The sequence below is a fragment of the Simochromis diagramma genome, unplaced genomic scaffold (assembly GCF_900408965.1).
Source record: "Simochromis diagramma unplaced genomic scaffold, fSimDia1.1 OVJJ01000304.1, whole genome shotgun sequence".
NCBI lineage: Eukaryota > Metazoa > Chordata > Actinopteri > Cichliformes > Cichlidae > Simochromis > Simochromis diagramma.
The window spans coordinates 7,246,765-7,318,190 of record NW_024387030.1 but is presented as its reverse complement, the minus strand read 5'-3'; the positions used below and the strand labels follow the sequence as shown (position 1 = coordinate 7,318,190).

At 41.0% G+C, this 71,426-nt stretch overlaps 1 long non-coding RNA gene and 12 gene segments (V, D, J or C); 7 read left to right on the top strand and 6 right to left on the bottom strand.

The window, feature by feature from the left end:
• Positions 1–3,421: 3,421 nt before the first annotated feature.
• Positions 3,422–4,754, top strand: LOC120739714 (the record flags this gene model as incomplete). The annotated part of the segment is given in 2 exon segments: positions 3,422–3,530; positions 4,315–4,754. Coding segments are annotated over 2 exon segments (429 nt in total), but the record flags the coding sequence as incomplete, so codon positions are not given.
• A 6,771-nt stretch (positions 4,755–11,525) lies between these two features.
• LOC120739698 lies at positions 11,526–12,664 on the bottom strand. The segment is given in 2 exon segments: positions 11,526–12,382; positions 12,475–12,664. Coding segments are annotated over 2 exon segments (387 nt in total).
• LOC120739758 lies at positions 12,525–14,409 on the top strand. The segment is given in 3 exon segments: positions 12,525–12,561; positions 13,130–13,246; positions 13,893–14,409. Coding segments are annotated over 3 exon segments (471 nt in total).
• A 5,367-nt stretch (positions 14,410–19,776) lies between these two features.
• LOC120739701 lies at positions 19,777–20,573 on the bottom strand. The segment is given in 2 exon segments: positions 19,777–20,336; positions 20,429–20,573. Coding segments are annotated over 2 exon segments (375 nt in total).
• A 558-nt stretch (positions 20,574–21,131) lies between these two features.
• Positions 21,132–22,899, top strand: LOC120739756 (the record flags this gene model as incomplete). The annotated part of the segment is given in 2 exon segments: positions 21,132–21,243; positions 22,362–22,899. Coding segments are annotated over 2 exon segments (444 nt in total), but the record flags the coding sequence as incomplete, so codon positions are not given.
• Positions 22,900–24,586: 1,687 nt separating this feature from the next.
• LOC120739755 lies at positions 24,587–27,845 on the top strand. The segment is given in 2 exon segments: positions 24,587–24,653; positions 27,523–27,845. Coding segments are annotated over 2 exon segments (390 nt in total).
• Positions 27,846–37,964: 10,119 nt separating this feature from the next.
• Positions 37,965–38,835, bottom strand: LOC120739695. The segment is given in 2 exon segments: positions 37,965–38,597; positions 38,690–38,835. Coding segments are annotated over 2 exon segments (387 nt in total).
• Positions 38,836–39,367: 532 nt separating this feature from the next.
• Positions 39,368–40,631, top strand: LOC120739746 (the record flags this gene model as incomplete). The annotated part of the segment is given in 2 exon segments: positions 39,368–39,479; positions 40,108–40,631. Coding segments are annotated over 2 exon segments (435 nt in total), but the record flags the coding sequence as incomplete, so codon positions are not given.
• A 4,326-nt stretch (positions 40,632–44,957) lies between these two features.
• Positions 44,958–45,925, bottom strand: LOC120739697. The segment is given in 2 exon segments: positions 44,958–45,608; positions 45,701–45,925. Coding segments are annotated over 2 exon segments (387 nt in total).
• Positions 45,926–46,360: 435 nt separating this feature from the next.
• Positions 46,361–47,718, top strand: LOC120739745 (the record flags this gene model as incomplete). The annotated part of the segment is given in 2 exon segments: positions 46,361–46,481; positions 47,188–47,718. Coding segments are annotated over 2 exon segments (444 nt in total), but the record flags the coding sequence as incomplete, so codon positions are not given.
• A 9,300-nt stretch (positions 47,719–57,018) lies between these two features.
• Positions 57,019–57,807, bottom strand: LOC120739696. The segment is given in 2 exon segments: positions 57,019–57,517; positions 57,610–57,807. Coding segments are annotated over 2 exon segments (387 nt in total).
• A 478-nt stretch (positions 57,808–58,285) lies between these two features.
• LOC120739744 lies at positions 58,286–59,565 on the top strand (the record flags this gene model as incomplete). The annotated part of the segment is given in 2 exon segments: positions 58,286–58,406; positions 59,035–59,565. Coding segments are annotated over 2 exon segments (444 nt in total), but the record flags the coding sequence as incomplete, so codon positions are not given.
• A 3,089-nt stretch (positions 59,566–62,654) lies between these two features.
• On the bottom strand, positions 62,655–63,544 carry LOC120739721. Its single transcript, XR_005697273.1, has 2 exons — positions 63,079–63,544; positions 62,655–62,986 (listed from the first exon to the last, which is right to left on the bottom strand). It is a non-coding gene; the product is annotated as an uncharacterized LOC120739721 (long non-coding RNA).
• Between the last annotated feature and the right edge of the window lie 7,882 nt (positions 63,545–71,426).

The following is a 71,426-nucleotide window of genomic DNA, read 5'->3' as shown; positions in this document are numbered from 1 at the left end:
TGTCATGAGACATTCTCGCAAAAAAATCACGATTTTAGTAATTTTTTCTTTTCTTCTTTTTTGCTGCCGTCCTCCTCTCCTTCTTGCAGGTCTTTGCAGCGCAGGATTGCCGCTGCTAAAACTAAACAGAGCTCCCTGAAAGGCACAGCCAATCACATTGGCCATATTTGTCACATGATGTAGGACTCCAGTAGAGAACGTAATATAACTCTTTCTGCATCGCTGGGTGAATGAGAAGTTGATCTTTTTTTTTTTCTTACTATCGGTTTTGTTTTTCTTTACTCGAAGAGATCAAATTATTGGTGGGGACATGTCCCTTCCGTCCATGCCAAATCTACGCCCCTGGGTCTGGAGGTCTCTCCCCAATGCCTAGAGGTCTTAGGGACAGGAATACCACTTCCTGTCTGCATATGATATTGTAACGTTCACAAGAACCAGACGGTTGGATCTCAGTTTGTCCGTTTATTCGGTAACACAGGCAAACGGGCCGTTAACTCCGGGGAGAGTGCCCTCGTACAACACTTGACTTCAGCCCCGCACAGTCACACAACAACCAGGACCCCCCTCCCCTTCCTGCACACATTAACTCCCTATTTCCTGCAGCACAACCAAACATGTATCTTAAAGAAATAACAACAGTGTGCAGAGATAACCAACATGTCACTGTAAAATAACATTTAACCATCGTTACAATATGTTTCATAGTCTGGTGCCCAATCTTATTATGGAGAGATGAGAACCATTTCTGCAGAACTCCACCAATCAGACCTGTATGGTCGAGTGGCCAGATGATAGCCACTCAGTAAAAGGCACCCAAAGGACTCTCAGACAACGAGAAACAAAATTCTCTCATCTGAAGAAACAAAGATTGAACTCTTTGACCTGAATCCCTGACATCATATGTGGAGGAAATTTGGCACAACTCACCATCTGACCAATGCCATTCCTACAGTCAAGCATGGTGGTGGCAGCATCATGCTGTGGGGATGTCTTTGGTCAGCAGGAACTGGACTTGTCAGGGCTCAATAGCTGAATGTGAGTGTGCTTATGTAACTGAGGTGAAGGAGATTGTGAATTAACACAGGTGTACTACAGGAGGGAAACCATCCCCAAAAACGGAAGGAGCAGTGGAGCAGCCAAGGGAATGCACAGAATTGAAAACTGTATGACTAAAATATAATTTATTATATTTAAACAGTTAAAAATGTAAAATGAATTAAAACAACCCTGGCCAGGGAACAACACAATAAACATTAATGAAACACAACATTAAAAACCCAGTGGCGTCCGCCACGGTATAAAAGTCACTAAAAATTAAAAATCCAGGCAAGCAGTGTGCAAGGGGGAAACCCGGCGGCGTCCTCGCCTTCCTGTCCGTGTTCTCCGCTCCGGGGCGCTGGAAAGAAAGGGGCAGCAACAGTCACTACTCTTTTAGCGGCTACCGTTCATCAGAGTGGGATAAGTCAGGGACCCCGGGTGGGCAGAGCTCTCAACTCTGCCCGCCGCTTCCTTGTAACGCGCCAATCGGCACCGGCCCGTCTCGCCGCCGAAGGTAGAGCACTGTCTCGTCGCCTCTAGTTCCTCCAGCCGCCGGACCGCTCGCTCCGATCCCTGCTCGCTGGCATCGTCTCCTCGTTCACCGCCCACGCATCCAGCACTCTCTGTAAATCACCGCCAGCTCCTTCCTCTCAGGTGTGTCAAATTAGTAAAACGGGAAAAGGGCGGAGTCTCTCCAGGACAAATTGACAGATGTAACCAAAACATGCAATTTGTTTTAATTCAGCATCACTGCAGCTGCACTGTTCAGAGGTGGACTTGCTGGAGTGTTTAGGATCATTGTCCTGTTGCATAATCTGAATGCTCTTGAGCTGTTGGGCACAGACTAATGGCTGGGCATTCTTCTTCAGGATTTCCTTGCAGAGAGCAGAAATCATCAACAATGGCATTTAATCCAGATCCTGAAGCAGCAAACCAGCAAAGTAGACCATCACACTACCACCATTGTATTTGACTATTGGTATGGTGCTTTTGATGAAATGCTGTTTTGGTTTTACTGCCATACAAACTGGCTAAAAGTTCAACTTTTGTCTCATTAGTCAACAGAATATTTTCCCAAAAGCTTTAAAAGGGTATCAAAAGATATTTTTTGGTAAAGATGGGATCTTTTTGGCAGAAAATATCTTTTCATCATCATCAAGAAGCTTAATATGAATATAAATGTAAAGATTTATTTATTCATCTGTTTATAGAAACAGCAAAACTCTTGATGTAAATACAGTCAAGTAATGTGATGTAACAGAAAATGATTTGATTACAGCAGATCATTTTAAAATCCTTTTTTCAAAATACCACAGTAGACATGTAATATCTCAATTTAATTCTGTGTTTAGTGCTTGGTGAGGTTACTGTCAGCTCTGTGGTCTGTGTCAGAGTCTCTTCCTGTTCAGCAGCTGCAGTCAGTTCCTGCTGTAACAGCTCAGTTTCTCTGCAGTCTGACTGAGGGAGGTTTTTGTACGACTACAAATCACTGTGTGAACACATTAGCACTGTTTATCACATGGATACTCATGCAGTAATAAACTGCTGCATCTTCACCCTGAACTCCACTGATGGTCATAGAGAAGTCAGAGCTGCTTCCACTGCCACTAAATCGAGTTGGTGTTCCTGACTGAATTTTGTTCCCCAGTTTTATTAGGAGCTTTGGAGTCTGTCCAGATTTCTGTTGATACCAAAACATACAAGGTTTACTATTACAGGTTGCAACAGCACTGTTTGTCCTACAGGTCAGAGTGACAGTGGATTCAGGAGCAGATGTCAGTACTGTAGGTTGAGTCACAGTCACCTGACCGCTGCATCCTGCAGACAAAAACAAATCATTCATTTATCAGCAGAAATCAATGAGAGAAAAAGCAGCACATCATGTTTGAAATGTTGCTGAGTCAATGAACCTGTAAAACAGCAGCAGGTCAGCGTCCAGATGAGGATGGTGATGAGAGTCATGGTGGTTGTGCTTTCTGCTGTGTTGACTGACAGATGTGAGTCCTGCAGTGTTGAACTCACAGGACTATAAACCTTCTCAGTTCTCTGGAGGATCAGCTGATGATGCAAAGCCTCCTCTCTATGGAAATCATTTCTCTGCTCTCAACACACAACAAAGAAATGTGAGAAGCAACAATAAATTATTATGACATGATTATGATTCTAACAAAACACTGGAAAATACTTCAGAAAAGCGATTCTTTTTAACATCTAGATTAAAATGGCAGGTTGGTTGGAAAGCGTAGATTTTACTTTTTTAATCAAGAAAAATATTAAAACAATCCTTAATTATTATTTTTTTAAAGAAAGTCAATTGAACACAAACACTTTTATGATAAATATTTTCTAAACTGTGAAGTTTACTGGGGAAAGTAGTTAATTTCCAGCGTTTAGAGGCTTGATCAGAGTGTGGGAGGTTTTTGTACGGCCGCTTAATGAGTTTGTATCACTGTGGAGGACTTTTGGTGGAGGAACCAAACTCATCATTCACTGTAAGTATCTAAATCTTCTCATTACCACAAAATATTATACTATTACTATTTTGAATATGTCATCAGAATGTATTTAAACATTGTGTGTTAAATTTTATTCTGTGTGTTTTACATGATGTGTACATGGTTGGGTTTAGTCATAGTAGCTGTTATTGAAAACTTGGTATCAGAAAGTGTGAATATATAATACAGTATCATAACTGAATGTTTATATAGTACTGAAAATTTAATTTATATTTTGAATAAATCTATTTTAATTAAGTTTTTTTGTATTCATCTGTGAACAAATATTTTTTCACAAAATCTGAGGCTGAAAATAGCACGAGGAAGCTTTGATTTTATTTATTTGTACAAACAGTTAGCTGGATAAAAAGGTTTTACATTCTTGGCTTAAAAATAAAAGAGTTTTATTTAGATGCAATTTAACGGTTCCATCGCGAGTTTATGGTTCAGTACTTTGAGGTAGTAAAACTGAAGTGAAACAAACAGATGGCAGTCTGTACAGACGGTTCATTTTTTCAGTTAAGAAAATAAATGTAGGAACTAGATGCTGTACAATATAATTACTTTTATGGCAGGTTTAGAAAAAAAGATGTGTAACCTAGGGGGAAATTCCAACTTTAAATGTAAAATTCCAACTTTGTCGTTATTTGTAATTGTTATTTTTCCATTTCTTCCACGATGCTGTTAATCTCTGTCATGTATCATAACTGTGTAATGTTCAGCTCTCTGTCCTACAGCAGAAGTTAATCTGCTCCTTGTGTGTTCATGCTCTCCCTTCCAGCTGGCCCCATGGTCAGACCCTCAGTCTCTCTGCTTCAACCCTCCCCTGAGGATCTCTCTGGGTGCACGACCACACTGGCCTGCCTGTTGACCGGCTACTCTCCAGAGGGAGCCGAGGTGAGATGGGAGGTGGACGGCAGTGAGGTGACAGAAGGGGTCCTGACCAGCTCAGAGGAGAAGAAGAGTGATCGCTACAGCAGCAGCAGCACCCTGACCTTGAGCCAGAAAAGCTGGTTGAAGGGAGAGCTTTACTCCTGCAAGGTCATCCATCATGGCCACACACAGTCCCAGTCCCTGAGCAGGAGCTGGTGTGAAGGCTAGAGGAGTTACTGAAGCCCAGGACAGGAGCCGGGTGTGTGGGGAGCAGGAGAAAGACACCTGCCTCTGTGATCTATATGTGTTTTTGTTTGTAGAAGGAAATACAGCTTTGTGTGTGAGAGAACGACACTGTCATGACCCTGTGCCTTCTCGGCTGACTCTGTATGGCTACAAGTGTTTTTGTTGTGCTGCATCTCTCTCTCTCCCCTGCACTGCGCTCTACCGGGGCGGAGTCATGACGGCTCCAGCCCCTGGCTCGGACACCTGCAAGCAATCATCTCACCCACTTCTTAAGGCGGCTGCTGAGAGTGCTTCCTCGCTGGATTATTGTGTAACACTCGTCAGTGTCATCACCTATCTGAGCCTTTTTCTGAGTTTCTGTCGTGCCACTACTTACCTGCCTTTCCTCTCTGTGCCAGGATTCTCGCCAGCCTGAGGACCGCCGTTGGTGAGCTAAAGCCGGAGTCCGAGCTACCTGAGCTTCAGTGGATTTTGTACATAGCCCTCTTCTTCCCGTGCCTGTGCTTCCCGGAGACCCTCTTCCTGTGCCCCCTCACCTATATATATTCGCACCTGGTGTGTGTGTGTGTGTGTAAATAAAACGTGAACTTTAGTGACGGTCTGACTCCGAGTCCCTCCTGAGCCTGACAGAATAATCCAGCCATCGCTATGGACTCAGCAGACCCAGCCGCGGCAGCGACAGCCCCCATGTCTCTGGAGGAGCTTCTGCACCGACACGAACAAATGCTAGTACGGCTCAGCGGAGACGTGGCGTCTCTAACTCAGGCCTTCGCCCAACGGATTCCACTGGCCGACGATCAGCCTCCTGCGGCTCCTCCCCAGGTAACACACGCTCCTGCCGTCACTGCAGCAGCCACAGCTACTCAGGCGGCTAGCGCGGTAGCTTCAGTTGTCTCCGCGGTTTCGTTGGATAAGCTTTTACCCTCACCTGAGGCTTTTTCTGGGGAGATGGGAAAATGTGCGGGATTTTTGTTGCAGTGTTCCATGCAGTTTCAATTACTGCCTCATGTTTTTGTTTCTGACGGGGTTAAGATCGCTTACGTCACCCAGCTCCTACGTGATCGAGCCCTGGCCTGGGCGCAGGCCCAGCTACAGGCTTGCCCCGGAATGTCTTATGATGACTTCCTGTCTCGCTTCAAGTCGGTGTTTGATAAAGGCTCTAGTACGGAGGCTGCTGGCTATCGTTTGATTAATCTGAAGCAAGGTAGGCGAAGCATGGCTGACTTTTCTGTTGATTTCTGGACTCTAGCTGCACAGACCAAATGGGGACCTGAGGCCCTGAAGACCACTCTGTTAAATAATATCCGCGAAGAGCTCAAGGATGAGATAATGATGCGGGAGCTTCCTGCTTCTCTAAATGCTTTGATGTCCCTGTGTATTCAGGTGGATGATCGCCTGCGGGCGCGCCAGAGCTCACGAAGACAGCAGTTTCGCGAGCCCCTGGCGTCTCGGGAGCCCCAACCCGACGCACGGGAGGCTAGAGCTTTTGGGACTGAGGAGGAGGTACCCATGCAGCTGGGACGTTCTCGACTCACCCCTGCAGAGCGACAACGCCGGTTTTCCGCGGGTGAGTGTTTGTATTGCGGTCGCAAGGGGCATTACATCTCTGCCTGCCCGGCGCTGGCAAAAGGGAGGCGCCCGCCAGTAATTGAGAGGGTACTGGTGGGCGACCTGTCCAGCAACAAGCCTCTTCCCCGTCTCTTGCTGCCTGCTAAACTCACCCTCCGGTCGTTGTCCCATTCCCTCTCTGTGTTAATTGACTCTGGTGCAGAACAGAATTTCATTGATGCGTCGCTAGTCTCCAAGCTCAGCATTGGCACACGACCACTGCCTCATCCTCTCCGCGTGTCCGCCCTGTCTGGTCACCGGTTGCCCGACATAACGCACGTCACCCTACCTGTCACACTCACTCTCTCCGGTAACCACGTTGAGAACGTTTGTTTCTGTGTGTTTAAGGCTCCAGTAACCCCGCTTGTACTAGGTTATACATGGCTTTCACAACACAACCCACACATCGACTGGAGGAAGGAGCAAGTTGTGGGGTGTGGGCTGCCACATGACCTGCCTTCGGGCCGCCACGCCATCTGCTCCCTCTCCCCCCCCCCCCCGGGAAGCCTTCAAAGTCACCGGAGCTGTCTTCGGTTCCTTCCGTCTATCATGACCTCGCAGCAGTTTTTAGTAAGGATGAGGCGGGCTCGCTTCCACCACACCGGCCCTATGACTGTGCCATTGATCTTCTCCCTGGGGCGCCTCTCCCCTCTGGCCGCCTCTACAGCCTCACACAGCCCGAAAGGGAAACCATGGAGAGATACGTCAACGACTCTCTGGCTGCTGGGTTAATTCGCCCGTCATCCTCCCCCGTGGGGGCAGGTTTCTTCTTTGTTGCAAAGAAAGACAAGACGCTCCGGCCATGTATTGATTACCGCGGCCTCAACAAGATCACAGTAAAGAACAAGTACCCTCTTCCTCTCCTTAATTCTGCTTTCGAACTACTCCAGGGGGCCACGGTGTTCAGCAAACTGGACCTGCGAAACGCTTACCACCTGGTGAGGATCCGGGAGGGAGATGAGTGGAAGACCGCTTTCAACACTCATATCGGACACTATGAGTATCTCGTCATGCCCTTTGGCTTAACCAATGCGCCCGCGGTCTTCCAGGCCCTTGTTAACGATGTTCTGAGGGATTTTATTAATCGATGTGCTTTTGTGTACCTTGATGATATTCTCATTTTCTCTAAGTCCCAGGCGGAGCACGAGAGTCACGTGAGGCAGGTCCTGCAGCGCCTCCTGGAGAACCGGTTGTTCGTGAAAGCGGAGAAATGTGAATTTCACGTTGACACGGTGGCCTTCCTTGGCTATATCATCTCTCAGGGGGATCTCAAACCTGACCCCGAGAAGGTCCGGGCCGTGGTGGACTGGCCTCAACCGCCGAACCGCCAGCAACTCCGACGGTTCCTGGGATTCGCCAACTTCCACCGACGCTTCATAAAGGACTACAGTAAGATCGCCTCACCTCTCACTGCGCTTACCTCTCCCAAAGTTCCTTTTCAGTGGGACCTCTCTGCTCAGGAGGCCTTTTCCCTACTAAAGGAGAAGTTCACTACCGCCCCCATCCTCCGTCAGCCCAACCTCAGGCAACCGTTTGTGGTGGAGGTGGATGCGTCGGACTCTGGAGTGGGAGCGGTTCTGTCTCAACGATTTGAAGGTACGCTCCATCCCTGTGCATTCTTTTCTCGTCGTCTCTCACCCGCAGAACAGAACTACGGCATTGGTGATCGGGAGCTGCTAGCGGTCAAACTGGCCCTGGAGGAGTGGAGGCACTGGCTTGAGGGCGCGGAACACCCGTTCATCGTGTGGACCGACCATAAGAACCTTGAGTACATCCGGTCCGCCAAACGCCTAAATTCACGACAAGCCAGGTGGGCCCTCTTCTTCACAAGATTCAATTTCACCATCACTTACAGACCAGGGTCGCGCAACGTGAAGCCCAATGCACTCTCCCGTCAGTTTTCCAGTACGGAAGGAGACTCCGATCCAGAACCGATTCTTCCAGCTACCTGTGTTATTGGAGCTGTCACATGGGAGATCGAAGCTCTCGTGCGCGAGGCCCAGGATACTGACCCCGACCCGGGGACGGGCCCCCCTGGTCGGTTGTTTGTCCCTGCTGCTGTTCGACCTCAGGTACTCCACTGGGGCCACACCGCCCGGTTCACCTGTCATCCAGGAGCCCGCCGCACCATCACCTTCCTCCAGCGGTTTTTCTGGTGGCCCACCTTGGACAAGGACGCCAGGGAGTACGTTATGGCGTGCGCCACGTGTGCCCGGAACAAACGTCCCAACCGACCACCCGCCGGGCTTCTTCAACCACTCCCCACGCCGGGACGGCCATGGTCTCACATAGCGCTGGACTTCGTTACGGGGCTCCCACCGTCATCCGGTAACACCACCATCCTCACTATTGTTGACCGTTTTTCTAAGTCGGCTCATTTCATCGCCCTCCCCAAGCTCCCTACAGCCCTGGAGACCGCACAGCTGCTCACCACCCACGTCTTCCGGCTTCATGGCATTCCGATGGACATCGTTTCCGACCGGGGACCCCAGTTTACCTCTCGGGTTTGGAAGGAGTTCTGCATGCAGATCGGCGCCGCGGTCAGTCTCTCTTCGGGCTTCCACCCTCAGAGCAATGGACAGGCCGAGCGTACCAACCAAGAGCTCGAAGCGGCACTCCGCTGTGTCGTCTCTCTCAACCAGGCCACTTGGAGCGAGCAGCTCCCCTGGATTGAGTACGCCCACAACTGCCTGACCTCTTCAGCCACCGGACTGTCGCCGTTCGAAGCCTCATTGGGCTACCAACCACCCCTGTTCCCGGCCGTGGAGGGTGAGCATGCCGTCCCATCAGTACAACATCATTTCCGCAGGTGCCGCCGGGCCTGGCGGTCCACCCGAGCCGCTCTGCTGCGGACGGCGGAGTGCAATAAAGAGATCGCTGACCGCCACCGGATCCCTGCGCCTGCCTATACAGTTGGGCAACAGGTATGGCTCTCCTCACGCTTTGTTCCCCTTCGTGCAGAGTCGAAGAAACTTTCCCCGGCTTTCATCGGTCCGTTCAAGATTGAGGCCCTGGTCACTCCGGTGTCCGTCCGTCTGAAGCTGCCTCGCAATATGCGTATCCATAATGTTTTCCATGTCTCCCAGGTCAAGCCCGTGCTCTCCAGCCCGTTGTGCCCTCCTTCCGGGCCCCCTCCGCCCGCCCGGCTCGTGGATGGGCAGGAAGTGTTTAACATCACCCGCATTATGGACTCTCGGCGGCGGGGGCGGGGCGTCCAGTACCTGGTGGACTGGGAGGGCTACGGGCCAGAGGAACGTTCCTGGGTGCCCCGGTCGGCGGTTCTGGCTCCTGGTCTGCTCCGCGAGTTTCACCGGCGGCATCCGGGTAGGCCGGGTGGGTCGCCGAGGGGCTCCCGTTGAGGGGGGGGTACTGTCATGACCCTGTGCCTTCTCGGCTGACTCTGTATGGCTACAAGTGTTTTTGTTGTGCTGCATCTCTCTCTCTCCCCTGCACTGCGCTCTACCGGGGCGGAGTCATGACGGCTCCAGCCCCTGGCTCGGACACCTGCAAGCAATCATCTCACCCACTTCTTAAGGCGGCTGCTGAGAGTGCTTCCTCGCTGGATTATTGTGTAACACTCGTCAGTGTCATCACCTATCTGAGCCTTTTTCTGAGTTTCTGTCGTGCCACTACTTACCTGCCTTTCCTCTCTGTGCCAGGATTCTCGCCAGCCTGAGGACCGCCGTTGGTGAGCTAAAGCCGGAGTCCGAGCTACCTGAGCTTCAGTGGATTTTGTACATAGCCCTCTTCTTCCCGTGCCTGTGCTTCCCGGAGACCCTCTTCCTGTGCCCCCTCACGTGTGTGTGTGTGTGTGTGTGTGTGTGTGTGTGTGTGTGTGTGTGTGTAAAACGTGAACTTTAGTGACGGTCTGACTCCGAGTCCCTCCTGAGCCTGACAGACACTGATGTAAAGTGTTGACAAGAACAACAAGCTAAAGAGCGACATGTGCAGCTCAGCAGCTGGTTGTGATTGTACTTGTCATATTAATGATTCATGTTTGTGTCAATAAAGCTTGCAGTTATCCAGAATATTATAAAACTTTTTTGTCTTTCTTCAATGGTGAGAAGGAAGACAGTATTCAGCCATTTCATTATTCTGTTTACAACAAAATGACACAAAAGACTAGAAAACAAAAGCTCACATGTTTTAACATGTTTACAAAAATTATGAAATCAGAATCAAATATGTAAGCAGGCAAATTTACTCAATTCTAATGAAAGTTTGCATAAAAAGTTTAATTTTAAAGCACAATTTCCTTCTAAAGAGATTCATTTCTAACAATAAGATTGGTTGATGTTTTGTTTTAACTGACTTCAAAATAAAAGAACTGCATCACATGTAATACTCAATTAACGTTGGAGATGTCAGTCAATTATTCTTCTACTCATATGTAAAGCCTTGCAGTTCCATGGTGTCCTGTTTGTACTGCTATGACCTTGTTATAGGACCCACTTTGTACCATCATCTGATCTGTTTCTGTTTTGACACTTTTCAGATTGTAGCACCTAAAAGTTGAATGAGCTTGGCTGATTCTGTGAGTGTTTTTTAAAACTCTGCTGAAAACTTAGTGTTATAGTTTATGCATCTTCTAATATTTCAAACATTTTCTGCTTGTTTAATGTTCCCTGGCTATGTACATCTTTAATTTTGATTACAGTTCTTAGTAAAAGTAGTTTTTTATTATATAACATATATTATCTGTGCGTAAACACTGGGTCTTCATGCACTCCCATACAACATTATTCTCCTGCATCATCAGCCTGAACTGACTGTCAAGCTCCTTTTCCAAGCTCCTAAGACTACGATGACCTGGATGACTGAGAACCTTCACAGACAGACCCTAACCCTAATCAGGATGGACAATTTGTGTCAAACACAAAAAATAATAATAAGAAGGCAAGAGGCAGAAGGCAGCTCACTTACTTGGGACTATTTACAATTAAGGGTATAGTATTTATGATGATTATTTTTATTACTGTTTAAATTCAAAGCATACAAAGTTAATTGTTTGTATATAATTGGACATAAATAACTTGAGCTTATTATAATAAGATCATACTAGAGTATATTTGAATTTCCTTCTGTTTCTCTTTACAAAGCTTTTTGTAAAGATATAATGCTTTTTGGTGTTAAGTTGGATAGAAAGGCAGATGTGAAACGTAAAAGTGAGATCAGAGGTCAAATGTGATAGAATCACCATATAACAGTATCATTGAAACTCTGTTAAATTTTTTGGCATCTTAGTGTTAAAATCTCTGAGCTGATAGAACACGAGCATTAATCTTTGAAAGTTATGAGATTTGAGTAGATTATGAGTAAAATGATTTTTGTGTTCTTTTAAGAAATACATTTGTTATTGTTTCTTTATTTGATTTTTTTTGACAAAAATACACAGTACACCAAAAGATTGTTATTTTGAAAACTATTTTGAAACTAATCTATCCAACAATATAGTGTGAAATGCAAAAGAAAAAAATGTATATCACTCCATTGTACGTGGTGATATTTGATATAATAAATGGTATATTATATTATAAATTACATAATGTTTTATTTGTGGTGATTATATGTGAAGATAAAATAATTTGATGTCTTTAGGTTCTTTACACTCCGTATGAATCTGTATGAAGTGATTAATGATATTAGTGGGGGGTTTGTTTTTGTTTTTTTGCGCTCCTCAGCTTTGCGTTCTGTGTCGCTTCAGCTTCAGCAGCTGCAGTCAGTTCCTGCTGTAACAGCTCAGTGTCTCTGCAGTCGGACTGAGGGAGGTTTTTGTACGACTACAAATCACTGTGTGAACACATCAGCACTGTTTATTTCATGTAAACTCTTACAGTAATAAACTGCTGCATCTTCAGCCTGAACTCCACTGATGGTCATAGAGAAGTCAGAACTGCTTCCACTGCCACTAAATCGAGATGGTGTTCCTGACTGAAGTGTTTTTGCCCATTTTATTAGGAGCTTTGGAGTCTGTTCAGACTTCTGCTGATACCAGAATACATAATCATCATCACCAGAATCTCTGTAAACAGCTTGGCTGGTCCTACAGGTCAGAGTGACAGTGGATCCAGGAGTAAATGTCACTACTGGAGGTTGAGTCACCGTCACCTGACCGCTGCATCCTGCAGACAAAAACAAATCATTCATTTATCAGCAGAAATCAATGAGAGAAAAAGCAGCACATCATGTTTGAAATGTTGCTGAGTGAATGAACCTGTAAAACAGCAGCAGGTCAGCGTCCAGATGAGGATGGTGATGAGAGTCATGGTGATTGTGCTTTCTGCTGTGTTGACTGACAGATGTGAGTCCTGCAGTGTTGAAGTCACAGGACTATAAACCTTCTCAGTTCTCTGGAGGATCAGCTGATGATGCAAAGCCTCCTCTCTATGGAAATCATTTCTCTGCTCTCAACATACTGAAGGAATCTTTGTGACACAAAATCAAAAGAAAAATTGTTTGAACTAATACATTAACGATTTTATAGAACAGAGGAACATATATACCATATATTTGGAAACATTATTACATATTTTGTACACCTGGATTAAAATGGCACTCTGGTTTGTATGCTTACTTTTTCATTCTGCTATTAACAAATACAGTATACCTGTATATTTGTTAATTATATTGTCATAGTCTCATAATACATTATTTTTTGAAGCCTTTCTGGTTGCTGTGTTAAAACAGTTTTCTGTGTGTTTTTTAAATACATATGTGTAATGTGAAAGTTAAGTTTTATCTTTCACTTCTTAATACTAAAAATACAATTAAGATAATCATGACTTAAATTCATTAAATAATTTTAAATCACTTTAGTTAAATCATCTGTATTTAATCAGGTGTGCTGTGATGTTTTACATGAAAAAAAGGTTCATTTTCAGTTGTTAGATGCTTGATCAGAGTACAGGAGGTTTTTGTACGGCCACTTAATGAGTTTGTATCACTGTGGTACACTTTTGGTGGAGGAACCAAACTCATCGTTGGCTGTAAGTACCAGAAATTTCTAATTTTGAAAAATGTGGTATTTATTAAGCTTTTTTAAAAATAAATAAATCTACTAAACAGAATTGTGTTCAAATTCAGTGATTATTATTAAATTGATGTCACAATTTTGGAAGAAACTTTTCTTAAATCAAAATTCATTCAGTCTGTGAAAGAAGTGAATTTTTTTTAAAAAGATTTTTTAATGTTCTTTTTGGTAATTTTTGCTTCGTTGTATATTATCTGGTTACAATATTAAAATGTGTTTCAGCTCACTTTGTTTTAGCTCACTTTGATTTAAAATGTATTTTTACTTATGAATTTTAAAATAAAAACAAATATTGACTGGTGTTTTGTGAACTTCTGTTAGCAAAAAAAAATACTTTAGATCTTTTTTGTTCATGGTTGATCAATTTTAAATTAAGTTTAAAGGAAGTGAAAGAAACAGATGTGAAGTTTTAACTGTATTCTCATGAGTGCTTGAGCTTTGCGGTCAAAAAAGAACAAAAAGTTTTAAACAAGAAGATGATCACAGGGTCAAGTTATTAACTGTAACACCTCATAAAAAAATAATCACTGACAATATATTTATTCCCATGTTTACACGTTTGTATCTCATTTTTCGATTATCTTCAACCTTTTCTCCTCCAGCGGGTGTGGTGAGGCCCACCCTCACAGTCCTCCCTCCCTCCAAAGAGGAAGACAAACAGAGTAGTGCCACTGTGGTGTGTTTGGCCACCGGGGGCTTCCCCTCAAACTGGAAGCTGGGCTGGAAGGTGGGGAGCACCAGCACATCCTCAGGTGTGTCAAGCAGCCTGGAGGTCTTGGGGACAGACGGCCACTACAGCTGGAGCAGCACCCTGAGCCTCTCTGCAGACCAGTGGAGGAAGGCGGGCTCAGTGAGCTGTGAGGCCAGTCTGAGTGGACAGAGCCCCGTCACTCAAACCCTGGACCCTGACCACTGCTAAGAGTAGAGCTTCAGCAACACTTCCTGTCTGCATATGATGTGTTTGATGAAGCTACATGTTTCTTTTTTTTCTAATTTTCATGACTCTCTATTGTCTATTGTGCATGCAGATGTCATCTGTTTATTCACATTGTGTTTTCAAACCATGCTATAAAAAGAAAGTCTGCGGAACAAAATAAAATCCCAGTTCATGAAAAATCACTAATGTTTTATCTTTTGATTCTTTATCTATAAGAATTTATAACTTTATATTTTCCAACCATGCACAGAATGCTCTATGTGAGTTCCAGATGGCAACACTATAACAATGATTTACTGAGCAGCTGAGTTACAACTTGTCACTCAGACACTGAGAAAGCATCCTTCAGCACTCACAAACTTTCAGTTTCTGAACAATTTGGACACTGTTTTTCTCACTCATGCCTGAAAAGAAATCAAAAAACCTACTCATTCTTGACTTCTCTGCTGTTCAAATGTCAACCTTTCTGACAGATGTGTTATATTTTGCTGCTTTGCACAGTCCACTGTTAGTCGCTTTAGACAGAGCAACTGTCAGCGCTTCACCACAGAGTCCACGATCCTGGACTTTCACAAAGCTGAAAGCAGTAAGACAGCAGGGTTATTTCAAGAGACATTCTTATTTCTCTTAACCTAACTTAACCAATTAAGAAATATTACAGAAACAATCTCAAAAGAAATGAAAATGATTTGGTGGTAAACAGTTTTTTCAACACAGAGGTTTTAAAATGTTTGCTTTACTAGAAAAAAAAAAGTGGTTAGAAGCTTGTTCAGAGTCCAGCAGGTGTTTGTGCCACTTAATGACTGTGGATCACTGTGCTGGACTTTTTGTGGAGGAACCAAACTCTTCAGTCATTATAAGTACCCAAATCTATCAAGAATATATATAATATCTTGCAGCAGCAAGACATTTAGTCTCAAGTATCAGAACTTTTTTTTATTAATATGAAAATAATTTAAATAATTTAAATATATTTATATAAATAGATGATGTCTACTGAAACCTAACACCAAAATAAATAAACAGATCACTGCTTTCACTTCACCAATGTGTTACATTGATGTAATTTAAAAACTCTTTGCAGACAAACAAGGTTTTTATTCAGCTCACAAAAGAAAACTGATGAACATGAATAAGGCTCATAAGTATATTTATGAGCCTTATTCATGTTCATCAGTTCATCAGTTTTCTGACCTCACAGTTGTCAAGTATACTTGAAAAGTATACTTGACAACTGTGAGGTCACTTTTCATTTCCCTTCCATTCTGTTGTATAAAGTGCAGGTTTTGCAACTTTAGAAAAACAACTGCATATTTGGAAAACATCTTTTAGCGGGTTTGTTAAATTTATTCATGAACAAAAACTTACATAAGTTACATAGTTATATTGTATATGGTCTGTAGATTTTTATAGTTTATATATCAACACTGAAAAAATCTAAATAATAAAATACTCACATCATCACACTCTACATTAGACCGTTTTTGCTGGTAATCTTAAAAATATGTAAAGTAAAACATTTAATTAAATTCAATAATATGTAAATTATATCAACTGGGCTACATTAACCATAATCATATACTTAAACACAATAATAGATTATTTAAACTCAAGTTAATGCTGCATCTAAAATCCATTAATTTGATTTAATTTCTTTCATTCATTGTGTTTCTGCTTGATGACTCTGATTGTCTTTAGTGGACCAGTTATTCTCATTAGTCTAAATTACTGTGTGAACACTCCACCATCATGCCAACACAGAGAGTAATAATCTGCAGCATCTCAGAAAACCCAACATGACAGAGTTATTGGAAAAATCATCCAGATTAAGTTTTCTGTGTAAATCCATTAAAAAGAAGAAAGGCTTATGTTTGAGGGATCAAGGTCCAGAGGGGCTTTTAATAAATTTAGGGGTCCTAGAGGAACCCTTCTGAGGCAGGAGGTGTTACGCCCCTCTGCAGCCCGTAATCTCCTCAGTGTGTTCAGTTGTTGCTAATTGGCCACACCTAGTCAGGTGTGAATAAGAGCATACTTGAGGCAGGCTTTCCAGAAGGCTCACTGGTCTGTGCCTTGGTGGCACCAGCCATTTCAGCCAGCCTGCTATGCCATTTTAAGATAAAACCTCTTCTCACTCACACTCCGGTATTCATCTCCTTTTTCATGTTGCGGCTTTTGAGCCAGGTCGTAACAATTGTCAGAGTGAACTCAGGCTCAGATCCACTGCTGCTGAAATGACTCGGAGTACCAGATTTGCATCTGCTGATTTTGTTAAAAAGCAGTTTGGGAGGCTGTCCAGGTTTCTGTAGATACCAGCTGAGATCATCATCAACTCAGAGAGACCGTCTGCCCCAAAGCAGAGAGCCTTAAATACAGGAGACTGAGTCACAGATGGACTGGCATCTGATCCTGGAAATTAAAATATGCTTTATCAAAATGACAGTGTGATGTAAATTACAGTGTAACAGAGAAAATAATAGAACCACATCACTTCTCACCTTGAAGTCTGAGCACAAGTGTGATCAGCAGTTGAGTCAGTAACATTATCATCATTGTCATGAATAACTGTCACAGACTCTGTACAGACGTTTCCTGCTGGTTCTTTTTAAACTGGTCTAGGATCAGTGACGCATAACAAGCGAAAGTGAAATCATCCCTCATCTCTCTATAGAATTTTTTAAAATTTTATTTTATCATTATTCTCTCAATTCCAAACGATCATTGATCTTTTCTGATAAATTCTTATTTGGATTTATAAAAGGGGTTTTAAACAGCTCTTTCAGCCTGAATATCACTGATGGTTGAAGCATACTGAGAAATAGATCCACTGCCACTGACTCAAGATGGAGTTCCTGACAAGCAATTTAATGCCAAGTATGTACAAAGTTTTGTGGTTGGAGCTTTGGAGGGTGTCCAGGTTCCTGAAGGTCCCAACTGAGATCATTATCAATATCTGAACTCCCTGCAGAGCCGATGGTGAGAGTCCCTTCAAGACTGACAGACTTTGCTTTATTGGTTTGAGTTTTAAAAAAAAAAGTTATTGTCAAAGGAGTCCGAAATGATAAATAAAATTATTTCAGTCTTAAGGGAAGAAAAACAGAGAATATATCAGTTAAAATCCTTAAGTGTTTTTTAATGACTTACAGCAACATAAACAATAATTTAAATATTCGTGAATTTTAAATCTTACTGTGGTTGAATGCTATGACTCTTGAATGAAAGGCTGTCAAACTTTTTACCCATTTCTAGTGTTCATTATGAGTTAAATTAACAGGTTCTAAATTTCTCTCTGCTCTCACCTCCAGTAGGGCCTGTGTCCCCCAAATGTGACAGAGACGATTCTGACCAGTTCGAAGGAGAAGAGCAGCAGTAACACACTGAGGCTAAGCTGGTAGAGCTGGTTGAAAGGAGAAGTGGACTCTGCAGAATCATCCATCATGACCACAGACAGTCCCTCTGCAGGAGACAGTGTGCAGGGTACAGCGAATGCTAAAGCCCAGGTGAGGACCTCAGTGTGAGATGAGCACACTCAGATCAATATGAATTTCAAAGTTTTTAAAAGGGAAGAAAAACTTTGTGTGTGAGAGAACAACACTGCCAGCACCCCAGTACAGGGTGTCTGAATCGGCTCACAGTCTAACTAAATCTCTGATTGTAAGAGTGTTACCCAGGAAGCAATACAAAGCTTAGATGGGGTGAGGGAATAAGCCCATTACTACCTCTTGATCAGTGTGCTTGGAATAACTGGGTTCAGTGTAGTGGTTTGAAAAAGAAAGCCCCAGGGGTCTGTTTCTTTTAGAAGGCTGGAGTAACCTGTAAGAGCTGTTTATACTAATGTGGGTTAATACTCAAATGTCCCCATAAAAGGTTGAAGTGGAATTGTCAATAATTTAGACTTTTTGATGCAGATTATTTTATTAGAGCAATTTATCAGGTACAAAGTAACACCAGAATCAAATAATAATAATCAAATAATATTTATAATACAATATGACTGATTTCTGTGTTGTCAGTGTAATAGATTTAATAATACTACAGATCTTTTTTGTTATGATCCATAAGCCTAATAGGACTATAAACGTAAAAAAAAAAAAATCTGAATCATCTGTTCATATAAAGCACCAACTACTGCTGCAAATACATATGTAAACACAAATAGAAAGAAGCCAGGGGGAATTTATCGAGGTTGGCTGTAGCTCAGGAGGTAGAGCAGGTTACCTACTGATCGGAAGGTTGGTGGTTTGCTCCCTGGCTTTTCCAGTCTGCATGTCAAGTATCCTTGGACAAGATACTAACCCCAAGTTGCTCTCTGATGCATCCATCAGAGTATAAATGTGTGTGAATGTACTTAGAAAGCACACAGAGAAAGTGCTTGTGAGAATGGGTATGATTGGGTGAATGCGGCATGTTGTATAGAGCGCTTTGAGTACTCCGGGAGAGTAGAAAAGCGCTATGTAAGAATCCATCCATTTACCATTTATTTAAAAATGTTTGCCAAAATACATCTAATATCTCAGTTGAATTTTGTATTTAGTGCTTGGTGAGGTTACTGTCATCACTGTTTTCAGTGGTCTCTGTCAGTCTCTTCATTTTCAACAGCTGCAGTCAGTTCCTGCTGTTGAAACACGATTAGGACCTTCTGATCCTCATTTTTCTCTTAAGGGTGATTGTGGCCCTCTGGAAAAGTCCAGAACTCAAAATAAATAAATAAATAAATAAAATAAAATAAAATAAAAAAATCTGGGAGTGGTCTTTGATGGCAGTTTTTCATTTGAGAAACAAATAAATTCTGTTGTAAAAGCCAGCTTCTTCCAGCTTAGGGCCCTTGTTAAAATTAAAAACCTTTTGTTATCTGCTGACTTTGAGAAAGTGAGTCATGCATTAATTTCATCCAGGCTTGACTACTGTATTAGTGTTTATTTTGGTATCAGCCAGGCTCTGCTCTCTCATCTTCAGCTTGTTCAGAATACTGGTGCCAGATTCTTGACAGGCACTTATAAACACAACCATATTTCCCCAGTCTTGGCTTGTTTACACTGGCTTCCAGTATGTTATAGAATTGATTTTAAGATTTTATTACTTGTTTTTAAGTCTCTAAATGGATTAGCTCCATCATACTTCTCTGATCTTTTAACTGAAATACTTCAAACAGCACTCTTAGGTCTGCTGATAAGTTACTTCTGACTGTTCCTGTGAAGGACCTGGGTCGAGGGACTGTCTCAACTGTATGGACTTGTTTATGTTTGATGGGGTGTGTGTCTATTGTACTGCTGTCCCTTGTTTCCCTGTGTAGTGGTGTGTGTGTGTGTGTGTGTGTGTGTGTGTGTGTGTGTGTGTGTGTGTGTGTGTGTGTGTGTGTGTGTGTGTGGAGCACTAGCACTGGGAAGAAGACACGGCATGGGGGTTGGAAACGCATAGAGATGTATTGTTGTGTACTATTTACTTCACTGTAAATAAAAACACTGCATTTATCGCACACTCCTGCATTTGGGTCTTATTTGGGTCCTGGGTCTTATTTTCCCAAAATTACCATGGTCTGCCAGCGCATACCATGACAATTTACCTTATAAATAAATTGATTGATTGGTAATTCTTGGTGGGGTTACTGTCAGGTCTGTATAAATGTATAAATGTGGATCTGTATTTAGTGCTTGGTGAGATTACTGTCAGCTCTGTTTTCAGTGGTCTGTGTCAGAGTTTCTTCCTCTTCAGCAGCTGTAGTCAGTTCCTGCTGTAACAGCTCAGTGTCTCTGTAGTGTGACTGAGGGAGGTTTTTGTACAACTACAAATTACTGTGTGAACACTGGCCCGTTATGCACACTCTTACAGTAGTAAACTGCTGCATCTTCAGCCTGAACTCCACTGATGGTCATAGAGAAGTCAGAGCTGCTTCCACTGCCACTAAATCGAGATGGTGTTCCTGACTGAAGCGTTGTTGCCCATTTTATTAGGAGCTTTGGAGCCTGTCCAGATTTCTGTTGATACCAGTACATACAAGGTTTACTATTACAGGTTCCAACAGCACTGTTGGTCCTACAGGTCAGAGTGACAGTGTTTCCAGGAGAAGATGTCAGTACTGGAGGTTGAGTCACAGTCACCTGACCGCTGCATCCTGCAGACAAAAACAAATCATTCATTTATCAGCAGAAATCAATGAGAGAAAAAGCAGCACATCATGTTTGAAATGTTGCTGAGTGAATGAACCTGTAAAACAGCAGCAGGTCAGCGTCCAGATGAGGATGGTGATGAGAGTCATGGTGGTTGTGCTTTCTGCTGTGTTGACTGACAGATGTGAGTCCTGCAGTGTTGAAGTCACAGGACTATAAACCTTCTCAGTTCTCTGGAGGATCAGCTGAAGATGCAAAGCCTCCTCTCTATGGAAATCATTTCTCTGCTCTCAACACACTGAAGGAAATAAGGGGCACACAAACATGAAAAATACACTAAAATGATCTTAATGAAAGTACAACAATAGAAAAGCAGGTGAGGGTTTTGTCCATTTTCCTCTATGGAAATGATTTCTCTGCTCTCAGCACATGGGAACATGGGATAGAAAGTCAGAAGAAAAATTTTTTGGATTATTTTATTATATATAAAACTTGAGTGATACTACTTTTCTAACAACAAGACAATATAAGGAGCAATACTTTTGATATGTAAATGAATTATTATTGCATAATTATGATTCTGACAGAATACTGGCAAATAGATTAGGAAAGATGAGATCAGTTTGTTGGATCTGGATTAAAATGCCACATTTGTTGGTATATATTTTAGTTTCTTGCATCAACCAGCAGAAGAAAAATGAAAAATGATCTTAAATTGTTTAAAAAAACATAGTTACATGATTTTGATAGTAAATGCTTTTGCCTTGTGAACTGTGAAGTTTACTGGGGAAAATAGTTAATTTTCAGTTGTTAGATGCTTGATCAGAGTGTGGGAGGTTTTTGTACGGCCACTTAATGAGTTTGTATCACTGTGGTGGACTTTTGGTGGAGGAACCAAACTCATCATTCACTGTAAGTATCTAAATCTCCTCATTACTACAAAATATTATACTATTACTATTTGAAATATCTTCTGAGATTTTATTCTGGGTGTTTTAAATGATGTGCATATTTGATGGGGCTTGGCCATAGTGGCTGATATTGAAAACTTAGTATCAGAAGAGTTTAAATATATAATACAGTATGATGACTGAATGTTTATATAGTACTGAAAATGTCTTCACTTAATCCATTTTAATTAAGGGTTGGGGGGGGGGTTGTTTTGCATTTATTCTGTGTATATTTCTTTCACAAAATCAGAGACTGAAAATATAGCACAAGGATTTTTTGATTTTATTTATTTTTACAAACAGTGGGCAGGATAAAAACATTCTTGTCTTGAAGATCTTTTATTTATTCGCAGATTAATGGTTTTATCTCTGAGTTTATAGTTTATTAGTCTGATGTAGTAAAAAGGAAGTGAAACAAACAGATGACAAAGTCCAGCTCTGTTTGTTTACCATCAAGAAAATAACTGTAACAACAAGACATTTACTCTAAATTATTGTAACTTTTACAAAGATTCTAATTGAGTGTGAAAACACAATTTGTTAATATTTTTTAAAGTGTTATGTTCTCTTATTTATTAGCAACTCTCCTCAGTCTGATCATAGTGTGATGTACAATGCTGTTCATATCTGTCATGTATCATAACTGTAATGCTCAGCTGTCTGTCGCTGAAAATATGATATGAGGAATTTCACTGAAATGTTTGACACCATGTTGGATATAACATTTTATGCTGTTGACTAAATGAATTAGTTTTCACACAGATGCACTTTAAGGGTTGACTTTACAGTTCGTTAGTCTGATGTGATGAAAAGGAAGTGAAACAAACAGATGACAAACTTTAACGTTTCCTGAACACACTTAAATTTTATCATCAAGAAAACAAATACGGCAGCACATTCACTAATTAGATATACTTTCTTAAAGCCTAATATCCTCCAATTTCTAAGTTTCTCTGAGAAATTTCTGTTCATCATGCAGTTAATCCACAGGCCTGTCATGGATCATAACTGTCTCGTGTCAGCTATCTGTCCTACAGTAGAGGTTAATCTATCGTTGTGTGTCTGTGATCTTTCCTCCAGCTGGCCCCATGGTCAGACCCTCAGTCTCTCTGCTTCAACCCTCCTCTGAAAAGCTCTCTGGAGGCCCAGTCACACTGGCCTGCCTGCTGACCGGCTACTCTCCTCAGGGAGCTGAAGTGAGATGGGAAGTAGATGGCACAGAGGTGACAGAGGGGGTCCTGAACAGCTTAGAAGAAGAGAAGAGTAGTCGCTACAGTAGCAGCAGCACCCTGATGCTGAGCCAAGACAACTGGATGAACGCAGAGGTGTTCTCCTGCAGGGTGAACCATCATGACCACCGGCAGGCCAAGTCCTTCCACAAGAACCGGTGTGAGGGCTGGAGGGGCTGCTGAAGTCCAGGACAGGAGCTTAGTGTGGGGGAGCAGGAGATACATCCCTGCTGCTCTGATCAATATGAGTTTGAAAGTTTGCAGATGAAGTTATTTGATAACAGTAACTTACACAGTGACATGTGTAGCAGCTGGATGTGAGTGTGCCTAATAACTGCCATATTAATGATTCATACTTTTGCCAATAAAGCTTGCAGTGATCCATATTATTAAGCATTCTGTCTTATTTTTAAATATAATTGTTCTATAATTTCAGTGTTGTGTACTATAAATTAACCTGTTTGCCTAACACATGAAAAATCAACTCTGGGATGAGATGAAAATGGCAGGGCTGCATCTGGCCTGAACATCTGGGACAAATCAAATATATGTTCATCTTTTGAAATTAATGGAAAAGCTGAAAGAAGCTTGTGGTCGTGTATTTATATCTTTTAGCAGGAAGACGATATTTCCAAATTTTACTCTTGCGGAAAAATAAATAACTTGAGTTTGATTCAGTAAATAAATGTTTCACTTGAAATTAAAACCATGAAGAGATCTAGAAAATAAAAGCTCAAAATGTGAGTGTAGAATGTATCTTAGTTAGTGTGCTCATAATCAAATATGTAAATCAGCAACTTCTATCCAATTATTCCAAATGTTTTATTTCTCATTATAACAATGTGATTAATTACTCTACAAAATAATTTTATTTTTATATTACCTCATTATGTACAGTGATGTTATGAGGTAAATATTGTTATGGAAATTTTAACAATAACCTGCAACAGATCCAGTGAGCGTTTTGAAATGGTTCAACAAACACACTGCAATGTGGAGAGAAGCATCGCAGCCAGAACACTAGGATCATCTCTGAATTCTGGCCGTTGTCATGTTAGGTCATTTCACGGCGGGGGGGGGCTATACCATCAGCCCCATCCTTAAACCCCCTCCCTCACATAGAGAATTATGACCTTGTTTTCTGCTTAGCTGTCACCTCCCTAACACTGTAAAATCTAATTAGTTCGCAGAACTCAAAAAAACTATGTAAACTCGTTGCCTCAAAAAAACTAAGTAAAGCTTATTTAAGATGTTAGGACAACTTATTCATTGCAAGTCTGCAGTATTAAGAATAACTTGATATTTCTGACTGTACAATACTAATTGTTTACCTACTGACAAACATTTCAAGTTCAACTAAATGAAAAAAACTATTTGTGGTAACCTGAATATGATTAAAAATAATTAACAACACTTTTTGTAATGATGTTAAAATCAGCCCAACTTTTATTTTCAAATGCAACAAAGTATAACAGCCAACATACTGGACACTGTTCTGCTGAACAACAAACAATTATATTGCCATCACTGTTATAATCTCACAATGAAACAAAGTCTCAGATGTAATTATTCTGAAAATAAGTTTAGGCCTACCTCAAGTTTGTTTTGTACTTACATTACTTACATAACCGAAATAAAATATATTTATTGTTCTGTCACAAGTGCAGTCTCTAATTTAAACAACACAGGAGCTGGAATGTTGTAATATTTTAAGGATGGCTTGTTTCCAGTCCAGGCATGCCTGAATGACTGTCATTGATTTAGGTCACAGGTGTCGAACTCCAGGCCTCAAGGGCCGGTGTCCTGCAGGTTTTAGATGTGTCCTTGATCCAACACAGCTGATTTAAATTGCTAAATCACCTCCTCGACATGTCTTGAAGTTCTCCAGAGGCCTGGTAAAGAACTAATCATTTGATTCAGGTGTGTTGACCCAGGGTGAGATCTAAAACCTGCAGGACACCGGCCCTCAGGGCCTGGAGTTCGACACCCCTGATTTAGGTGATCCAAATTTAAGTGCAGAAAAAAGTCTTTAACTTCCCTTAAGTACAGAGGCAGTGGATGTGGGTTGGAGATGCAATGAGCTTGAACCTGCAGGCGACCATCTTCACTGACCACACCATCTGTGATGGACTCATCTTTCCTGGTGTCCTGCAAGCAAACAATTATATTTTTTGGAACACGAACTTAATTGCTTTCTTAAAACATTTTTTCTGCATTTGGTATAGAACAGACTCCAATTTAGACAATCTCAGGCCCCCTCCCCACCGGAGAGGTGACATTCAATGTCCCACTTGTCAGTCTAGATAGCCCTAACCAGCAACCAACATATAATAATGTCATGAAAGCATCATTTTAAAAAGGGCTATGCAAACATGGCCAATAACTTTCATTCTAATGATCTGCAAAAATGATTTGGGCACAAAACAAATTTTGCTGTTAGAAAACTTGCAGACTTCACTATATACAGTGTAGACCCTCTAAACTAAGTTTGGGGGATGTGATCTTTCAAGAAATGCAGACCAAACTGTTGTTGTTTGTTTACTTACACAGCATGTCTTGTAGAATTAACTGGAGTCACCAGCAACAGCATAGTGCAGTCATATCTCAAGTCTAATAACAGAAGACAGGAAAAGATCAGTGAAGAAACAACTTCCCCAAACCAAAGCATAAATAAAACAATAAGTAAAACAAGCTGATCTCCAAAAGTTGATTCTGTACATCTGGACGTAGCGTTTTGTGGGAGAAACGTTTCGTCATTCATCCAAGTGACTTCTTCAGTCTCAGCTGACTGCAGGTTTCCCCAAATCTTATAAACAGTACATTTGCATAATGACTGAAACCAGCCCACTGAAGGAACAATGGGCTGGGAGGTCAGTTCCTTAATCTTAATTATGCAAATTCTCATGACCATTGATCAACAACCACTGACCAAAACCCACTGATCAATGGCCATGAGTCCCATCAAGATCAGAGAGTTGGGGAATAGCTGCAATCACAGCACTGTAAGATGGCAAAAGATGTACCCTTAGGCCCCCTCCTCGATTCAGAGATGGTCTTTCCTTTTCACGTAAATGGCCTCCTTGACTCCGAGCTCAAACCAGCGTTCCTCCCTGTCCAGGATGTGTGCATCCTCATCACTGAAAGAGTGTCCACTGGCCTGTAGGTGTAAATAGACTGCAGAGTCCTGGCCTGATGAGGTAGCTCTTCTGTGTTGTGCCATCCGCTTCGCCAGAGGTTGTTTGGTTTCCCCGATGTATAAATCCTGGGAATCCTCCTGGCACTTAACAGCGTACACTATGTTAGTCTGTTTGTGTCAGGGGACCCGATCCTTGGGGTGGACCAATTTTTGGCGCAGCGTGTTTTGGGGTTTAAAAGCCACAGAGACCCGGTGTAGAAAACAGGCTGATCTAAAGTATGATTAAAGTTCAGCCTGATTAATATAAATGTCACTGACAGTTGCTAATATATTGGAAAACCAAAATACTTACCACTGAGTTGATGTCTTTCTGTCCAACAGCAGGAGTGCTGGTCCCGAGCCTCAAAGACAGTAAGAAGCAAGCAGAGGGAGAAAAAACAGAACATTTTTTAAAAGCTGATTTGATCCTTAATGGCTGTGCAGTCATAATAACTTACAACACAGAGGGTCAATGTAGACCCCATACAACTAGGGCTGCCACGATTAGTTGACTAGTCACGATTACGTCGACTATCAAAATCGTCGACGACTAATTTAATAGTCGACGCGTCGTTTGAAACTTTGTAAGATCCCAAAAGACGCAGGATTAAGTAGTAGGATTTAAGAGTGTAATAAAAGACTGAAACAGAAGATGGCAGCACTGCATGTACAAGGGTGCCAGCTTCCGGTAAACGCCAAAGAAGAAGAAACTGTGTCCCAGAATTCATAGCGCGGCCCATCGCGGCCCTGCTCAGTTTCCAACAATGGCGGCAGCTAGTTAGTTTTAATGTTACTCTTATTATTCTTTCTGGGTCACAAAATAAACGTTTAACATATTTCCAGAAGAGAATGTAGATGTGTAAACTTCAAACATCTGCTCAATTTATCAAGACACCACATATTTTTAAAAGCGCTCCGACATTTTCGGAGACGTCTGTATGGGCTCAAATTGTGGTCATAAATATTTTGTACTTGTAAATCAGGATTTGGATGTGTAAAAAGAATTTGTGTGTGTGTTAGAAAGGTTTGTGTGTGGACAAAAAAAAAAACACGTGAAATTCTGCAAGTTACAAGTACAAATTTTGACCCTATTTTTCTTCCTTTCATCTGATTGGTCAATGTCATCTCAATCACAAATGTAACAATCCAATTGGAGAACAGATGGGTTTGGCTGTCGGAGGGGCACTTTTCTGAACTGCTGTAAGTACCAGAAATTTGTCATTTTTGAAAAATGTAGTATTTATTAAACATACTTTTAACCTACAAAACAGAACTTTGAACAAATTCAGTGATTATTATTAAGTTGATGTCACAATTTTGAAATTAACTTTTCTTAAATTAATATTCATTTAGTCTTTTAAATAACACAAAACATCAAATTGTAATGTTCTTTTAGTTATCTTTGCTTCTTTCAATATTGTCTGGTTAAGATATTAAAAGCAGTGATAGTGACGTTTTACTTCACTTTGATTTGAAATGTATTTTTACCACTGAATTTTAAAATAAAAACAAATACTGAATTATGTTTTGTGGAGTTCTGTTAGAGTCAAAATTTATTTTCTCAGTATATTTAGATCAAGTTTTTGTTCATGGTTGATCAATTTCAAATTAAGTTTAAAGGAAGTGAAAGAAACAGATGTGAAGTTTTAACTGTATTCTCATGAGTGCTTTAGCTTTGTCAGTTTCAAATAAGAAAATTATCACAAGGTCAAGTTATTAACTGTAACACACTATGAAATAATAAAGGTTTGATCAGTAATCACTAACAATATATTTATTCCTATGTTTGTACATTTGTATCTCTTTTTTCGGTTATCTTCAACCTTTTCTCCTCCAGCGGGTGTGGTGAGGCCCACCCTCACAGTCCTCCCTACCTCCAAAGAGGAAGACAAACAGAGTAGTGCCACTGTGGTGTGTCTGGCCACCACGGGCTTCACCTCAAACTGGAATTTGGGCTGGAAGGTGGGGGGCACCAGCACATCCTCAGGGGTGTCAACCAGCCTGGAGGTCTTGGGGACAGACGGCCGCTACAGCTGGAGCAGCACCCTGAGCCTCTCTGCAGACCAGTGGAAGAAGGCGGGCTCAGTGAGCTGTGAGGCCAGTCTGAGTGGACAGAGCCCCGTCACTCAAACCCTGGACCCTGACCACTGCTCAGAGTAGAGCTTCAGCAACACTTCCTGTCTGCATATGATGTGTTTTATAGTTTGATGAAGCTACATGTTTCTGCTGTTGCGATATTTCTGCAAACATTTGACTTTCTATTGATGTGCATGCTAAGTTTGTCAGTTAATATGTCCATGTTGTTGTTTTTTTAAACCATGGTGTAAAAAAAGCAAATATCACACAATAAAATCACAGCTTAAGAAAAATCACTTTTATTTTGTTCTTGGGGAGAAGCTTTTAAAAGCTTGTCTGTCTGCAAAGTCGGCGATTGCTAAAATCCAGCTTTATACTGGTGAAGAGTTGGAAAATTTCCATCATGAATGTAACATTGTCTTATATTGCAAAATGTAAAGTCGCTGCTGCCCTGCTACAGCTGAACTTCCCACCTCCCAAATCCAACTTTAACACCTGATTCCAACCCTCTGGTAGGAAACTGAAAAAACAAATACAAACAACATTTTCATGTATGGAATGCAATCATTGTTAAGTTCAAATCAAAGTAGATAATTTTTAATTCAGTTGAAAACTGTGTACAGGGTCTGGGTTCAATATTTGGTTTTGATGACTAGATAATTTTCTGTGCAAGTTTTTTGACTAAGACTTGAATTTTGAGCCTCTAAGCCCATCCAGTCTTGTTTTCTCAAGGAATTAATACTGCAAAATCTGACTCAAAGAATCATCAAAGAACACCAGATCTTCTCTTGCTTCCCTTTGTGGCCTTCTGGCAAACTGTAGAATTAATATTAAAATTTTACTAATCAAATTAATAAATTAACCAAATACATTTTTCTGCAATTTTTGCTCGTTTTAGTTATCCTGATCATGTGGCTGTTTCATTTTGACCTTTGTTGTCACCAATTAGTTTTAAATAGGTATTTATGTATGCTGTGATATGAAAACTTATTTCTTATAAGTTGATTTTATTTAAAATGTGAAACACCTTATAACTTTGTGATTTAAAATGTACTGTATAAACAAAAGTATTTTCATATTACCTTATTATCCACAGCAAATTAGAATTAATACAAAATTTAGTGAAATAAGGATAATATGTTGCAAATTCTAAACAGTGTTACTTAATTTAAAATACTCTTAATAATGTGATCAGGAATGAATACATATTTTAGTTTCCACCTCTGAAAGTGAACTCAGTGAACCAGTGATGCATGTCAGAGTCTGTATCAGAAGCTCACAGCTGCAACACTGCAAATAGTAACTGAGGGAGGTTTTTGTACGACTCTGTATCACTGTGTGAACACTGGGCCATCATACAGTCCCATACAGTAGTAATCTCCTGCATCTGCAGCCTGAACTCCATTGATTGTCAAAGTGAACTCAGGCTCAGATCCACTGCTGCTGAAATGACTCGGAGTATCAGATTCACGGCTGCTGATTTTGTAAAACAGCAGTTTGGGAGGCTGTCCAGGTTTCTGTAGATACCAGCTGAGATCATTGTAAACTCCTTTACTGGCTGTACAGCTCAGAGAGACCGTCTCCCCCAAAGCAGCAGCTTTAAACACAGGAGACTGAGTCACAGATGAACTGGCATCTGATCCTGGGAATTAAAATAGTGGATGCTAGATGCAAAGTGATATAATCTGTCAACACTGTTATCAGTGACCATCATCTCAGTAGTTCATTACAGGATCAGAATCAATAGAAATACTTATAGAGCTTCACACTGTTTAGATATTTTTCAGTTTTTGCAGTAACAAAAGATCAGGGATGTTTGGAATTTTTCTAACAAACAGCAGGATCAGTGTTCATCAGTGGTTATTTATTAAACTTAAGTTGCAATGTCCTTAATGAAAAATACTTTTGAGCTGATGGGAAATTGCTGATTGTTCACTTATTATCCCGTTTAGCTTTTTAAAACTTTCACTGTGGCTGAAATGAAGTCTGTAGGTTGGGGGGGGGGGGGGGGGGGGTGGGGGGTACCTTGTGTTGTGTTTAAGTGGTTATTCTAGTTATTCTGATTGCAGTTGAAAACTCTACACCTGCAGCCTTCAGCCTAAAGTGAAGGATTTTTATATACAACCATGAATCATTGTGTAAACACTTCACTACCATGGTAACCCACAGTAATAATCTGCAGCATCTACTGCCTGAAGATCACTGGTGTATCAAGTGTACTGAGAACCAGATCTACTGCCTTGGAGTCAAGATGGAGTTCCTGAGTTTGGGAGGCTGTCCAGGTTTCTAAAGGTACTAAGTCCAGCAACTCCCTGTGGTACTGATGGTCACAGTGCCTGACAGGCTTGGCTTAACAGAGTTAGAAAACTATTGGCAATGACTTTGAAATGAGGACTAAAATGATGTGAATCTTGAGGAAAAAACAGAAAATGTATCAGGTTAAATCAGCGAAACATGAGCAGCACAAACAGAATTAAAAACAAACAAATAAAACAACTCTCATCCCTGACTCAGAAAGCCAAACATTATAACCTGAGTTACTGGAAACATCACTTGACCCTGACCACTGCTCAGAGTAGAGCTTCAGCAGTTACACTGCGACCCAGTGTTTTCTGTTTTTGTTTTAAGTTTTATTCTGGGAATTGTGGCTTTCTGTCTTGTATTTCCTCTTTTACCTCTTTTAAAACACCCACATCCAGTGTTCAGTGTTTTGGGTTTTGCTTCACTGTTGTCTTGTCTAATTAGGTTCAGCTGTGTCTCCCTCCTGTGTGCCATTTTCATGTTACCTTGTGTGTATATTTAGTGCTGGTTACCTCTGTTCTTCGTGGGAGCATCTGCGTATCATTCTGTGTATCATGCCTGGTGGTCATCCTGTTCATCTTCCCCAGAGTCTCTCCAGCTACGTTTCCATGTTTCAGGTTGTTTTCGCTTTTAGGTCTGCAGATGTCTGTGAGGACACAGAGCAGAGATCTGAGCAAGAGAGGGGCCTTTATTATGTGTGTATATGGATAATAGCAAACACTGAAATACATTTCTTGCACACAACAATGAATTTTGTTCGCTCAAATTAAACTTTTCTTCGCTCAAAATCATTTTCTCCTCAAAATGCAACATTTGCACTTGCAAGTTTTCTTTATGTGCGCTCAGAATAGAGGCACAAAAAACCCGCCATAGCATCTGCCGCAACCGGTTGGGGTGAGGGACACCCATTTAAATGGTAACTGTAACAAAATACATTACTCAGATTTTGTATTAAATATGTGTGATGCCGGTACATGTATTCCATTACTCTCTAACACTGGAGGCTATAAGCAGATTCTGTTTCTGTGCTGTGATGAGCTCTGAAACATGACTGAAACTCTTCAAATAAGCCATTCCTCTGCAGATGATCTGTTAGCTGTTTGACAACTACTCATTCAAGGATTTTTGAGATGAAAGAAAGCTGAGACTAATTAGCAAAGACTGCTGGGTCAAGAGAAGGCTTTTTAAGTAACTGTTTAACTACTGCCAGCTTGAAGGCCTGTGGTACATAGCCGATTACTAGAGACAGGTTGATCATGTTCAAGATTGAAGCATTAATTAATGGCAGGACTTCTTTGCCCAGTCTTGTAGGAATGGGGGTCTAAAAGACACGTTGATGGTTTGAGGAAGCAGTTACTGAAGTTAACTCAGAAAGATCAATTGCAGAAAAAGACTCTAAATGAATATTAATGGTACTGAAAGTAGCTGTAGATAATGTTACATCTGTGAGACAATTATGAGTATTTTTTTTCTCTAATGGTTCAAATTTTATTTGTGAAGAAGTTCTTGAAGTCATTACTAGTTAACGTTAAAGGAACGGTTGAGTCAACAGCACTCTGACTTTTGTCAGCCTGATGATGATGATCTTCTTTGTTATACGCCATTTCGTCTCCAGTTTACAAGTTATCTGCTTTAAGGTGTGTGTTTGAGAGTTATACCACAGAGTCAAGTACTTTTAATTTGAGGATCTCTTTTTCTCATGAGCTACAGTAACCAGTCATACTTAGTGAGGAGGCAAAATTATTAACAAGATGGTCGACCTCTGTTGGAGCAGTGTTCAGATAGCTGCTCTGCTCAGTGTTGGTACAGGGCATTGAAGATGATAACAGTGAGTGAATTATATCCTTAAATTTAGTTACAGCACTTTCAGAAAGACATCTACTGGGATAAGTCTACTCTCCACTGCTGTGTAATCAAATATTGTACTTAGAAAAGGATTAGAAAAGATAAGGTTTTCAGGAAACGCTGTTAAATGTTCAGTTTCTATGTCATATGTTAAAACTAGATCTAGAGTGTGATTAAAGTGGTGGGTGGGTTCTTTTACATTTTGAGAGAAGCCAATTGAGTCTAATGACAGATTAAATGTCTTGTTGAGGCTGTCATTTTTAGCTTCTACATGGATGTTAAAATCACCGACAATAATTATTTTATCTGAACTGAGCACTAAATCAGATAAAAAGTCTGAGAAATCAGACAGAAACTCTGTGTAAGGCCCAGGTGGATGATAGATGTGAACAAATAAGAGTGCTTTTTGGGGGTTTTCCAGCCCGGGTGAACATGTTTAAGCATCAGGCTTTGAAATCATCAGGCCCCTACTTCTGTGGAACCAGCTTCCAGTTTGGATTCCGGAGACAGACACTATCTCTACTTTTAAGATTAGGCTTAAAACTTTCCTTTTTGCTAAAGCATATAGTTAGGGCTGGACCAGGTGACCCTGAATCCTCCCTTAGTTATGCTGCAATAGACGTAGGCTGCCGGGGGATTCCCATGATGCATTGAGTTTTTCCTTTCCAGTCACCTTTCTCACTCACTATGTGTTAATAGACATCTCTGCATTGAATCATATCTGTTATTAACCTCTGTCTCTCTTCCACAGCATGTCTTTTATCCCGTCTTCCTTCTATCACCCCAACCGGTCGCAGCAGATGGCCCCGCCCCTCCCTGAGCCTGGTTCTGCCGGAGGTTTCTTCCTGTTAAAAGGGAGTTTTTCCTTCCCACTGTCGCCAAAGTGCTTGCTCATAGGGGGTCATATGATTGTTGGGTTTTTCTCTGTATCTATGAAGCGCCTTGAGGCGACTTTTGTTGTGATTTGGTGCTATATAAATAAAATTGAATTGAATTGAATTGAATTGAATTGAATTGAATTGAATTGAATTGAAATGAATTGAATTGAATTGAAATGAATTAAAACTCTGTCTTGGTCTGTGGTTGGTTAATAAGCTGGTGTGGGAAATTGCTGCCACACCGCCCCCCTCAAGGATTCTTGGGGGTGTTGATTCATTTAAACTAACATAATCATCCTGCTGTAACTCAGACTTATTCTTCCTGCCCTTTAATATAGACCTGGAATTGTCTTCAGCAGGACTACATCAATCAGGAAAAAAACTTGCCTGATATTGGTTGGTCCCATTTTTTGCTGGTAAAACAGCCCTGAACAGTTGAGACATGGACTCCATTCGATCTCTGAAAGTGTCCTGCTGTATCATTCAATTCCTGTAAGTTGTAAGGTGGGACATCCATGGATCAGACTTGTTTGTCCAGCGCATCTCACACATGTTTTGATGGGATTGAAATCTGGAGAATTAGGAGACAAAGTCAACACTGCAAACTCATTGTTGTGCTCCTCAAACCATTTCTGAACCACTTTTGCTTTGCAGGAGAACACATTATCCTGCTGAAAGAGGCCACAGCGAATAGGGAATAACGTTTCTACGAAAAGTCTGCAACAATGCTCAGGTAGGTGGTAAGTGCCAAAGTAGAATCCACATGGATGCCAGGACCCAAGGTTTCCCAAACAGATCACACTTCCTCCTATAGTGCATCCTGGTGCCTGGTGTTCTCCAGTTAAGCAATGCACACACATGTTATTTAAAAGAACATGTGATTTCTCAGACCACATTTGGATGCCCATTGTTGGCGCTTATAGTGGTGGGCACCCTGACTGGTCTGTGGCTATGCAGCCACTTACACAACAAATTGTGAGGTAAGATAAGAAGAAGAGATAATCAGTGTTATTCACTTTCTGTCATGGTCCTGAGTCTGAGGACTCAGTGTTTTGTGTTTCCTTATGCTTTTGTTCATTCCGAGTATGTATTCTGTTGTGATTTTGCCATTTGTTAGGTTTCTGTTCTTTGCCTGCCTGCTCCCACTTCTCTGTGTTCCTTCTGTCTGTCCATGGTGTTATTGTGTCTACTTATGAGTCCGCCTGTCAAGTTCAGTGTCCTGTCTGGTTCTCTGTCTGTTAGTTTCCTGTTTTATTGTGAAGGTCTCTGTCTGATGTGAGTGTGTTCAGTTACATTTCCCCTGTCCCGTCAGCTCTGATTCCTCCCAGCCGTGTTGCCCTCCTGTCTCTCATCCCCTGATTACTGGTGTGTGTATTTAAGCCCTGTGTGTTCTCCTGCCTGTTGCTGGTTTGTCTGTGTTACTTCGTGTCCTGCGGTGTCCTGTTCCTCGTCTGCGTCTCTCTGCTTCTCATCCCTTTGTCGTATGCTCCCAGGTCTGTTATTTTTAGTTCTCCCAGTTTAGGCGTCTTCAGTTATTTGTCATGCCCCACTGCTTGTTTGCCACTACACCTTTGTTAATAAACCTCACTAGCATTTCATCCACTGCCTGCATCTTGGGTCCTTCTTCCAACTCCATACGGCTCGCCTCGGCAGCCGTGACAGTACGAACCGGCCACTATGGACCCAGCAGCAGTCAACCCGCCCGAGGAGCTCCGGGAGGACATTATTTACTCGGTAGACAAATTAATTAACTTATGGCTGGAGCATGAGGGGAGAGAATTCCGCCAAGGCATAGCTGTTCGGCTACAGCGCTTAGTTTCTGGTCTCCCCTGGTTGCACAGCTCACTTCACCCGCTCGCACAGAATTTTGTTCTGAACGAGCATCATCTTCTCCCCCTTGCTACCACCCACCCTGCAACTCATGCTTCCCTCCCTGACCCGACGGAGAGTGTTCTGCCCGGCCCGTCGGTCCAGCCTTCAAATGGGAAACGGCACTCACGCTGTCGACGCCCCTCGCCACAGTCGGACCCCGGGATATCAGAGCGGCCGACTGTGGTGAGTAAAAAGGATAACAGCTCCGATTTGAACTTTGAGACTTTTTCTTCTGGGGTTGTTCGGGGTGTGTCAGTGGGAGCTAATTCGCAAAGCTTACCTACCTTCGTGGTAACCGATCTCCCCCAGGTTGGCATTTTTAAGACTTCAGTGAAAGCAAAGGGCTGTTCTTCTGTTTCTTCTGAACCTGTTAAACCCATGTCAGCTAACCCAGGGTCTGCTAAAACTGTGGCATATATCCCAGAGACAATTAACACCAGCTCTGATAATACCAGGACTGTTTATTCTTTTGAACTGCAACCTGAAGCTCAGGTAGCCGCCCGGCCTCAAGCTCAGGTAGCCGCCCGGCCTCAAGCTCAGGTAGCCGCCCGGCCTCAAGCTCAGGTAGCCGCCCGGCCTCAGCTCAGTCTCCAGTTCCACCACCGTCATCATCCCAACCATTGTTTCAGTCACCCTCAGTTCAGCCTCCTGTTCAGCAGCCACTAGCCCTGCATCCTGTGTCACTTGCTACTCCGGTACAACAAGCTCAGTCAAATCAATCTGAAAGGAACTGTGTTTCATCCATTTGTTCTAAGCAGAGAGACAAACCTAATGATAATGTAATCATTCCTAAAAAGCTGGCCAGTTCAGAGACTGTGACACACTCCAGGGCCTCCCCAGAGGCTGAGTTTCAGCCCTCAGCCCACTGTGGACCCCTGGAGGCTAGGAACCCAGCTGAGGACTGCACCCGGCTGTCACTGCGTGAGCAGAGTCAATGCTCTGGGCAGCTGCAGTCTGCTATGTGTTTGCCAGGGGCCACTGCGCCTGCTGGTTCTGTTCTGTCCCTGCCAGAGGTCCCCACACCTGCTGGTTCTGTCCTGTGTGTGCCAGGGGCTCCAGTGCCCACTGGTTCTGAGACTGTTTTCGCTGGGGGGCCCGAGGAGCCCGTCCAGCTTCCTGCCTCGTCAGCTGGAGGGCCCGAGGAGCCCGTCCAGTCGCCAGCTGCAGCCTCATCATCCTCGCCAGCTGCAGCCTCATCATCCTCGCCAGCTGCAGCCTCATCATCCTCGCCAGCTGCAGCCTCATCATCCTCGCCAGCTGCAGCCTCATCATCCTCGCCAGCTGCAGCCTCATCATCCTCGCCAGCTGCAGCCTCATCATCCTCGCCAGCTGCAGCCTCATCATCCTCGCCAGCTGCAGCCTCATCATCAGCTTCGCCTGGTTCAGCTTTGGTGTCGCCTCGTCTGGTCCAGCCTCCGCCTCGCCTGGTGCTGCGGGGGCAACGCAGCCTTCGGGTTCCCTACTACCACCTCCACATTGTCGGTCATCTGCCAGGCCGCTTTTTGGGCATCTTCGCTACTGTGGACGCCCTCCTGAACGCCGCCACTGCCTTCCGCGTGGCCGGCCTCCGGACTTGAATTGCCGCCGCCATTGCCGTCCACACGGTCGGCCCCCAGAACTGTTTCTGCACCACTGCCTACGGCGTGGCCGGCCCCCGGACCTGCCCCGCTGCCATTCGCATGGTCTGCCTCCGGAACTGTACTGTTTTGGCCTCCGGCGCTGTCGGCCTCCGGGTCGGCCCCCCGAACTTGTCTGGTTGGGCCTTTTTGGACACTGCATGCATCTTGGGTCCTTCTTCCAACTCCACACGGCTCGCCTCGGCAGCCGTGACACTTTCCCTGTCATTGGTTATAATGATATGCCTGATTGGTGTATATACAGAACTTCTTAGAGTGCTTTTGCATGTATGTGTATATGTATATGTATATGTATATAAAAAAGTGACGACATAGTGTTTTCATCTGCTGAAAATCAAAATTTTTTTTTAAGAAAAAAAAACAGGAACATGGCTTTGGTGTGCTGGCAAAACATACTACCTAAACTTGTTATGATCTATTAAACTTATTTTTTCTTTTTGTCACATGCACATGTTTTATCCACATGACATAACCCAAAAACCAAAGAAGGAACCTGGTGTCCAGTGCAGGAAAGGTTATTAAGTCCAATCTCATCATGATCTGATGACGAGATCATGATTCCTTACATATGACAGACTGACACCCACAATAGTCAACATGAGCTTATTGCGATAACCACAGCTTGTCCTTTTGGTACTTCAGGTTTTGTACTGACAGAACTACTGATACAACAGCACTCTGACGCAAAGCCATGAGAATTGGTTGAAAGTAGATCTGTGGTAATGCAAAGATCAGAGAAGCTGGGCATGAACTCACAGTGGGAAAAGGAACACACCTGCTGCTCTGATCAATATGATTTTTGAAGAAAACTTGGTGTGAGAGAGATCACTGCTAAAAAGTGTTGACAACAACAAGTTAAAGCTTCGATCAAGCTTTAATGATCTTCGTGGTTCATGGGAAGATATTGGGAATATAAAGCTTAAAAAATATAAACAAACAAACAAACAAACTGTTAGTCTTCCTTGGTCTCTTGTGTTCTGGGGGCCTCTGGATGTCTGGAGTTTTGATATCCTCCATACCTGCTTCATACCCTGGAGGACGGGGCTGTGGCTCCCCACACTCCCTAGCAGATCGTTACAAGCATGCTGATCCACACAGGTATGCACACAGGTGTACACACGGGTATTCACAGACGCGGACTACAGCTTTCTTGGCTGCTGCCTCAAAGCACATTGTGCGCTGTCTATCTTGCGTGCTGCACAATATCGTTTATTATTTAGTATCTACTGATATCTACTGCTAGCTAGTTTATTGTGATGGTGCTGTTTTTTTTATTATGTTGCTCTTTGTTGTTTGCTTTCTCTTCTGTTTTTGTTCTCCATACAGGTGACCCAGGTGTTTGTTTTTTTTGTTTGTTTGTTTTTTTTTCTTTCTTCCCCCCCTTCTCACCGTCTCTTCTCCCCTTTGGTTTTCTTTCTCTCCCTCTCTTTCTTTCATTCTTTCTCCCTGTCCTATCCCCCAGTCATGTCTGTCCCGTTTGTAGCAACTGAAAATAAAATAAATTCATAATTATAATAAAGGTCAATCAAATGGACCAATATGGCAAGGCCATGATGATCCACTTGGTAAAATAAATCCGCTTGGCATCTTTCTTGGCCTTAAGACAACAATTCTGATGGCTAAAGATCCAAACGGGACACAAAAAAAAAGAAAAAGAAAAAAAAGATATTGGGAATATAAAGCTTAAAAAAAATAAACAAACAAACAAAGTCTTAATGCAATGTGACTATTAGGGAAATGTAAAAAAGAAACAAAACTGTGAGTTGGTGGAACCAGATGTTTAAAAATAAATCCTTATTTCAAAATTACCCCAAAGAAGTGTAGATGAGTATTTAGTGCTTGGTGAAGTTACTGTGTTCAGTGGTCTGTGTCAGAGTTTCTTCCTCTTCAGCAGCTGCAGTCAGTTCCTGCTGTAACAGCTCAGTGTCTCTGCAGTCTGACTGAGGGAGGTTTTTGTACGACTACAAATCACTGTGTGAACACCCGAGCACTGTTTATTACATGGTAACTCTGACAATAATAAACTGCTGCATCTTCAGCCTGAACTCCACTGATGGTCATAGAGAAGTCAGAGCTGCTTCCACTGCCACTAAATCGAGTTGGTGTTCCTGACTCAAGCTTTTTCGCGTATCTTATTTGGAGCTTTGGAGTCTGTCCAGATTTCTGTTGATACCAGAACATACCCTCATCACCATCAGACCATCTCTTAACAGCTTGGCTGGTCCTACAGGTCAGAGTCACAGTGTTTCCAGGAGTAAATGTCACTACTGGAGGTTGAGTCACAGTCACCTGACCGCTGCATCCTGCAGACAGAAACAAATCATTCATTTATCAGCAGAAATCAATGAGAGAAAAAGCAGCACATCATGTTTGAAATGTTGCTGAGTGAATGAACCTGTAAAACAGCAGCAGGTCAGCGTCCAGATGAGGATGGTGATGAGAGTCATGGTGGTTGTGCTTTCTGCTGTGTTGACTGACAGATGTGAGTCCTGCAGTGTTGAACTCACAGGACTATAAACCTTCTCAGTTCTCTGGAGGATCAGCTGAAGATGCAAAGCCTCCTCTCTATGGAAATCATTTCTCTGCTCTCAACACACTGAGGGCAATGTGGGGCACAGAATCAGAAGAAAAATTGTTTGAATTAATACCATTAATGATTTTATGTAATAGAGGAAAATATATTGGAAACATTTACGTATTTTTACCACCTGGATTAAAATGGCACTCTGGTTTGTATGTTTACTTTTTGATTTTGGTTTCAACAAATACAATATACCTGTATAGCTTTTTTTAAATTATATTGTCATAATTTCTGAATTCATGATTTTTAAAGTGTTTTTCTGTTTGCTGTTTTAAGCAGTTTTGTGTGTGTGTGTGTGTGTGTGTGTGTGTTTTTTGTTTTTTTTTAAATAGCTATAGGTTTATGTGAAAATTAAGTTTTGTCTTTCAGTTCTTAGTAAAAATACAATTATGATAATTATGATTTGAATTCATTAAATTATTTTAAGTCACTTTAGTTAAATCATTTTCTACATGTAATCAGTTGTGATGTTTTACATGACAAAAAGGTTAATTTTCAGTGGTTAGAGGTTTGTTCAGAGTGCAGGAGGTTTTTGTACGGCCACTTAATGAGTTTGTATCACTGTGGTGGACTTTTGGTGGAGGAACCAAACTCATCGTTGGCTGTAAGTACCAGAAATTTGTCATTTTTATAAAATGTAGTATTTATTAAGCATTTTTTTTTAAATATATTAAACAGAACTTTGATCAAATTCAATGATTATTATTAACTCAATGTCATAATTTTAGAATAAACTTTTCTTCAATCAATATTCATTCAGTCTTTTAAAGAACTGAATTTACAGAAAACAATTTTTAATGTTCCTTTTGGTTGTTTTTTGCTTCTTTAAATATTATCCGGTTAAAATATTAAAATCTGTGATAGTGAAGTTTTAGCTCACTTTAAATTAAAATGTATTTTTACTTATTTAAAGTAAAAACAAATATTGAATTATTTTTTGTCGACTTAAATTTTTTTTACTAAGTATACTTACATCAAGTTTTTATTCATGGTTGATCAATTTGAAATTAAGTTTAAAGGAAGTGAAAGAAACAGATGTGACGTTTTAACTGTATTCTCATGAGTGCTTTAGCTTTGTCAGTTTCAAATATGAAAATAATCACAGGTTCAAGTTATTAACTACATGATAAAAAAAAAGAAGATTTGATCAATAATCACTGACTATATATTTATTCAGATGTTTGTACATTTGTATCTCTTTTCTCGATTATCTTCAACCTTTTCTCCTCCAGCGGGTGTGGTGAGGCCCACCCTCACTGTCCTCCCTCCCTCCAAAGAGGAAGACAAACAGAGTAGTGCCACTGTGGTGTGTTTGGCCACCGGGGGTTTCCCCTCAAACTGGAATTTGGGCTGGAAGGTGGGGAGCACCAGCACATCCTCAGGGGTTTCAACCAGCCTGGAAGTCTTGGGGACAGACGGCCGCTACAGCTGGAGCAGCACCCTGAGCCTCTCCGCAGACCAGTGGAGGAAGGCGGGCTCAGTGAGCTGTGAGGCCAGTCTGAGTGGACAGAGCCCCGTCACTCAAACCCTGGACCCTGACCACTGCTCAGAGTAGTACTTCAGCAACACTTCCTGTCTGCATATGATGTGTTTTATAGTTTGATGAAGCTACATGTTTCTGTTCTTGCAATATTTCTGCAAACATTTGACTCTCTATTGATGTGCATGCTAATTTGAGCAGCTATTATTATCCATGCTGTTCTTTAAAAACGTGCTGTAAAAAAAGTCTAAATCACAAAATAAAATCACAGCTTAAGAAAAATCACTTTTCTTTGGTCCTTTTCACAATACTTTATTAAATATAAATGCTTTATCAAATCCGTACCAGTTTTTTTAACAAGGAGAAGCACCACAGTCTTTGGAAAAAACTCACAAAAAGCCCAGCCTCCAGGAGGCTCCAACTGGAGCAGCCGTTTCTGCAGGTGTTTTTTTAAAGGGAAGCTAAGTCTCTTCGTTAACTAGCTTGGTTGTTCTACAAACAGGTGGTGGCACACAATGAGCAGGTTCAGACTGATCACATGTGAAAACACTAAACTCAGTCTTAAACAAAATTCTTCATCATCTAGAACGGCTTTGGCAAAAGAAATATAGAGCTATATGAGGTTAAAACGTGACAATTTTATTGTTCTAACAATATAATTTTCACATTTGAAGTCTCACGCCCTGAGTCAGAAAATCCAACATCACAATCTGAGTTATAGAAAACATCATTTTGCTGTACTTTTCAGTGCGAGTGAATGAACAGTTCAGACACTCAGTGACAGAAAAACTTAAACTCTGAGAAGCAGTGAGGCATAAAAATCATGCAAAACACATTTAAGGAGCCAAACACACATCTGTTCTTGTAAAGCAGAAAGGGTAGATATTATGAATGTTCATGTGATTGAGCTGACATATTATTTTTGTGTTTTTTCTCCTTGATACAGTTTCACTTTTGTCTTTTGTCTTATTCCTAATGATAAAATAAGCAGCAACATGGCAAAACATACTGTCCAAAGTCCTGATGTGAAAAAATGTTTTTTCTCCTCTTTGTCACACATAAATTCAGACAGAATGCTGGAATAATGGGTTTTATCTTAATATCGCTGTACTTTAAATCTTCGTGTGGTTGGACTTACTCTCGAGTGAAAGGCTGTCCAGCTTTTTACCCATTTCTCCTTGTTACAGCTCTAGCAGTTTGTGTATTGTGTGGGTGTGCCCAGTCTCTTCCAGGAGCTCAGCTGCCACCCATTTCTCCTGAGGAACCAGTGCACTACTGTATTCATTCAGCAATCAGCTACCCAGAACTATAGAAGCCAGTGAAGCACTGCTGACTCAGCGAGTGGGTGTTGAGCGCCTACTGAGTATCTGGTCTGTGCTGGCAGCAGAAGTAAACCAGTAACTTGGTTAAGTATCTTGTTTTCTTTTCCCAGGATATTTTAGGTTGTGGTTGTTTTTGGTTTGGTTGAAACAGTGGTCTAACTCTTTCTTTGAGTGAATCCCTTTTAATAAAACTTATTAAAAAGCTATGCTGTGAGGGTAGTTGCAGGGGCATCCAAAATGAACACAGGAAGTCTCGTCTCTCTACATGAGCCAGTGTGCAGGGTACAACACTACTATACTGTTGCCAACAACAACTTGGAGAGTCAGAGTGCATCTGGAAAGTATTCAGTGCTTCAGTTCAGTATTTTGTTATTTTCACCTTAAAGCAATACCCCATAATGTTGAAGAGAGAAAAGGCTGCATTAAATTGCGTTAAAAAAATAAAATAAGAAAAACAAATATGACATGTATAAATATTCACAGCCTTTGCTCACTACTATTTTTGTGTGATAATGTAGTATTTTTTTTAAAGTTTCTCAAATTCTTCCCCTCAAGTTCAGTCAATTTGGATCACTACTGTCAGTGCACAACCATTTTCAGATCCCTTCAGACATATTCAGTCAGGTTCAAGCCTGGGCTCTGGCTCATGTTATCTTGGCTGTGTTCTTAGGGTCATTGTCCTGTTAGAAGATGAACCTTCACACCAGTCATCTGACCGCTCTGTTATACAGGCATGATTGGTCAAGTTCTATAGAGGGTGGTTCTCTCTCCATAGCCTCTGACAAAGCTCTATCAGGTTCTTGGTCAGGAAGCCTGCTTTACGAAGAGTCCTGGTGGTTACAAATTTCATTGTTTTAGCTATGATGGAGTAAATTCTTCTCATTGGGACTTTCAATATTGTGTGGAATTTCAAGCACCCCTAGAACAAGAACGTCTGGAACTGTCTCTTTGTATAACAAGAAAACAATATTCTTTAATGACAATGTGGAGGAAAAAAAGCTTTTGCTTGAAACTGAAAAAAAATATAACAAGTATTCACAGCCTATGCTGCAACACCCAAATCATGTCCAATCAACTAAATTTATCACAGTTACACTTGTTATGGAAAATTTAACGATAACCTGCAACACACCCAGTGAGCTTGATGTGAAGTGGGTTTAATAAACACATTGCAATTTGGAGAGAGCATCCCAGTGAAACACTAGGATCATCTCTGAATTGTGGCCACCGCCCTTACATCTTACATACAGAGACACAGAAAAGAATATTCCACAAACTCATGTTGGCCCCTCTCATGGGGGGGCTATACCCCCTCCCTCACAGAGAGAATTATGACCTTGTTTTCTGCTTGGCCGTCACCCAAAGATTTAGAGTGGCTTGCAAAAGTATTCAGCCACCTTGAACTTTCCCACATTTTGTCACATTACAGCCACAAACATGAATCAATTTTATTGGAATTCAACGTGAAAGACCAACACAAAGTGGTGTACACGTGAGAAGTAGAACGAAAATCATACATGATTCCAAACATTTTTTTACAAATAAATAACTGCAAAGTGGGGTGCGTAATTATTCAGCCCCTTTGGTCTGAGTGCAGTCAGTTGCCCATAGACATTGCCTGATGAGTGCTAATGACTAAACAGAGTGCACCTGTGTGTAATCTAATGTCAGTACACATACAGCTGCTCTGTGACGGCCTCAGAGGTTGTCTAAGAGAATATTGGGAGCAACAATGCCATGAAGTCCAAAGAACACAGCAGACAGGTCAGGCATAAAGTTATTGAGAAATTTAAAGCAGGCTTAGGCTACAAAAAGATTTCTCAAGCCTTGAACATCCCACGGAGCACTGTTCAAGCGATCATTCAGAAATGGAAGGAGTATGGCACAACTGTAAACCTACCAGGACAAGGCCGTCCACCTAAACTCACAGGCCGAACAAGGAGAGCACTGATCAGAAATGCAGCCAAGAGGCCCATGGTGACTCTGGACGAGCTGCAGAGATCTACAGCTCAGGTGGGGGAATCTGTCCATAGGACAACTATTAGTCGTGCATTGCACAAAGTTGGCCTTTATGGAAGAGTGGCAAAAAGAAAGCCATTGTTAACAGAAAACCATAAGAAGTCCCGTTTGCAGTTTGCCACAAGCCATGTGGGGGACACAGCAAACATGTGGAAGAAGGTGCTCTGGTCAGATGAGACCAAAATGGAACTTTTAGGCCAAAATGCAAAACGCTATGTGTGGCGGAAAACTAACACTGCACATCACCCTGAACACACCATCCCCACTGTCAGATATGGTGGTGGCAGCATCATGCTCTGGGGATGCTTCTCTTCAGCAGGGACAGGGAAGCTGGTCAGAGTTGATGGGAAGATGGATGGAGCCAAATACAGGGCAATCTTGGAAGAAAACCTCTTGGAGTCTGCAAAAGACTTGAGACTGGGGCGGAGGTTCCCCTTCCAGCAGGACAACGACCCCAAACATAAAGCCAGGGCAACAATGGAATGGTTTAAAGCAAAACATATCCATGTGTTAGAATGGCCCAGTCAAAGTCCAGATCTAAATCCAATCGAGAATCTGTGGCAAGATCTGAAAACTGCTCTTCACAAACGCTGTCCATCTAATCTGACCGAGCTGGAGCTGTTTTGCACATTATAATGGGCAAGAATTTCAGTCTCTAGATGTGCAAAGCTGGTAGAGACATACCCTAAAAGACTGGCAGCTGTAATTGCAGCAAAAGGTGGTTCTACAAAGTATTGACTCAGGGGGCTGAATAATTATGCACACCCCACTTTGCAGTTATTTATTTGTAAAAAATGTTTGGAATCATGTATGATTTTCATTCCACTTCTCACGTGTACACCATTTTGTGTTGGTCTTTCACGTGGAAATCCAATAAAATTGATTCATGTTTGTGGCTGTAATGTGACAAAATGTGGAAAAGTTCAAGGGCGCTGAATACTTTTGCAAGCCACTGTACATCCCTGATAAGGAGAAGGAGTCCCACTATATGTTTAACGTCTCCCATTATAATGGCCTCACTGTGTTAACATTCCACATGCATGCAAACTGGTGACAGGAGTGTTCTTACTACAGTAAAGTCAGAAAGTGATATTACTATAACTAATGTGATATGATTAAAAATGTGATTAATACATGAGAAAAGGAGAAAAGGAGAAATTGTTCTTCTTTTTGTTTTGTTTTGTTTGTTTGTTTTTAAATCATTATACACGTGGGATCATACAGTATTAAAAACTCAGATCACTTTGTTTTATAATCATCAAGAGACTTAATGGGAATATAAATGTAAAAAAAAATCTGATCTGTTTGCATAATTTGCCAACTCTTCATTTAATACAGTTGGAAATGCAATGACAAAGTAACTTTGTGGATTTTTTTTTTATTCCTTTTTCTAAAATCACCCCAAAACAAATCTATCTGTGTGAAATTTAGTGCTTGGTGAGGTAACTGTCAGCTCTGTGTTCACTGAACTGTGTCACAGTTTCTTCCTTCTTTCTTCAGCAGCTGCAGTCAGTTCCTGCTGTAACAGCTCAGTGTCTCTGCAGTCTGACTGAAGGAGGTTTTTATATGACTACAAATCATTGTGTGAACACATCAGCACTGTTTATTACATGCACACTCTTACAGTAGTAAACTGCTGCATCTTCAGCCTGAACTCCACTGATGGTCATAGAGAAGTCAGAACTGCTTCCACTGCCACTAAATCGAGATGGTGTTCCTGACTGTCTTATGGTCACATGTCGAATTAGGAGCTTTGGAGTTTGTCCAGATTTCTGTTGATACCAGTACATACACTGACGACTATCACCACAGGTAGCAACAGCTTGGCTGGTCCTACAGGTCAGAGTAACAGTGGATCCAGGAGCAGATGTCACTGCTGGAGGTTGAGTCACAGTCACCTGACCGCTGCATCCTGCAGACAAAAACAAATCATTCATTTATCAGCAGAAATCAATGAGAGAAAAAGCAGCACATCATGTTTGAAATGTTGCTGAGTGAATGAACCTGTAAAACAGCAGCAGGTCAGCGTCCAGATGAGGATGGTGATGAGAGTCATGGTGGTTGTGCTTTCTGCTGTGTTGACTGACAGATGTGAGTCCTGCAGTGTTGAAGTCACAGGACTATAAACCTTCTCAGTTCTCTGGAGGATCAGCTGATGATGCAAAGCCTCCTCTCTATGGAAATGATTTCTCTGCTCTCAACACACTGAGGGCAATGTGGGCACAGAATCAGAAGAAAAATTGTTTGAACTAATACCATTAATGATTTTATTGAATAGAGAAAAACATAGCTATATTGGAAACATATTTACGCATTTTTAACACCTGGATTAAAATGGGAATCTGGTTTGTATACTTACTTTTGATTTTGCTATCAACAAATACAATATACCTGTAAAACTGTTTTTATTATTTTGTCATAGTTTCAGAATTAATATTTCTTGAAACGTTTTTCTTTGCTGTTTTAAACAGTTTTGTGTACGTGTGGTTTTTTTTTAAAAAAGAAAATTTGTGTAATGTTAAAATTATGTTTTGTCTTTCAGGTCTTATTACTAAAAGTACAGTTATGATAATCATGATTTAAAATTATTAAACACTTTTAAGTCGCTTTAGTGTAATCATCTTCTGCATTTAATGAGGTGTGCTGTGATGTTTTACATGAAAAAAAGGTTCATTTTCAGTTGTTAGAGGCTTGATCAGAGTGCAGGAGGTTTTTGTACGGCCACTTAATGAGTTTGTATCACTGTGGTGGACTTTTGGTGGAGGAACCAAACTCATCGTTGACTGTAAGTACCAGAAATGTTTAATTTTCTCAACTACTAGGATTTACAAAACATTTTATAAAATTTTGAAAAGATATTTGATCAAGTTTGGTGATTGTTGTTGATCATTTTCATTATTTATAAAACAAAGTTGATCTCACAGTCTGCAAAATAACTTCCCAAAGGTCAGAACTCATTCAGATTTACAAATAACAGAATTTATGTTAAAAATTCAACACAAAAAAACAAAAAATCTTTTGCTCCTTTTTCATTTTAGGGTTCTCTGAAAAGTTAATTAATATCCTTTTAGTATTTTCCAGTTAAAATATTTCAGGTTTGGTTATTTTCAAGCTGTAATTGTCAAATATGTTCATCTATTTCTTTATTGTTTTATTTTGAAAATAACTTTTTTCAGACATTAATTTATGGATTTCCCCCAAAATAAAAAGGGTCAGTAAACACAGACCAGCTTTGAGTTCATGGATGATTGATTGTACTTGTAGTTTAAAAGGAAGTGAAACAAGCAGATGACAAAGTTTCAACTGTACATGAGTGTTTCAACTCTGTGAGTGTAACATTGAAAATTATCACATAGATGAGTTATTGACTGTAAAACATTAAAGAAATAATAATATTCATCAATCAACAATGATTAAAGACCATGTAGGTATTTCTTTCCTGCTTTCATTCTTATGTCTTTGGTTGCTCTTCTCCCCACTCTCTCCTCCAGTGGGTGTGTTGAGGCCCACCCTCACTGTCCTCCCTCCATCCAAAGAGGAAGACAAACAGAGTAGTGCCACTCTGGTGTGTCTGGCCACCACGGGCTTCACCTCAAACTGGAATTTGGGCTGGAAGGTGGGGGGCACCAGCACATCCTCAGGTGTGTCAAGCAGCCTGGAGGTCTTGGGGACAGACGGCCGCTACAGCTGGAGCAGCACCCTGAGCCTCTCTGCAGACCAGTGGAGGAAGGCGGGCTCAGTGAGCTGTGAGGCCAGTCTGAGTGGACAGTGCCCCATCACTCAAACCCTGGACCCTGACCACTGCTCAGAGTAGAGCTTCAGCAACACTTCCTGTCTGCATATGATGTGTTTTATAGTTTGATGAAGCTACATGTTTCTGCTGTTGCGATATTTCTGCAAACATTTGACTTTCTATTGATGTGCATGCTAAGTTTGTCAGGTAATATGTCCATGTTGTTTTTTTTAAAACCATGGTGTAAAAAAAGCAAATATCACACAATAAAATCACAGCTTAAGAAAAATCACTTTTATTTTGTTCTTGGGGAGAAGCTTTTAAAAGCTTGTCTGTCTGCAAAGTCGGCGATTGCTAAAATCCAGCTTTATACTGGTGAAGAGTTGGAAAATTTCCATCATGAATGTAACATTGTCTTATATTGCAAAATGTAAAGTCGCTGCTGCCCTGCTACAGCTGAACTTCCCACCTCCCAAATCCAACTTTAACACCTGATTCCAACCCTCTGGTAGGAAACTGAAAAAACAAATACAAACAACATTTTCATGTATGGAATGCAATCATTGTTAAGTTCAAATCAAAGTAGATAATTTTTAATTCAGTTGAAAACTGTGTACAGGGTCTGGGTTCAATATTTGGTTTTGATGACTAGATAAATTTTCTGTGCAAGTTTTTTGACTAAGACTTGAATTTTGAGCCTCTAAGCCCATCCAGTCTTGTTTTCTCAAGGAATTAATACTGCAAAAATCTGACTCAAAGAATCATCAAAGAACACCAGATCTTCTCTTGCTTCCCTTTGTGGCCTTCTGGCAAACTGTAGAATTAATATTAAAATTTTACTAATCAAATTAATAAAATTAACCAAATACATTTTTCTGCAATTTTTGCTCGTTTTAGTTATCCTGATCATGTGGCTGTTTCATTTTGACCTTTGTTGTCACCAATTAGTTTTAAATAGGTATTTATGTATGCTGTGATATGAAAACTTATTTCTTATAAGTTGATTTTATTTAAAATGTGAAACACCTTATAACTTTGTGATTTAAAATGTACTGTATAAACAAAATTATTTTCATATTACCTTATTATCCACAGCAAATTAGAATTAATACAAAATTTAGTGAAATAAGGATAATATGTTGCAAATTCTAAACAGTGTTACTTAATTTAAAATACTCTTAATAATGTGATCAGGAATGAATACATATTTTAGTTTCCACCTCTGAAAGTGAACTCAGTGAACCAGTGATGCATGTCAGAGTCTGTATCAGAAGCTCACAGCTGCAACACTGCAAATAGTAACTGAGGGAGGTTTTTGTATGACTCTGTATCACTGTGTGAACACTGGGCCTCTATACAGTCCCATACAGTAGTAATCTCCTGCATCTGCAGCCTGAACTCCATTGATTGTCAAAGTGAACTCAGGCTCAGATCCACTGCTGCTGAAATGACTCGGAGTACCAGATTCACGGCTGCTGATTTTGTAAAACAGCAGTTTGGGAGGCTGTCCAGGTTTCTGTAGATACCAGCTGAGATCATTGTAAACTCCTTTACTGGCTGTACAGCTCAGAGAGACCGTCTCCCCCAAAGCAGCAGCTTTAAACACAGGAGACTGAGTCACAGATGAACTGGCATCTGATCCTGGAAATTAAAATAGTGGATGCTAGATGCAAAGTGATATAATCTGTCAACACTGTTATCAGTGACCATCATCTCAGTAGTTCATTACAGGATCAGAATCAATAGAAATACTTATAGAGCTTCACACTGTTTAGATATTTTTCAGTTTTTGCAGTAACAAAAGATCAGGGATGTTTGGAATTTTTCTAACAAACAGCAGGATCAGTGTTTATCAGTGGTTATTTATTAAACTTAAGTTGCAATGTCCTTAATGAAAAATACTTTTGAGCTGATGGGAAATTGCTGATTGTTCACTTATTATCCCGTTTAGCTTTTTAAAACTTTCACTGTGGCTGAAATGAAGTCTGTAGGTTGGGGGGGGGGGGGGGGGGGTACACTTGTGTTGTGTTTAAGTGGTTATTCTAGTTATTCTGATTGCAGTTGAAAACTCTACACCTGCAGCCTTCAGCCAAAGTGAAGGAATTTTTTATACAACCATGAATCATTGTGTAAACACTTTACTACCATGGTAACCCAGACAGTAATAATCTCCAGCATCTACTGCCTGAAGATCACTGGTGGATCAAGTGTACTGAGAATCAGATCTACTGCCTTGGAGTCAAGATGGAGTTCCTGAGTTTGGGAGGCTGTCCAGGTTTCTAAAGGTACTAAGTCCAGCAACTCCCTGTGGTACTGATGGTCACAGTGCCTGACAGGCTTGGCTTAACAGAGTTAGAAAACTATTGGCAAATGACTTTGAAATGAGGACTAAAATGATGTGAATCTTGAGGAAAAAACAGAAAATGTATCAGGTTAAATCAGCGAAACATGAGCAGCACAAACAGAATTAAAAACAAACAAATAAAACAACTCTCATCCTGACTCAGAAAGCCAAACATTATAACCTGAGTTACTGGAAACATCACTTGACCCTGACCACTGCTCAGAGTAGAGCTTCAGCAGTTACACTGCGACCCAGTGTTTTCTGTTTTTGTTTTAAGTTTTATTCTGGGAATTGTGGCTTTCTGTCTTGTATTTCCTCTTTTACCTCTTTTAAAACACCCACATCCAGTGTTCAGTGTTTTGGGTTTTGCTTCACTGTTGTCTTGTCTAATTAGGTTCAGCTGTGTCTCCCTCCTGTGTGCCATTTTCATGTTACCTTGTGTGTATATTTAGTGCGTGGTTACCTCTGTTCTTCGTGGGAGCGTCTGCGTATCATTCTGTGTATCATGCCTGGTGGTCATCCTGTTCATCTTCCCCAGAGTCTCTCCAGCTACGTTTCCATGTTTCAGGTTGTTTAGCTTTTAGGTCTGCAGATGTCTGTGAGAACACAGAGCAGAGATCTGAGCAAGAGAGGGGCCGTTATTATGTGTGTATATGGATAATAGCAAACACTGAAATACATTTCTTGCACACAACAATGAATTTTGTTCGCTCAAATTAAACTTTTCTTCGCTCAAAATCATTTTCTCCTCAAAATGCAACATTTGCACTTGCAAGTTTTCTTTATGTGCGCTCAGAATAGAGGCACAAAAAAACCCGCCATAGCCATCTGCCGCAACCGGTTGGGGTGAGGGACACCTATTTAAATGGTAACTGTAACAAAATACATTTACTCAGATTTTGTATTAAATACGTGACGCCGGTACATGTATTCCATTACTCTCTAAAACTGGAGGCTATAAGCAGATTCTGTTTCTGTGCTGTGATGAGCTCTGAAACATGACTGAAACTCTTCAAATAAGCCATTCCTCTGCAGATGATCTGTTAGCTGTTTGACAACTACTCATTCAAGGATTTTTGAGATGAAAGAAAGCTGAGACTAATTAGCAAAGACTGCTGGGTCAAGAGAAGGCTTTTTAAGTAACTGTTTAACTACTGCCAGCTTGAAGGCCTGTGGTACATAGCCGATTACTAGAGACAGGTTGATCATGTTTAAGATTGAAGCATTAATTAATGGCAGGACTTCTTTGCGCAGTCTTGTAGGAATGGGGTCTAAAAGACACGTTGATGGTTTGAGGAAGCAGTTACTGAAGTTAACTCAGAAAGAGCAATTGCAGAAAAAGACTCTATATGAATATTAATGGTACTGAAAGTAGCTGTAGATAATGTTACATCTGTGAGACGATTATGAGTATTTTTTTCTCTAATGGTTCAAATTTTATTTGTGAAGAAGTTCTTGAAGTCATTACTAGTTAACGTTAAAGGAACGGTTGAGTCAACAGCGCTCTGACTTTTTGTCAGCCTGATGATGATGATCTTCTTTGTTATACGCCATTTCGTCTCCAGTTTACAAGTTATCTGCTTTAAGGTGTGTGTTTGAGAGTTATACCACAGAGTCAAGTACTTTTAATTTGAGGATCTCTTTTTCTCATGAGCTACAATAACCAGTGTCATACTTAGTGAGGAGGCAAAATTATTAACAAGATGATCGACCTCTGTTGGAGCAGTGTTCAGATAGCTGCTCTGCTCAGTGTTGGTACAGGGCATTGAAGATGATAACAGTGAGTGAATTATATCCTTAAATTTAGTTACAGCACTTTCAGAAAGACATCTACTGGGATAAAGTCTACTCTCCACTGCTGTGTAATCAAATATTGTACTTAGAAAAGGATTAGACAAGATAAGGTTTTCAGGAAACACTGTTAAATGTTCAGTTTCTATGCCACATGTTAAAACTAGATCTAGAGTGTGATTAAAGTGGTGGGTGGGTTCTTTTACATTTTGAGAGAAGCCAATTGAGTCTAATGACAGATTAAATGTCTTGTTGAGGCTGTCATTTTTAGCTTCTACATGGATGTTAAAATCACCGACAATAATTATTTTATCTGAACTGAGCACTAAAATCAGAATAAAAGTCTGAGAAATCAGAGAGAAACTCTGTGTAAGGCCCAGGTGGATGATAGATGTGAACAAATAAGAGTGCTTTTTGGGGGTTTTCCAGCCCGGGTGAACATGTTTAAGCATCAGGCTTTGAAATCATCAGGCCCCTACTTCTGTGGAACCAGCTTCCAGTTTGGATTCGGGAGACAGACACTATCTCTACTTTTAAGATTGGGCTTAAAACTTTCCTTTTTGCTAAAGCATATAGTTAGGGCTGGACCAGGTGACCCTGAATCCTCCCTTAGTTATGCTGCAATAGACGTAGGCTGCCGGGGGATTCCCATGATGCATTGAGTTTTTCCTTTCCAGTCACCTTTCTCACTCACTATGTGTTAATAGACATCTCTGCATTGAATCATATCTGTTATTAATCTCTGTCTCTCTTCCACTGCATGTCTTTTATCCTGTCTTCCTTCTATCACCCCAACCGGTCGCAGCAGATGGCCCCGCCCCTCCCTGAGCCTGGTTCTGCCGGAGGTTTCTTCCTGTTAAAAGGGAGTTTTTCCTTCCCACTGTCGCCAAAGTGCTTGCTCAGAGGGGGTCATATGATTGTTGGGTTTTTCTCTGTATCTATGAAGCGCCTTGAGGCGACTTTTGTTGTGATTTGGTGCTATATAAATAAAATTGAATTGAATTGAATTGAATTGAATTAAAACTCTGTCTTGGTCTGTGGTTGGTTAATAAGCTGGTGTGGAAAATTGCTGCCACACCGCCCCCCTCAAGGATTCTTGGGGGTGTTGATTCATTTAAACTAACATAATCATCCTGCTGTAACTCAGACTTATTCTTCCTGCCCTTTAATAGAGACCTGGAATTGTCTTCAGCAGGACTACATCAATCAGGAAAAAAACTTGCCTGATATTGGTTGGTCCCATTTTTTGCTGGTAAAACAGCCCTGAACAGTTGAGACATGGACTCCATTCGATCTCTGAAAGTGTCCTGCTGTATCATTCAATTCCTGTAAGTTGTAAGGTGGGACATCCATGGATCAGACTTGTTTGTCCAGCGCATCTCACACATGTTTTGATGGGATTGAAATCTGGAGAATTTGGAGACAAAGTCAACACTGCAAACTCATTGTTGTGCTCCTCAAACCATTTCTGAACCACTTTTGCTTTGCAGGAGAACACATTATCCTGCTGAAAGAGGCCACAGCGAATAGGGAATAACGTTTCTACGAAAAGTCTGCAACAATGCTCAGGTAGGTGGTAAGTGCCAAAGTAGAATCCACATGGATGCCAGGACCCAAGGTTTCCCAAACAGATCACACTTCCTCCTATAGTGCATCCTGGTGCCTGGTGTTCTCCAGTTAAGCAATGCACACACATGTTATTTAAAAGAACATGTGATTTCTCAGACCACATTTGGATGCCCATTGTTGGCGCTTATAGTGGTGGGCACCCTGACTGGTCTGTGGCTATGCAGCCACATACACAACAAATTGTGAGGTAAGATAAGAAGAAGAGATAATCAGTGTTATTCACTTTCTGTCATGGTCCTGAGTCTGAGGACTCAGTGTTTTGTGTTTCCTTATGCTTTTGTTCATTCCGAGTATGTATTCTGTTGTGATTTTGCCATTTGTTAGGTTTCTGTTCTTTGCCTGCCTGCTCCCACTTCTCTGTGTTCCTTCTGTCTGTCCATGGTGTTATTGTGTCTACTTATGAGTCCGCCTGTCAAGTTCAGTGTCCTGTCTGGTTCTCTGTCTGTTAGTTTCCTGTTTTATTGTGAAGGTCTCTGTCTGATGTGAGTGTGTTCAGATTACGTTTCCCCTGTCCCGTCAGCTCTGATTCCTCCCAGCCGTGTTGCCCTCCTGTCTCTCATCCCCTGATTACTGGTGTGTGTATTTAAGCCCTGTGAGTTCTCCTGCCTGTTGCTGGTTTGTCTGTGTTACTTCGTGTCCTACGGTGTCCTGTTCCTCGTCTGCGTCTCTCTGCTTCTCATCCCTTTGTCGTATGCTCCCAGGTCTGTTATTTTTAGTTCTCCCAGTTTAGGCGTCTTCAGTTATTTGTCATGCCCCACTGCTTGTTTGCCACTACACCTTTGTTAATAAACCTCACTAGCATTTCATCCACTGCCTGCATCTTGGGTCCTTCTTCCAACTCCATACGGCTCGCCTCGGCAGCCGTGACAGTACGAACCGGCCACTATGGACCCAGCAGCAGTCAACCCGCCCGAGGAGCTCCGGGAGGACATTATTTACTCGGTAGACAAATTAATTAACTTATGGCTGGAGCATGAGGGGAGAGAATTCCGCCAAGGCATAGCTGTTCGGCTACAGCGCTTAGTTTCTGGTCTCCCCTGGTTGCACAGCTCACTTCACCCGCTCACACAGAATTTTGTTCTGAACGAGCTTCATCTTCTCCCCCTTGCTACCACCCACCCTGCAACTCATGCTTCACTCCCTGACCCGACGGCGAGTGTTCTGCCCGGCCCGTCGGTCCAGCCTTCAAATGGGAAACGGCACTCACGCTGTCGACGCCCCTCGCCACAGTCGGACCCCGGGATATCAGAGCGGCCGACTGTGGTGAGTAAAAAGGATAACAGCTCCGATTTGAACTTTGAGACTTTTTCTTCTGGGGTTGTTCGGGGTGTGTCAGTGGGAGCTAATTCGCAAAGCTTACCTACCTTCGTGGTAACCGATCTCCCCCAGGTTGGCATTATTAAGACTTCAGTGAAGGCAAAGGGCTGTTCTTCTGTTTCTTCTGAACCTGTTAAACCCATGTCAGCTAACCCAGGGTCTGCTAAAACTGTGGCATATATCCCAGAGACAATTAACACCAGCTCTGATAATACCAGGACTGTTTATTCTTTTGAACTGCAACCTGAAGCTCAGGTAGCCGCCCGGCCTCAAGCTCAGGTAGCCGCCCGGCCTCAAGCTCAGGTAGCCGCCCGGCCTCAAGCTCAGGTAGCCGCCCAGCCTCAAGCTCAGGTAGCCGCCCGGCCTCAAGCTCAGGTAGCCGCCCGGCCTCAAGCTCAGGTAGCCGCCCGGCCTCAAGCTCAGGTAGCCGCCCGGCCTCCAGCTCAGTCTCCAGTTCCACCACCGTCATCATCCCAACCATTGTTTCAGTCACCCTCAGTTCAGCCTCCTGTTCAGCAGCCACTAGCCCTGCATCCTGTGTCACTTGCTACTCCGGTACAACAAGCTCAGTCAAATCAATCTGAAAGGAACTGTGTTTCATCCGTTTGTTCTAAGCAGAGAGACAAACCTAATGATAATGTAATCATTCCTAAAAAGCTGGCCAGTTCAGAGACTGTGACACACTCCAGGGCCTCCCCAGAGGCTGAGTTTCAGCCCTCAGCCCACTGTGGACCCCTGGAGGCTAGGAACCCAGCTGAGGACTGCACCCGGCTGTCACTGCGTGAGCAGAGTCAATGCTCTGGGCAGCTGCAGTCTGCTATGTGTTTGCCAGGGGCCACTGCGCCTGCTGGTTCTGTTCTGTCCCTGCCAGAGGTCCCCACACCTGGTGGTTCTGTCCTTTGTGTGCCAGGGGCTCCAGTGCCCACTGGTTCTGAGACTGTTTTCGCTGGGGGGCCCGAGGAGCCCGTCCAGCTTCCTGCCTCGTCAGCTGGAGGGCCCGAGGAGCCCGTCCAGTCGCCAGCTGCAGCCTCATCATCCTCGCCAGCTGCAGCCTCATCATCATCCTCGCCAGCTGCAGCCTCATCATCATCCTCGCCAGCTGCAGCCTCATCATCATCCTCGCCAGCTGCAGCCTCATCATCAGCCTCGCCAGCTGCAGCCTCATCATCAGCCTCGCCAGCTGCAGCCTCATCATCAGCCTCGCCAGCTGCAGCCTCATCATCAGCTTCGCCTGGTTCAGCTTTGGTGTCGCCTCGTCTGGTCCAGCCTCCGCCTCGCCTGGTGCTGCGGGGGCAACGCAGCCTTCGGGTTCCCTACTACCACCTCCACATTGTCGGTCATCTGCCAGGCCGCTTTTTGGGCATCTTCGCTACTGTGGACGCCCTCCTGAACGCCGCCACTGCCTTCCGCGTGGCCGGCCTCCGGACTTGAATTGCCGCCGCCATTGCCGTCCACACGGTCGGCCCCCGGACCTGCCCCGCTGCCATTCGCATGGTCTGCCTCTGGAACTGTACTGTTTTGGCCTCCGGCGCTGTCGGCCTCCGGGCCGGCCCCCCGAACTTGTCCGGTTGGGCCTTTTTGGACACTGCATGCATCTTGGGTCCTTCTTCCAACTCCACACGGCTCGCCTCGGCAGCCGTGACACTTTCCCTGTCATTGGTTATAATGATATGCCTGATTGGTGTATATACAGAACTTCTTAGAGTGTGTGTGTGTGTGTGTGTGTGTGTGTGTGTGTGTGTGTGTGTGTGTGTGAAAATAAAAAGTGACGACATAGTGTTTTCATCTGCTGAAAATAAAAAAACATTTTTAAGAAAAAAAAAAAAAAAAAAGAAGCAGGAACATGGCTTTGGTGTGCTGGCAAAACATACTACCTAAACTTGTTATGATCTATTAAACTTCTTTTTTCTTTTTGTCACATGCACATGTTTTATCCACATGACATAACCCAAAAACCAAAGAAGGAACCTGGTGTCCAGTGCAGGAAAGGTTATTAAGTCCAATCTCATCATGATCTGATGATGAGATCATGATTCCTTACATATGACAGACTGACACCCACGATAGTCAACATGAGCTTATTGCGATAACCACAGCTTGTCCTTTTGGTACTTCAGGTTTTGTACTGACAGAACTACTGATACAGCAGCACTCCGACGCAAAGCCAAGAGAATTGGTTGAAAGTAGATCTGTGGTAATGCAAAGATCAGAGAGGCTGGGCATGAACTCACAGTGGGAAAAGGAACACACCTGCTGCTCTGATCAATATGTTTTTTGAAGAAAACTTTGTGTGAGAGAGATCACTGCTAAAAAGTGTTGACAACAAGTTAAAGCTTCGATCAAGCTTTAATGATCTTCATGGCCTTCATGGGAAGATATTGGGAATATAAAGCTTAAAAAAAATAAACCAACAAAGTCTTAATGCAATGTGACTATTAGGGAAATGTAAAAAAGAAACAAAACTGAGTTGGTGGAACCAGATGTTTAAAAATAAATCCTTATTTCAAAATTACCCCAAAGAAGTGTAGATGAGTATTTAGTGCTTGGTGAAGTTACTGTGTTCAGTGGTCTGTGTCAGAGTTTCTTCCTCTTCAACAGCTGCAGTCAGTTCCTGCTGTAACAGCTCAGTGTCTCTGCAGTCTGACTGAGGGAGGTTTTTGTACGACTACAAATCACTGTGTGAACACTGCAGCACTGTTTATTTCATGTAAACTCTGACAGTAGTAAACTGCTGCATCTTCAGCCTGAACTCCACTGATGGTCATAGAGAAGTCAGAGCTGCTTCCACTGCCACTAAATCGAGTTGGCGTTCCTGACTGAAGTGTTTTCACAAATTTTATCAGGAGCTTTGGAGTCTGTCCAGATTTCTGTTGATACCAGTACATGGCATCATCACCATCAGACCATCTGTGAACAGCTTGGCTGGTCCTACAGGTCAGAGTGACAGTGTTTCCAGGAGTAAATGTTACTACTGGAGGTTGAGTCACAGTCACCTGACCGCTGCATCCTGCAGACAGAAACAAATCATTCATTTATCAGCAGAAATCAATGAGAGAAAAAGCAGCACATCATGTTTGAAATGTTGCTGAGTGAATGAACCTGTAAAACAGCAGCAGGTCAGCGTCCAGATGAGGATGGTGATGAGAGTCATGGTGGTTGTGCTTTCTGCTGTGTTGACTGACAGATGTGAGTCCTGCAGTGTTGAACTCACAGGACTATAAACCTTCTCAGTTCTCTGGAGGATCAGCTGATGATGCAAAGCCTCCTCTCTATGGAAATCATTTCTCTGCTCTCAACACACTGAGGGCAATGTGGGCACAAAGTCAGAAGAAAAATTGTTTGAATTAATACCATTAATGATTTTATGTAATAGAGGAAAATATATTGGAAACATTTACGTATTTTTACCACCTGGATTAAAATGGCACTCTGGTTTGTATGTTTACTTTTTGATTTTGGTTTCAACAAATACAATATACCTGTATATAGCTTTTTTTAAATTATATTGTCATAATTTCTGAATTCATGATTTTTAAAGTGTTTTTCTGTTTGCTGTTTTAAGCAGTTTTGTGTGTGTGTGTGTGTTTTTTTTGTTTTTGTTTTTGTTTTTTTTAAATAGCTATAGGTTTATGTGAAAATTAAGTTTTGTCTTTCAGTTCTTAGTAAAAATACAATTATGATAATTATGATTTGAATTCATTAAATTATTTTAAGTCACTTTAGTTAAATCATTTTCTACATGTAATCAGTTGTACTGTGATGTTTTACATGACAAAAAGGTTCATTTTCAGTGGTTAGAGGTTTGTTCAGAGTGCAGGAGGTTTTTGTACGGCCACTTAATGAGTTTGTATCACTGTGGTGGACTTTTGGTGGAGGAACCAAACTCATCGTTGGCTGTAAGTACCAGAAATTTGTAATTTTTGAAAAATGTAGTATTTATTAAGCTTTTTTTTTTTTAAATATATTAAACAGAACTTTGATCAAATTCAATGATTATTATTAACTCAATGTCATAATTTTAGAATAAACTTTTCTTCAATCAATATTCATTCAGTCTTTTAAAGAACTGAATTTACAGAAAACAATTTTTAATGTTCCTTTTGGTTGTTTTTTGCTTCTTTAAATATTATCCGGTTAAAATATTAAAATCTGTGATAGTGAAGTTTTAGCTCACTTTAAATTAAAATGTATTTTTACTTATTTAAAGTAAAAACAAATATTGACTTATGTTTTGTCGACTTAAATTTTTTTTACTAAGTATACTTACATCAAGTTTTTATTCATGGTTGATCAATTTGAAATTAAGTTTAAAGGAAGTGAAAGAAACAGATGTGAAGTTTTAACTGTATTCTCATGAGTGCTTGAGCTTTGTCAGTTTCAAATATGAAAATAATCACAGGTTCAAGTTATTAACTACATGATAAAAAAAGAAGATTTGATCAATAATCACTGACTATATATTTATTCCTATGTTTGTACATTTGTATCTCTTTTCTCGATTATCTTCAACCTTTTCTCCTCCAGCGGGTGTGGTGAGGCCCACCCTCACAGTCCTCCCTCCCTCCAAAGAGGAAGACAAACAGAGTAGTGCCACTGTGGTGTGTTTGGCCACCGGGGGTTTCCCCTCAAACTGGAATTTGGGCTGGAAGGTGGGGGGCACCAGCACATCCTCAGGGGTGTCAACCAGCCTGGAGGTCTTGGGGACAGACGGCCGCTACAGCTGGAGCAGCACCCTGAGCCTCTCTGCAGACCAGTGGAGGAAGGCGGGCTCAGTGAGCTGTGAGGCCAGTCTGAGTGGACAGAGCCCCGTCACTCAAACCCTGGACCCTGACCACTGCTCAGAGTAGAGCTTCAGCAACACTTTCTGTCTGCATATGATGTGTTTTATAGTTTGATGAAGCTACATGTTTCTGTTCTTGCAATATTTCTGCAAACATTTGGCTCTCTATTGATGTGCATGCTAATTTGACCAGCTAATTTTATCCATGTTGTTCTTTACAAACGTGCTGTAAAAAAAAGTCTAAATCACAAAATAAAATCACAGCTTAAGAAAAATCACTTTTCTTTGGTCCTTTTCACAATACTTTATCAAATATAAATGCTTTATCAAACCCGTACCAGTTTTTTTAACAAGGAGAAGCACCACAGTCTTTGGAAAAAACTCACAAAAAGCCCAACCTCCAGGAGGCTCCAACTGGAGCTCAGACACTCAGTGACAGAAGAACTTAAACTCTGAGAAGCAATGTGGCATAAAAATCATGCAAAACACATTTAAGGAGGCAAACACACATCTGTTCTTGTAAAGCAGAAAGGGTAGATATTATGAATGTTCATGTGATTGAGCTGACATATTATTTTTGTGTTTTTTCTCCTTGATACAGTTTCACTTTTGTCTTTTGTCTTCTTCCTAATGGTAAAATAAGCAGCAACATGGCAAAACATACTGTCCAAAGTCCTGATGTGAAAAAATGTTTTTTCTCCTCTTTGTCACACATAAATTCAGACAGAATGCTGGAATAATGGGTTTTATCTTAATATCGCTGTACTTTAAATCTTTGTGTGGTTGGATTTTATTACTCTCGAGTGAAAGGCTGTCCAGCTTTTTACCCATGTCTCCTTGTTACAGCTCTAGCAGTTTGTGTGTTGTGTGGGTGTGCCCAGTCTCTTCCAGGAGCTCAGCTGCCACCCATTTCTCCTGAGGAACCAGTGCACTACTGTATTCATTCAGCAATCAGCTACCCAGAACTATAGAAGCCAGTGAAGCACTGCTGACTCAGCGAGTGGGCCAGCTTTGGGTGTTGAGCGCCTACTGAGTATCTGGTCTGTGCTGGCAGCAGAAGTAAACCAGTAACTTGGTTAAGTATCTTGTTTTCTTTTCCCAGGATATTTTAGGTTGTGGTTGTTTTTGGTTTGGTTGAAACAGTGGTCTAACTCTTTCTTTGAGTGAATCCCTTTTAATAAAACTTATTAAAAAGCTATGCTGTGAGGGTAGTTGCAGGGGCATCCAAAATGAACACAGGAAGTCCCGTCTCTCTACATGAGCCAGTGTGCAGGGTACAACACTACTATACTGTTGCCAACAACAACTTGGAGAGTCAGAGTGCATCTGGAAAGTATTCAGTGCTTCAGTTCCATATTTTTGTCATTTTCACCTTAAAATCCTAAGCAATGCCCCATAATGATGAAGTGAGAAAAGGCTGCATTAAATTGCATTAAAAAAATAAAATAAAAAAGGCAAATATGACATGTATAAATATTCACAGCCTTTGCTCACTACTCTTTTTCTGTAATAATGTAGTATTTTTTTAAAAGTTTCTCAAATTCTTCCCCTCAAGTTCAGTCAATTTGGATCACTACTGTCAGTGCACAACCATTTTCAGATCCCTTCAGACATATTCAGTCAGGTTCAAGTATGGCTCTGGCTGGGACACTCAAGGAGCTTCATAGAGTGGTTCCGAAGCGACTCCTGTTATCTTGGCTGTTTTCTTAGGGTCATTGTCCTGTTGGAAGATGAACCTTCACACCAGTCATCTGACCGCTCTGCTGTACTTGCCTGATTGGTGGAGTGCCGTAGAAGGTGGTTCTCTCTCCATAGCCTCTGACAAAGCTCTATCAGGTTCTTGGTCAGGCAGCCTGCTGTACGAAGAGTCCTGGTGGTTCCAAATTTCATTGTTTTAGCTATGATGGAGTAAATTTTTCTCATTGGGACTTTCAATATTGTGTGAAATTTCAAGCACCCCTAGAACAAGAACGTCTGGAACGTCTTTGTATAACAAGGAAACAATATTCTTTAATGACAATGTGGAGAAAAAAAAGCTTGTTTGAAACTGAAAAAAATATATAACAAGTATTCACAGCCTATGCTGCAACACCCAAATCATGTCCAATCAACTAAATTTATCACAGTTGCACTTGTTATGGAAAATTTAACGATAACCTGCAACACACCCAGTGAGCTTGATGTGAAGTGGGTTTAATAAACACATTGCAATTTGGAGAGAGCATCCCAGTGAAACACTAGGATCATCTCTGAATTGTGGCCACCGCCCTTACATCTTACATACAGAGACACAGAAAAGAGTATTCCACAAACTCATGTTGGCCCCTCTCATGGGGGGGGCTATACCCCCTCCCTCACAGAGAGAATTATGACCTGGTTTTCTGCTTGGCCGTCACCTAAAGATTTACATCCCTGATAAGGAGGAGTCCCACTATCTGTTTAACATTTCCCATTACAATGGTCTCACTGTGTTAACATTCCACATGCATGCAAACTGGTGACAGGAGTGTTCTTACTACAGTAAAGTCATAAAGTGATATTACTATAACTAATGTGATATGATTAAAAATGTGATTAATACATGAGAAAAGAAATCTGCCTCCACACACTCCAAGTTGTAGAAACATCTACCAGATTATCTTTTGAAACGTGATGCACCTGACCTAAATTTTGAGTGTCATGGTAAAGGCCGTTTCTTTTTTTAGAATAAATTAGTAAGAATTACAAGTATACATTTTGTCATTTTGTTATAATGGGGTGTTTTGTGTAGAATTTTGACATCGAAGACTTAATTCAATTTTGGAATAAGGCTGTAATGTGGCACATTACAAAACAAGTACTGTGGGTACTTTCCTTATGCACTGTAAATGAAGCTACCAGTTTTTTTTAATTAATGTGATTATTATTGCTAATAATGTTTTTGGTCTTTGATATAAATCAGTAGAAATCGTATGGTCTCAACCAACGTCTTGTGGAGAGTCAATAGTTTGATTGTTGAGGAAATTGTTCTTGTTTTTCTTTTGTTTTGTTTTGTTTATACACGTGAGTTCGTACAGTATTAAAAAATCAGATCATTTTGCTTTATAATCATCAAGAAGCTTCATGGGAATATAAATATAAAGAGAAATCTGATCTGTTTGTATAATTTGCCAACTCTTCATGTAAATACAGTTGGAAATGCAATGACAAAGTAACTTTGTGGATTTTTTTTATTCCTTTTTCTAAAAACACCCCCAAACAAATCTATCTGTGTTCACTGGTCTGTGTCACAGTTTCTTCTTCTTCAGCAGCTGTACTCAGTTCCTGCTATAACAGCTCAGTGTCTCTGCCATCTGACTGAGGGAGGTTTTTGTACGACTACAAATCACTGTGTGAACACATCAGCACTGTTTATTTCATGTAAACTCTGACAGTAGTAAACTGCTGCATCTTCAGCCTGAACTCCACTGATAGTCATAGAGAAGTCAGAGCTGCTTCCACTGCCACTAAATCGAGTTGGTGTTCCTGAATGTCTTATGCTCACATGTCGAATTAGGAGCTTTGTAATTTGCCCAGATTTCTGTTGATACCAGAACATACACTGGCCGTAACTACAGCCACCAACAGCTGGGCTGGTCCTACAGGTCAGAGTGACAGTGTTTCCAGGAGTAGATGTCAGTACTGGAGATTGAGTCACAGTCACCTGACCGCTGCATCCTGCAGACAGAAACAAATCATTCATTTATCAGCAGAAATCAATGAGAGAAAAAGCAGCACATCATGTTTGAAATGTTGCTGAGTGAATGAACCTGTAAAACAGCAGCAGGTCAGCGTCCAGATGAGGATGGTGATGAGAGTCATGGTGGTTGTGCTTTCTGCTGTGTTGACTAACAGATGTGAGTCCTGCAGTGTTGAACTCACAGGACTATAAACCTTCTCAGTTCTCTGGAGGATCAGCTGATGATGCAAAGCCTCCTCTCTATGGAAATCATTTCTCTGCTCTCAACACACTGAAGGCAAGAAGGGACGCAAAGTCAGAAGAAAAATTGTTTGGATTAATACTATTATACATAAAACTTTAATGATACCACTGACGTCTTATGGAATAGAGTAAAATATACAGAAAAATAATTCAGCATTTTTAATATCTGGATCAAAACAGCACTTTGGTTAGTAAGCTTACTTCACACTATTGGTAACAGACATTACGCCTCTATTGCTGTCCAAAGTATATCGCCAAAATCTCATAATTCATGTTTTAGAAACATTTTAGTTTCTGTGTTTTTCTTTTTTCTTTTTGCTGATATAGCTTTGTTTCATTTGACAATCTTTTGTCTTTCAATTGGTAATAGTCCAAATAAAATTATGAAAATGACTAAAAATCATCAACAAATGTAAGTTATATTATTATATATTAACAATATTTCATGCCTGTGAAGCTTTTTATATTTTGATGAAGCTACATGTCTCCTCTGTTGCGATATTTCTGCAGACGTTTGACTCTATTAATCTAAATGCAGAATTCATCAGCTATTCATATTATATTGTGCTTTAAAACCATGCTGTAAGAAAGAGAAAACAAGTCTATATCACAAAATAAAATCGCAGCTTGTGAAAAATCACTTTTGTGTTATTGTTTTTCCATTACTTTGCATAGAAATACTTGATCAAACCTCCATATTTCTCTTAGATATTTATAAATTTACATTTATACATTTATGTATGTAAATATAAAAATACAGAAATATTTCTTTATACATATTAATTTCTATCGGGGCACCTAACAGACCTGCACATGATGTTTTGTTCATTGAGATATATTTAAGTATTTCTTTTAATAAACAAAGCTGTGTATTTCTTCAGTTTTGTTTAGATTCTTTGTGTTTTTGCTTTTGTGGTGTCGAGTTGATCAGTTATTGCAGTCTGTCACTCTGCACCTGCAGCCTTCAGCCAGACTGAAGGAGGTTTTTGTACAGCTCTAAATCACTGTGTGAACACTCCACTACCATGGTAGCCCAGACAGTAATAATCTCCAGCATCTTCAGCCTGAAACCCACTGATGGTTAAAGTGTACTGAGAATCAGATCTGCTGCCACTGAATCGAGACGGAGTTCCTGAGAAGAGACTTGATGCTTTGTATATAAGTAGTTTGGGTGTCTCTCCAGGTTTCTGAAGGTACCAGCTGAGATCAGCACCAATATTTGAACTTCCTTTGGCGCTGATGGTCACAGTCCCACCAAGACTGACAGACTTGACTTCATCAGTCTGAGTCAGAAAATTATTGGCAAATGACTCTGAAATGAAAGGAAAAACATTTTAAAATGTATTTTTATTCACCAAAAACTTCAGAATGAATGTACTCATAAAACAAGCTGAGTAAATTTCACCAAACAACATTCTCCTGAAATATTATTATTAGTTTTTTTTAATCTCTCACCCTGACTCAGAAAGCCTAACAAAAGAACCAACATTGGAAACACCATCCTGACTCAGTTTTCAGTGGAAGTGCATGAGAGCATGTGTGACAGCAGAACTTAAACTGTGAGGAGCACTGATGCATGAAAGTGTGCAAAACACACTGTAGGAGGAAACCACCCACCTCTCCCAATGAAACAGAAAACACAGAGGTCATGTGAGGAGAGGCTCATTCAACCTTTTCATTATATTTGTCTCATTAACAGCTGCATGGTTCCCCTACTGTCATACATCTGACACTAAAGACACTGATTGATTTTGATTATTCTGACAAACTGAACTTTATTTTGAAAAAAAGAAATATATGAATAGTGGTTTAAAGGAATGAATAACAAGCTGGTCTAACATTACTCAATTCTCTAAATAGTTTAGTCCTGTACAGCTCTCTAAAACCCTGAGAAATGGGGTTTATGCTCCATAGTAAAAGCCATAACTCAGGTATTTGATATTTTGAACCATGTACAGATGAACTGTATCGTTTCTGAAATAAATAAATAAATAAAAAACTTGACTTGTCCTCTAATTTCCTCCACGCAGCTATTTTTTTCTCAGACTGTATTGCCGTTACTTTTATGACCCCAAATTTTACTGAGAAAGAATGAGTAACATATTTTAATATTTTATATTTTTTTGTAACACACTCTTCAGTTTCAGATGCATTTTGAATTCCTGAAAATAACTGCATTATTATTGCATTAACATGATGATGTTGGCATGTTGCTTAAACCTCACAGAGCTGTTTGATTTTAAACTCATCTAGATAATAATTATTGAAGCTCAAAAAGACCAAATCCTCAGACTGTGAGGTAAAACTTGTTTTTCTTTAACATACTAACTACTAATCTAGCAGGTTGTATATGTTACTGCATGTTTAATTTTAAAGTCAGGTCTCTGTCTATGGCAGGGTCCCCAATCTCAGTCCACGAGGGCCGGTGTCCTGCAGGTTTAAGATATGTCCTTGATCTATCACAGCTTAAATGGATAAATTTCCTCCTCAACATGTCTTGAAGTTCTCCAGAGGCCTGGTAATGAACTAATCATGTGATTCAGGTGTGTTGACCCAGGGTGAGATCTAAAACCTGCAGGGACACCAGCCCTCGTGGACTGGGATTGGGGACCCCTGGTTAATCTAATCCCCCCCAAAAAAATCAGTATTCTGGAGTGCTGTCTCTAATCTCCTCCAAGAGATCATCGCTGCAGCACATCAATCCCTAACCAGTTTAATTTGATATTAGTTTTTACTGTACCAATGTCCTTGTTCTCACACATAGGTTTCAACACAGTAGTAATCTAGATCTTCAGCCTGAACTCCACTGATTGTTAGTGTTAATTCAAGTATGGATCTGATTCTGCTGAAACAACAAAGATCTAATAAACAGACACTAACTTATTTTGTCAGTACTGAGTTGAGGTAATTACAGATTTCTGTGCTGGCTGTACAGCTCAGAGAGATGGGCTTATACACTTATAGACAGCTGTCCACCCAGCAAAATATTAAAAATTGTCATTTTACACAAGGACAAACATTTCTATATGATACTGAAACTATAGAAAACTATTTTGCATTCAGGGTGCACGACAGATATTCAAATTAATGCATGGGTCAGTGAGCACACACCTGCACCTATGAAGTCTGGGTGGAAATTGTACATTGCTGCTGTACAAATAGTGCCCTCTTATGTCAAAATAAGAGAACACACATGAAATTGACTCTTATACATGGATCCAAAAAGCAGACTGCACATCCATGCAGGGCACTTTTTTTTTCCTTCTGATCAATTTTAATTTAAAAAAAAATAATTTCTGTTTGAACATGTTTTGTATGACTGTGTCTTGCTTGTTATTTTGTGCCTTTTGCATTTGATGTATTTCTTTATAGTGTGTTTGTATAATTCGGCTTGTTTGGTTATTTGCATTTCCTTATATAGTTTTATGCCATTTTGCAATTTTTGTATAAATGTGGACTTTTTGTGGTTATTTTATACTTTGTATGTTATGTCATGTTTTCATTGTGGGGGTTTTTTCCTTGTTCACACTTCTGTTTACTGTCTTTGCACTGACTTACTGTGAACACCTTTCTTTTGTGTTCAGTTCTTCACCTAGGAGGTCAAAACCTTTTTTCCACATTTTGTATGTTACAGTCTCTTTGTGAGGAAGGGTACAGAAAAATTTCTGCAGCATTGAACATCTCAAAGAGCACAGTGGCCTCCATTCTCCCAAATATTGAAGAACTGAAACCACCATGAGTCTTTCAGACATCAGGGTAGAAGGGCCTTAGACGTGAAGCTGGCCAATAACACGATGATAGTGATTCCCCAGAAAAATGCACCTGAAGGAATCTCAGACTATGAGAAACTAAATTCTCTGGTCTGATGAAATAAAGAACGCTTTAACCTGAATCCCAGACATCATGCGTGGAGGAAATTTGGCACAACTCACCAGCTGACCAATGCCGTTCCTACAGCCAACTTTTGTTTTTCTTTTCAGAAAATGTGTGCAGAACATGACTTTGTGTCAGCTTTGTCTTCACTGAACTGTTTTTCTTCCTCTTCAGCAGCTGCAGTCAGTTCCTGCTGTAACAGCTCAGTTGTCTCTGCAGTCTGACTGGGGGAGAAATGTTTTCTTTTCCCAACTACGACCATTTGCACTTGGATGAGTGACGAAACATTTCTCCCACAAAAAGTTACGTCCAGATCAAGAGAATCAACTTTTTGGACATTTGCAAAACATTTTATAAAATTTTGAAAAGATATTTGATCAAGTCCAGTGATTGTTGTTGATCATTTTCATTATTTATGAAACAAAGTTGATCTCACAGTCTGCCAGATAACTTCCCTAGAAACTCATTCAGTTTTACAAATATCTAATTTTATGTAGAAATGTGGATATTTTTAAATTTCTCTTAAATGTTAATTCATATCTTTTTAGTATTTTCCAATTAAGATATTTCAGGTTATTTTCAAGCCTTAATTGTCAAACAAAGTGTTTGTGGATTTATTTCTTTATTGTTTTTATTTTGAAAATGACTTTTTTCAAATAATGATTTATGGATTTCTACTAAAAAAAAATTTAAGTGTCAGTAACCACAGAACAGCTTTGAGTTCATGGATGATTGATTGTGCTTGTAGTTTACTACAAGTCCCCAACAAATATGTAAACATCAGTTTCTGTCATTACACTTAAAAAACGTGCTCATGAACTTTTGCTCATATTTAATGATAAATATAAAGGTTGAATCATTATAAACACAGTTGTATACTTCTTTAGTTTTAGTTTTATTCATTGTGTTTGTGGTTGATGATTCTTGTGTTAGTGGATCAGTTATTCTCATCACAGTCCAGCACGCTGCACCTGCAGCCTTTAACCAGACTGAAGGAGGTTCTTGTACTGCTATAAATCACTGTTTAAACATCCGACTACAACGACAGCCCAAATAGTAACAATCTCCAACATCTTCAGACTGAAACCCACTGATGGTTAAAGACTGAGAACCAGATCTACTGCCACTGAATCGAGAAAAGGTTCCTGAGAAGAGATTTAATTTTCAGTATATAAGAAATTCGGTTCAAAGGTGATGCTTTTCTTTAGTGGTTATACCTGCTGTTAATCAGTTAGTTTAGATTTTAAAATTTGACACTGTAGATTATCTATTTTAATGCTAAATTACACATATTCTTGCTGTCCATTCATTTTATATGCTTTTTTGAAGAAAAAAAAATCAGGAAGAAAAATGTTTATTGTTGTTGTTTTTTTTAGTGAGATGTCAATTTGCAGTTATTTAGTTATTTTTGTCTAAACAGACACGAAGGTCATTCGTGGAATAAGAGTCTTGACAGTTAAAGACAAATTTGGGCCTATTTTGGAAAAACTGCAGCATTTCCAGGATGGGATTGTAACCTCACCTGGACACACAGTACCAACCAAAACATTTACTGCAGTAAAGCCTTTGACTCCAAAACCTCCAACAGTTCCCATACCGCAAAAACGAGGACCTCGGCTTGGGACGCTGCTGCGCCGTGCAAAAGTCGTCCCTATAGACAGTAAGTGGTTTTCCTCAGTAACTGTAGAAGATGCTGAATAATCAAACTTTAAATTAAGAGATTATTTAAAAAGATTTTAATGAACAATTAATCACTGCATCATGTACAATGCTTCGAATTAGAAGAAATTACAGTTTCTTTTTACTAACCTTGTTGATTATCAGACAAGAAAGCAGACAGTCAGTGCAGTCAGAATAATCCAATAGACGGCAGGGTCAAACTCCCGCCTCTAGCTACACCTGTAGAGAGCCTGTCCCACAGCTTTAGTCTGCTGTCTTCAGACGACTGGTAAGAAACGTAGTAAGGAGACATTAAATACTGCACAGAAACAGTGCTGCATAATGTGGCTGTGTTATTTGTGGTGTTCCTGAAGTCGTGTTCAATGTTGTGTTGTGTAAATACAGGATTAAGAAAAGACAGGGGTTGCAAACTATTCAGTCTCTGGCAAAGCACCACTCGGACATCCTGAAGACTAAACTGCATGAAGTGTGTCTGGTCCTCATTGAGGAGGTATTGCACACTTTATGTTTCTTATATGTGTTTCATGCAGCTAGTTTCCCTTCAAGTGCATACTACAGCCTCAACTGATGATTTTCACTCACATTTTAGGTGAAAAACCAACGCTCAGCAATAGCCTGTGAGGCCATACATACCATCGATGAGCTCTACATTCAGCTCCAGAAAACAATGGACCCAGAAGTTGAAGCAACAGGCCGAGCTCTATTGCTGAAGCTTGCACAGACCAACAACAACTTTCTTCATCAGGAGGTCAATCTGGCGCTTGATGCCATGGTGGAAAATTGCAGCCATGGACGGATTCTGAGCGCTCTGTTTAACACAGGACTGACGTAAGAGGAGAGAAGAAGCTGTAGTGATTTTATTAGAAGACATGAAAGAGAGATCATGTTCACTGAGTTGTGTGTCTAATATTGTCCTTGCTCAGCTGAGGAATAGCACGGCTCAACACCTGCACCAGCTGGCTGACAAACTTGGAGCAGCCGTCATCCTGAATGCAGGAAGCTTCACTGAAAGGTTTCTAATTGCTGCCTCTAGAATGGCAGGGGATGCTGCACCTGAAGCCAGGTGGGTACTTTTAAATGGGTTTGAAGTGCATCAATGTTTTATTTTCTGTGAGTTTACACAATTAATCAAAATTAATGACAACTGTAATCTTCCACAGGTACCATGGGCGAGCAATCATCAAGAAACTGACCCTTCACAAGGACTTTATGAATTTGTGGATGAAGATTGTCCCTGAAAAAGACAGGCGTCCTGTGGAGAAGAGCCTGAAAAAGACAGGCGTCCTGTGGAGAAGAGCCTGAAAAAGGCTAATAATTACAGGCAGCAGGTCAGCATCCAGACTAGGCTCTCCTCTCCAGCAGGGCCTGGGATCCCCAGATGTGACAATGCAAGTCCTGACGAGTACAGAGGAGAAGAGCGGCTGCTACAGTAGCAGCAGCACTCTGAGGCTAAGCTGGGAAAGTGATTGGAGGTTCAACCATCATGACCACAGACAGTCCCAGTCGCTCTGCAGGAGTAAACTTCTCCATCTTCAGGACTACAAACTATTTCTCTGAAGGACAATATTATTTAGATTTACATTAATTATTATTACATCATTCTTATTATTACATCATTTGTATTATTTCATTATTATTATCACATTTTTAAGATCCTGAATGAACAATGAATGAATAAATCCCTTTTTTTTTTCATCTGAATTAAAATGGCACTTTGGTTGGCACATATACAGTTTCTGTTTTTCTGTCAACAAATATTAATACATTCTTAGTTCTCTTGTTTTCATTTTTAACCCATGATTTTGCATTTTTATCAGGATTCAAAGTCATTTTTATAACATAAAGAAATATTAAATAAATATTAAGAATTAGTATAGAAACATTTTGAAAAGAAATGAAAATGATTGGGTAGTAACCTCTTTTTTTTTCAACACAGAGATTGTAAAATGTTAGCTTTATTCGAGAAAAAAAAGTGGTTAGATGCTTGTTCAGAGTCCTGCAGGTGTTTGTGCAGCCACTTAATGACTTTGAATCACTGTGGTGGACTTTTTGTGGAGGAACCAAACTCATCAGTGGTTATATGTACACAAATCTATCAAGAATATAACTGCAGCAACAAGACATTTAGTCTCAAGTATCAGAACTTTTATAAATCTATATTAATAGATGATGTCTAGCAAAACTTAACACCAAAATAAATCAACAGTTCACTGCATTCACTTTAACATTGTGTTACATTCATGTTATTTAAAACATCTTTTCAGACAAATATGGTTTTATTCAGCTCACAAAAGAAAATTGATGAACATTAATAAGGCTCATAAGTAGAACTGTGAGGTCACTTTTCATTTCCCTTCAATTCCTTTGTATAAAGTGCAGGTTTTGCAACTTTAGAAAAATAGTTGCATATTTGGAAAACATTTTTTTACCTGGTTTGTTGAATTTATTCATGAACAAAAACTTACATAAGTTACATAAATATTTAAATTCAAGTAAATGCTGCATCTAAAATCCATGACTTGATTTAATTTCTTTCATTCATTGTGTTTCTGCTTGATGACTCTGGTTGTCTTTAGTGGACCAATTATTCTCATCAGTCTCTTCATTAACAATCTGCACCTG